This window comes from Bufo bufo, chromosome 2 (assembly GCF_905171765.1).
Source record: "Bufo bufo chromosome 2, aBufBuf1.1, whole genome shotgun sequence".
Classification (NCBI taxonomy): domain Eukaryota; kingdom Metazoa; phylum Chordata; class Amphibia; order Anura; family Bufonidae; genus Bufo; species Bufo bufo.
Window position 1 is genome coordinate 160,035,600 of NC_053390.1, and position 72,089 is coordinate 160,107,688.

Here is a 72,089-nt window from a genome sequence, read left to right on the forward strand (position 1 = left end):
AAACACAGGTAACAACTGCTGCGTCTTTCTGCAGTGTGCAGACCGAAAAGGAGGTCAGAGAGGATGACTGGGTGGAAGACGATGCAGGGGACGATGAGGTCCTAGACCCCACATGGAATGAAGGTCGTGCCACTGACTTTCAGAGTTCAGAGGAAGAGGCAGTGGTGAGACCGAGCAGAGCAGCCGTCGCCAAAACAATTCACCTGCTACTGGCCACTGTCAACAGGGACCGAGCACACAAAAGGCAGCTTCAAGGAGTTCCCTGGCATGGCACTTCTTCACACAATGTGCTGACGACAAGACCTGAGTGGTTTGCACGCTGTACCATCAGTGCCTGAAGCGAGGCATTAACTTTCTGAACCTTAGCACAACCTGCATGACCAGGCATCTACAGGCGAGACACGGGCTGCAGTGGAGTAAGCACCTTCAAAACCAAGAAAGGGCTCAGGCCCCTCCTGCTCCCTCTTCTGCTGCTGCCTAGGCCTCTTCCTCCGCCTCTGGAGGAACGTTGGCACCTGCCGCTCAGCAAACAGAGGATGTGCCACCAACAACACCACCTTCGTCAACAAGCATCTCCACCATGTCACATGGAAGCGTTCAGCTCTCCATCTCACAAACCTTTGAGAGAAAGCGTAAATTCCCATCTAGTCATCCTCGATCCCTGGCCCTGAATGCCAGCATTTCTAAACTGCTGGTCTTTGAAATGCTGTCATTCAGGCTGGTGGAGACGGACAGCTTCAAACAGCTCATGTCGCTTGCTGTCCAACAGTACGTCGTTCCCAGCCGCCACTACTTCTCCAGGAGAGCCGTGCCCTCCCTGCACAACCAAGTATCGGATAAAATCAAGTGTGCACTGCACAACGCCATCTGTGGCAAGGTCCACCTAACCTCAGATACGTGGACCAGTAAGCACGGCCAGGGATGCTATATCTCCCTAACTGCACACTGGGTAAATATAGTGGTGGCTGGGCCCCAGGCGGAGAGCTGTTTGGCGCACGTCCTTCCACCGCCAAGGATCACAGGGCATCATTCATTGCCTCCTCTTCCTACTCGGCTTCCTCCTCCTCTTCTAACATCTCCTCATCCTGTCAGCGACAGACCTTCACCACCAACTTCAGCACAGGCAGGGGTAAACGTCAGCAGGCCGTTCTGAAACTGATGTGTTTGGGGGACAGGCCCCACACCGCGCAGGAGTTGTGGCGGGGTATAGAACAACAGACTGATGAGTAGTTGCTGCCAGTGAGCCTCAAGCCCGGCCTGGTGGTGTGCGATAATGGGCGAAATCTCGTTGCAGCACTGGGACTAGCCAGTTTGACGCACATCCCTTGCCTGGTGCATGTGCTAAATTTGGTGCTGCAGAAATTCATTCACAACTACCCCGACATTTTAGAGCTGCTGCATAAAGTGCGGGCCGTCTGTGCGCGCTTCCGGCGTTCTCATCCTGCCGCCGCTCGGCTGTCTGCTCTACAGCGTAACTTCGGCCTTCCCGCTCACCGCCTCATATGCGACGTGCCCTCCAGGTGGAACTCCACCTTGCACATGCTGAACAGACTGTGCGAGCAGCAGCAGGCCATAGTGGAGTTTCAGCTGCAGTACGCACTGGTGGGTCGCACTGCGGAACAGCACTACTTCACCACCAATGACTGGGTCTCCATGCGAGACCTGTGTGCCCTGTTGCACTGTTTTGAGTACTCCACCAACATTGCCAGTGGCAATTAGGGCGATGATGTAAGAGGATGTGGCCCAGGACGAGGAGGAAGAGGGGTCATCTCTAACACTTTCAGGCCTGTCTTTTAGAAGTGGCTCAGAAAGAGTATTTTTGCAACAGCAGAGGCCAGGTACAAATTTGGCCAGCCAGGGCCCACTACTGGAGGACGAGGAGGAGGAGGATGAGGAGGAGGAGGAGAATGGGGATGAAGCATGTTCATAGCGGGGTGGCATCCAACGCAGCTTGGGCCCATCACTGGTGCATGGCTGGGGGGATACTGAGGACGCAGATTATACGCCTCCCACAGAGGACAGCTTGTCCTTACCTCTGGGCAGCCTGGCTCACATGAGTGACTACATGCTGCAGTGCCTGCGCAACGACTGCAGAGTTGCCTACATTTTAACTTGTGCTGACTACTGGGTGGTCACCCTGCTGGATTCCTGTTACTAAGACAATGTGCCGTCCTTAATTCCCTCACTGGAGCGTGATCGGAAGATGCGCGACTACAGGCGCACGCTGGTAGACGCGCTCCTGAGAGCATTCGCGACTGACGCCGGGGGACAAGTGGAAGCACAAGGCGAAGGCAGGGGAGGAGGAAGAGGTCGCCAACGCAGCCGTGTCAGCGCCAGCACCTCAGAAGGCAGGGTTAGCATGGCCGACATGTGCAAAAACTTTGTCACCTCGCCGCAACAACCGGCCCCAACTGCTGATATGGAGCGTCTTAGCAGGAGAAGACAGGTTGGCATTCGCAGGAGGTGCTCAAACCCACATGCAGTTGTGCATATATATAGGGGAGCAAATCCTGCACTTGTGGCCCGTTGCTAATGGCAATCCCCAGCAAAATGCATACGGTGGAGGATGCCCGCAGCGAACCACAAGTACCACAATAGACATCTTACAGGAGGCAGGAGGCAGCATTTTAACAACATGGTGGAACAGTACCTGTGCACACGACTACACGTACTGACTGATGGTTCTGCCCCATTCAACTTCTGGGTCTCCAAATTGTCCACATGGCCAGAGCTTGCCCTGTATGCCTTGGAGGTGCTGGCCTGCCCTGCAGCCAGTGTACTCTCTGAACGTGTATTTAGCACGGCAAGAGGTGTCATTACAGACAGACGCAGCCGCCTGTCCACAGCCAACTTGGACAAGCTCATGTTCATTAAAATGAACCAGGCTTGGATCCCACAAGACTTGTCTGTACCTTGTGCAGAATAGACATTTATACCACCATCAAACATACATTCTTGTACTCAAGTCAAGTGCAATGATTCATTTTTATTTATTTTTTTATTTGTCCCAATATTTTGGGGGCTACCTACCCCAATAAAAAATAAAAAAAAACATTGTTGGCTACCTCCTCCTCCTCCATTGCTGCCTCCTCCTACAACACCATATTCACCGCCTTCTCAACCTCTGACTCCATATCCACCTCCTTCTCTGAGTTGCAGGTTAATAATTTGTAATTTTTAGTTATTTTATTTCATTTTAAGTTATTTCCCTATCCACATTTGTTTGCAGAGCAGTTGCCCTGCTCTTAAGCACATTTTACTGCCTTTTACATCCCTCTAGCCTTTTCAAGGACTATTTTAGAGCCATTTTAATTTTAAAAAGTGCCAATTTTAGTGCCCTAAATTGAAAAAAATCTTATTTTCAATTGTCGGGTGACATTTTACCATTTTTGGCGTATACAAACCCCTGCTGTGCCTGGGTGACAGGCGTCTATATCTCTCAAAATCCTCTGTTGTATTGCTGGGTGACATGAACCCCCTTTTGACGTGAATGAACCCCTGCTGTGCCTGGGTGACAGGGGCCTAAATCTCTCAAAATGCTCTGTTGTATTGCTGGGTGAAATGAACCCCCTTTTGACGTGAATGAACCCCTGATGTGCCTGGGTGACAGGGGCCTAAATCTCTCAAAATCCTCTGTTGTATTGCTGGGTGACAAGAACCCCCTTTTGCTGTGAATGAACCCCTGCTGTTCCTGGGTGACAGGGGCCTAAATCTCTCAAAATCCTCTGTTGTATTGCTGGGTGACAAGAACCCCCTTTTGCCGTGAATGAACCCCTGCTGTGCCTGGGTGTCAGGGGCCTAAATCTCTCAAAATCGTCTGTTCTATTGCTGGGTGACATGAACCCTCTTTTTCCGTGAATGAACCCCTGCTTTGCCTGGGTGACAGGGGCCTAAATCTCTCAAAATCCTCTATTGTATTGCTGGGTGACATAAACCCCCTTTTGCCGTGAATGAACCCCTGCTGTGCTGGGTGACAAGGGCCTAAATCTCTCAAAATCCTCTGTTCTATTGCTGGGTGACATGAACCCTCTTTTGCCGTGAATGAACCCCTGCTCTGCATTGCTGACAGGGAACTAAATTTAGTGAAAACATCTGTTACTGATCGGAAAATGCGTGACTACAAGCGCACGCTGATGATAGCATTCCCACCTGACAGCGGGGGCACAGTGGAAGCACAATGCGAAGGCAGAGGAGAAGGAAGAGGTCGCCAATGCAGCGGGGCACCACCAGCACCTGAGAAGGCAGGGTTAGCATGGCTAAAATGTGGAAAAGCTTTGTCAGCCTTGGAGGTGCTGACCTGCCCTGCAGCCAGTGTATAGTGTGAACGTGTGTTTAGCACGGCAGAGAGCATTATCACAGGCCGCAGCCAATGTGGACAAGCTCACGTTTATTAAAATTAACCAGGCATGGATCCCCCAGGACTTGTCCGTACCTTGTGCAGAATAGACATTTATACCAGCCTCAACCATCCATTCTTGTACTCAAGTGCACTTATTCTTTGTTTTATTTTGTTATATGTCCCAATATTTTGGGGGATACCCCAATTTAAAAATAAAAAATAACACAAATCAGTGTTGGCTACCTATTCCTCCTTCACCGCCGCTTCCACCTACACTGCCACGTCAACCTACACTGCCACATCCACCCATCCACCGCCTCCTCAACCTCCTACTCCTAGATCCAGATTGTTATTTTAAATTTTTCTGTATTTTGTTATTTTAAGTCATTTCTCTATCCACATTTGTTTGCAGAACAGTTGTCATGCTCTTAATCACATTTTGATGCCTTTTGCAGCCCTCTAGCCCTTTCCAGGACTATTTTAGAGCTATTTTAGTGCCCAAATGTTCGGGTTTCCATTGACTTCAATGGGGTTCGGGTTCAGGGTCAAGTTCGGGTCCCGAACCCGAACTTTTTTTTCAAGTTCGGCCGAACCTGCCGAACCCGAACATCCAGGTGTCCGCTCAACTCTAATCATAATACATCATCCCATACAAGTCTATAGCTATCTTAATGTATTGCCAACCTTATAAATGTGGAGAGAGAACCAAGAATTGCTGTTTGTATTCGCTTATTTGAACTTACAATTAGTGTTTTGGGATGTGAATAATCGAATAGCAAATATTAATCGCGAATATCGGCACTTCGAGAATTCGAAAATATTTAGAATATAGTGATATATATTCGTAATTTCGAATATCCTAGATTTTTTTTCATCAGTAACCTCCCTTATTGCTTGTGGGCCAATGAGAAGGCTGCAATGTCTTTGTCTGAGCTTAGCAACATCCCTAGCAACCAATAGGAAAGTTGCCTACCCCTTACTATATAAGAACCTCCCCAGCAGCCATTTTATGCATTATTTTGCAGATCTGAGAGAGACAGCAGTGTTATTGCTGTGCTCTCTGCTTTCCTGTGTCATTACATTAGATAGTTAGTTAGTTAGTTAGCTTATATATATAATACAGTGGGAGATAATGTCACGCCCTGCCCTGTGGGTGTTCTGAGACGATCTGTCAGAGTTACTGCATGTGACTCGATCTGACAGTTTGTTTTGTTTTGGGTTTTAACAGAATCCAAAAAAACTGATTGAGGCAGGGGTGTGATATACCAATAATATACTTTCTATAAATTGCATTTCAGTAGTGCAGCATTTGTTTGCGGTTTATGGTGCGTTACCGCAGCTACACAGAGTGACAAACGCTCTTGGAACAAAACATTTCAAATGGTGTGATATACCAGTTGCCCCCCCAAAAAAACAGATTGAAGCAGGGGTGTGATATACCCATAATATATTTTCTATATAGTGCATTTGGGTAGTGCAGCATTTGTTTGTGGTTCTGCTGCGATACTGCAGCTATACAGAGCGGCATACGCTTTTGGAACAAATAATTTAAGCTGGTGTGATATACCAGTTGCCCCCCCAAAAAACTGATTGAAGCAGGGGTGTGATATACCAATAATATACTTTCTACAGGGAGTGCAGAATTATTAGGCAAGTTGTATTTTTGAGGATTAATTTTATTATTGAACAACAACCATGTTCTCAATGAACCCAATAAACTCATTAATATCAAAGCTGAATATTTTTGGAAGTAGTTTTTAGTTTGTTTTTAGTTTTAGCTATTTTAGGGGGATATCTGTGTGTGCAGGTGACTATTACTGTGCATAATTATTAGGCAACTTAACAAAAAACAAATATATACCCATTTCAATTATTTATTTTTACCAGTGAAACCAATATAACATCTCAACATTCACAAATATACATTTCTGACATTCAAAAACAAAACAAAAACAAATCAGTGACCAATATAGCCACCTTTCTTTGCAAGGACACTCAAAAGCCTGCCATCCATGGATTCTGTCAGTGTTTTGATCTGTTCACCATCAACATTGCGTGCAGCAGCAACCACAGCCTCCCAGACACTGTTCAGAGAGGTGTACTGTTTTCCCTCCTTGTAAATCTCACATTTGATGATGGACCACAGGTTCTCAATGGGGTTCAGATCAGGTGAACAAGGAGGCCATGTCATTAGATTTTCTTCTTTTATACCCTTTCTTGCCAGCCACGCTGTGGAGTACTTGGACGCGTGTGATGGAGCATTGTCCTGCATGAAAATCATGTTTTTCTTGAAGGATGCAGACTTCTTCCTGTACCACTGCTTGAAGAAGGTGTCTTCCAGAAACTGGCAGTAGGACTGGGAGTTGAGCTTGACTCCATCCTCAACCCGAAAAGGCCCCACAAGCTCATCTTTGATGATACCAGCCCAAACCAGTACTCCACCTCCACCCTGCTGGCGTCTGAGTCGGACTGGAGCTCTCTGCCCTTTACCAATCCAGCCACGGGCCCATCCATCTGGCCCATCAAGACTCACTCTCATTTCATCAGTCCATAAAACCTTAGAAAAATCAGTCTTGAGATATTTCTTGACGTTTCAGCTTGTGTGTCTTGTTCAGTGGTGGTCGTCTTTCAGCCTTTCTTACCTTGGCCATGTCTTTGAGTATTGCACACCTTGTGCTTTTGGGCACTCCAGTGATGTTGCAGCTCTGAAATATGGCCAAACTGGTGGCAAGTGGCATCTTGGCAGCTGCACGCTTGACTTTTCTCAGTTCATGGGCAGTTATTTTGCGCCTTGGTTTTTCCACACGCTTCTTGCGACCCTGTTGACTATTTTGAATGAAACGCTTGATTGTTCGATGATCACGCTTCAGAAGCTTTGCAATTTTAAGAGTGCTGCATCCCTCTGCAAGATATCTCACTATTTTTGACTTTTCTGAGCCTTTCAAGTCCTTCTTTTGACCCATTTTGCCAAAGGAAAGGAAGTTGCCTAATAATTATGCACACCTAATATAGGGTGTTGATGTCATTAGACCACACCCCTTCTCATTACAGAGATGCACATCACCTAATATGCTTAATTGGTAGTAGGCTTTCGAGCCTATACAGCTTGAAGTAAGACAACATGCATAAAGAGGATGATGTGGTCAAAATACTCATTTGCCTAATAATTCTGCACGCAGTGTATATAGTGCATTTGGGTAGTGCAGCATTTGTTTGCGGTTCTGCTGCGATACTGCAGCTATACAGAGGTGCAAACGCTCTTGGAAAAATTAATTTCAACTGGTGTGATATACCAGTTGCCCCCCCAAAAAACAGATTGAAGCACGGCTGCGATATACCAATAATATACTTTCTATATAGTGCATTTGGGTAGTGCAGCATTTGTTTGCGGTTATGCTGCGATACTGCAGCTATACAGAGCGGCAAACGCTCTTGGAACAAATAATTTTAACAGGTGTGATATACCAATTGCCCCCCAAAAAAACTTATTGAGGCAGGGGTGTGATATACCTTCTTCCACAAATACTGCTCTTCTATATGGACTTTTGTCACAGGGTCATTTTGAAAATGACAGGCAGAGGAAGAGGCAGGTCATTCCGCAGGGGTAGTAGGGGTCGGGCAGGTGCAACAGGCCGAAGCCTAAGTGGGAAATTGCAGTCAAAGGACTCACCAGAGTTGGTTAAGTGGCTCATCCAGCCTTCCGCTTCTGCACCCTCCTCATCCTCTCTATCTGCACCCTCTTCACTCTCTGCTGTGTGCACCCCCAAACACATCACCACTACCACCACCACCAATATTATATTCCCTCCACTTGAGTCGAGGAATTATTTTCCCATCCATTCCAAAACCTTACCGATGCACAGCCATTCTTGGCATCGGATCAGGAAGAGGAGGTATCAACAGTTGCCACCAGCAGTCTGACGACAGTACCCAGATCAGTCCAAGGAGGGTGGTCTCCGCTGTTGCTGCCTGCTCTGAGATTTCTAATGTCAGTGGTGGTGAAGGTGACGATGATGAAGTGTCAATGGACGTCAGGTGGGTGCCCACAAGAAAGGAAGAAGAGGGGAGTTCAGAGGGAGAGACGGAGCAGCAGATAGGGAGTAGAAGGAGAAGCAGGCAGAACTTACAATGCAAAGGAGGCAAAAAGCAGGCTGCTAATGTATCTGGAACGAGCCATCCACCATGCACGGTCACATCTGGTGCTCCCAAGATGCCGGCACATGGCTCCGCAGTGTGTGCTTTTTTTAACGTGTCAGCTGCTGACAATAGTGTTGCCATCTGCAGCCTGTGCTGTCAACGCATAAGTCGCGGTAAGCCCAACACTCACCTAGGGACGACCGCCTTAAGAAGGCACCTGGCCTACCATCACCGAGCCCAGTGGGAGCAACACCGTCAGAACCCACAAAGCCACACTCCCGGCGCTCAACGTCCTGCCTCTTCTCCTTCTCCTTCTCATCTCTCCTCCCATTTGTCCTCCCCTCCACCTCCCACCGTGCCGTCGTCGCATTCATCTGGCAAAAGGCAGGCTTCCTTTGCCCAAATGTTAGAGCGTAAAAAGATGATGACGCCGGATAGCCCTCTTGCCCAACGGCTGACTGCTGGCTTGTCGGAACTTCTATCCCGCCAACTACTGCCATATAATTTTGTGGACTCAGAGGCCTTTAGAAAATTTGTGGCCATTGGCACACCACAATAGAAGGTTCCTGGAAGGAAATATTTCTCCCAGAAGAGCATCCCGGAGCTATATTGCCACGTTCAGCGGCAAGTGAATGTATCTCTGGCACGCAGTGTCGGTGCCAAGATACATCTGACCACAGATACGTGGTCTAGCAAACACGGGCAGGGAAGGTACATAACTTTTACTGCCCACTGGGTGAACCTTCTGACAGCCGTCAAGCATGCAACCAGTGGCAGCCATGTGGATTTGGTGTTACCGCCACGGATTGCATGCAGGCCTGCCTCTTCTTCTCCTCCTCATTCTCCATCCTCCGTCTCCTCCTCGGCTGAATCCTCCTTTTCCACTGCTACCGCCTCCTCCGCTGCGCCCCCCATGCTCCCCAGAACCTATTCGACGTGCCAGGTAAGACGTTGCCATGCTGTGCTGCGGCTGTTGTGCCTGGAAGCCAAGAGCCACAACGGTCCTGCACTCCTTTCAGCTTTGCGGTCACAGGCCATTCAGTGGCTAAACCCGCTCAATTTGAGAGTTGGTAAAGTGGTGTGCGACAACGGTGCCAATCTGCTGAGCGCGCTGAATGGTTGCCAAATACCCCGGGCTCCAGGACATCTTGCGGCAGGCCAGGAAAATCTGGCCATTTTATAAGATCTTACACGGCATGGCTCGCCTTGCTGACGTTCAGCGGCAACACCACCTGCCCGTCAGAAGTCTGATTTGTGACTGCCCGACGCGCTGGAACTTCACCTTGTATATGCTTGTTAGGCTGCTCTAGCAGAAATGTGCAGTTAACAACTACCTGTACGAAGTCTGCAGCAGGACAGGTTCTGTTTTTTTTTTCACCGCGTCAGTGGCTGCTCATGCCATTTGATAAGATCACCAAACTGGTCAGTTGCAGCCAGGGCGCCATCAGTGACATTGTACCTTACGCCTTCTTTCTGGAGCGTGCATTGCGTCGTGTCATTGATCAAGCCGTCGAGGAGCAGGAAGATACGGATATCGCAATGCTCGATGAATTCCCGGGGAGGGGGGCTACTCCATCTGAGACAAGTCAACAGGAGTCTGAAGAGGAGTCATAGGAGGATGGTGCCAGGGTGGAGGAGGAGCAAGAAGAGCATGCTTTAAACTATTCTGGGATCCCTGGTGTTGTCCGTAACTGGGGGGGAGGAGACCGAGGACAACATTATCCTGGACGATGAGCAGGAGTCAGGCCACTCGACCGCTTCGAGTTTAGTGCAAATGGGGCCTTCATGCTCCAGTGTTTGAAGAGAGACCCCGTATAAAAAGCATAAAGGGCAAGGACCAGTACTGGGTGGCAACATACTTAGACCCTCGTTACAAACACAAAATGGCAGACATGTTACCACCATCACAGAGGGCTGTCAGAACGCAGCACTTCCAGACCTTGCTTCGAGAAATGCTGCATTCTGCTTTTGCGGGCGCTGGTAGAGGAATTTCGACTCACAGAGAAACAATTGCGGGTACCAATCCAACAGCGCATGCAAGAAGAGGGCGGTTTGAAGATGTGTTGGTCATTTCAGATATGAGATCATTCTTGCAGTCAACCCATCGACAGCCGCCCACCGGATCCAGCCCCAGGGAACGCCTAGACCGACAGGTGTCCGACTATATTGAGTTAAAGGCCGATGTGGACGCTCTGAGAAGCGAGGAACCCCTTGACTACAGGGTGTGCAGGCTTGACCTGTAACCAGAGCTGGCACAATTTACCATGAAACTCTTGGCTTGCCCCTCATCCAGTGTCCTGTCCGAAAGGACGTTCAGCGCAGCAGGGGGGATCGTGACCGATAAGTGCGCTCGCATAGATCACTACATTGTGGCCTACCTCACATTTCTAAAAATAAATTAGGCATTTATCTCGGAGGAATTCAGCACATGTGAGGACCACGTTTAATTGAATTTACTCATGAAAGCCCACAAATTTCCGCCACCACCCAGAACAAATAATGGTCCCTGTGTTAGGTAAATAAAGCAGCATAAAAGACCTTTTCTGTCCGGTAAATGCCTAATGTTTTGGGCCTCGGAGAAATTCAACATCTGTGATGACCACGTGTTTTAACTATTATCATTAGGGGTTTATAAAAGAGGGGGGATTTCGTTAGCCATGTTTTTAATCCAATTTTAGATTTTTTGTTCTTTCAAACATATGTATTTGACCTATATTTGTACTGGCCATCAGTAAAATTTATATCCATTGACTGTCTAATAGACCACCAGCCACATAAACACATGATCTTTTCTGTACTGTGAATGCATAATTTTTGGGGCCTGTAGTCCACTGGCCAGCTGTAAAATTGATATCCAATGACGGTGTAATCTGCCTCCAGCCACATACTTACTTGTTCTTTTCTGTAAGGTGAGTGCATAATTTTCGTGGCCTGTAGTCCACTGGTCTACTGTAAAATTGATATCCAATGACCGTGTAATATACCTCCAGCCTCATACTTACTTGTTCTTTTCTGTACGGTGAATGCATAATTTATGGAGCCTGTAGTCCACTGGCCTGCTGTAAAATTGATATCCAATGACCGTGTAATCTACCTCCAGCCACATACTTACTAGTTCTTTTCTGTACGGTGAATGCATAATTTTTGGGGCCTGTAGTCCACTGGCCGGCTGTAAAATTGATATCCAATGACCATGTAATCTAACTCCAGCCACATACTTACTTGTTATTTTCTGTACGGTGAATGCATAATTTTTGGGGCCTGTAGTCCACTGGCCGGCTGTAAAATTGATATTTTATGACGGTGTAATCTAGCTCCAGCCACATACTTACTTGTTCTTTTCTGTACGCTGAATGCATAATTTTTGGGGCCCGTAGTCCACTGGCCTGCTGTAAAATTGATATCCAATGACGGTGTAATCTACCTCCAGCCACATAATTGTTCTTTTCTGTGCACTGAATGCATAATTTCTGGGGCCTGTAGTCCACTGGCCTGCTGTAAAATTGATATCCAATGACCGTGTAATCTACCTCCAGCCTCATACATACTTGTTCCTTTCTGTACACTGAATGCATAATTTTTGGGGCCTGTAGTCCACTGGCCTGCTGTAAAATTGATATCCAATGACTGTGTAATCTACCTCCAGCCACATACTTACTTGTTCATTTCTGTAAGTTGAATGCATAATTTCTGGGGCCTGTAGTACACTGACCTGCTGTAAATTTGATATCCAATGACCGTGTAATCTACCTCCAGACACATACTTACTTGTTCTTTTCTGTAAGGTGAATGCATAATTTTTAGGGCCTGTAGTCCACTGGCCTGCTGTAAAATTGATATCCAATGACGGTGTAATCTACCTCCAGCCACATACTTACTTGTTCTTTTATGTTCGCTGAATGCACAATTTATGGAGCCTATAGTCCACTGGCCTACTGTAAAATTGATATCCAATGATGGTGTAATTTACCTCCAGCCACATACTTACTTGTTCTTTTCTGTACGCTGAATGCATAATTTTTGGGGCCTGTAGTCCACTGGCCTCATGTAAAATTGATATTCAATGACCGGGTAATCTACCTCCAGCCACATACTTAATTGTTCCTTTTTGTACGGTGAATTCATAATTTTTTGGGCCTATAGTCCACTGGCCTACTGTAAAATTAATATCCAATGACGGTGTAATCTACCTCTAGCCACATACTTAATTGTTCTTTTCTGTACGCTGAATGCATAATTTATGGAGCCTGTAGTCCACTGACCTACTGTAATATTGATATCCAATGACCATGTAATCTTCCTCCAGCCACATACTTACTTGTTCTTTTCTGTACGGTAAAATGCATATTTTTTGGGGCCTGTAGTACATTGGCCTGCTATAAAATTTATATCCAATGACGGTGTAATCTACCTCCAGCCACATACTTACTTGTTATTTTCTGTACGCTGAATGCAAAATTTATGGAGCCTATAGTCCACTAGCCTGCTGTAAAATTGATATCCAAGGACCGTGTAATCTACCTCCAGCCTCATACTTACTTGTTCTTTTTTGTACGGTGAAAGAATAATTTTTGGGGCCTATAGTCCACTGGCCTGCTGTAAAATTGATATCCAATGACGGTGTAATCTACTTCCAGCCACATACTTACTTGTTATTTTCTGTACACTGAATGCATAATTTATGGATCCTATAGTCCACTGGCCTGCTATAATATGTATATCCAATGGCAATGTAATCTTCCTCCAGCCACATACTTACTTGTTCTTTTCTGTACGGTAAATGCATAATTTTTTGGGCCTGTAGTGCACTGGCCTGCTGTAAAATTGATATCCAATAACAGTGTAATCTACCTCCAGCCACTTACTTACTTGTTCTTTTCTGTTTGCTGAATGCAAAATTTATGGAGACTGTAGTCCACTAGCCTGCTGTGAAATTGATATCCAATGACCGTGCGTGTAATCTACTTCCAGCCTCATACTTACTTGTTCTTTTCTGTACGGTGAATGCATAAGTTTTGGGGTCTGTAGTCCACTGTCCTGCTGTAAAATTGATATCCAATGATGGTGTAATCTACCTCCAGCCACATACTTACTTGTTCTTTTCTGTGCGCTGAATGCACAATGTATGGGGCATGTAGTCCATTGGCCTGCTGTAAAATTGATATCCAATGACCATGTAATCTACCTCCAGCCACAGACTTACTTGTTATTTTCTTTACGGTGAATGCATAATTTTTGGGGCCTATAGTCCACTGGCCTGCTGTAAAATTGATATCCAATGACAGTGTAATCTACCTCCAGCCACATACTTACTTGTTCTTTTCTGTATGCTGAATGCATAATTTTTGGGTCCTGTAGTCCACTGGCCTGCTGTAAAATTTATATTCAATGACCGTGTAATCTACCTCCAGCCACATACTTACTTGTTCTTTTCTGTACGATGAATTCATAATTTTTGGGGCCTGTAGTCCACTGGACTGCAGTAAAATTGATATCCAATGACAGTGTAATCTACCTCCAGCCACATACTTACTTGTTCTTTTCTGTACGCTGAATGAATAATTTTTGGGGCCTGTAATCCACTGGCCGGCTATAAAATTGATATTCAATGACCATGTAATCTACCTCCAGCCACATACTTACTTGTTATTTTCTGTACGGTGTATGCATAATTTTGCGGGCCTGTAATCCACTGGCCTGCTGTAAAATTGATATCCAATGATGGTGTAATCTATCTCCAGCCACATACTTACTTGTTCTTTTCTGTACGCTGAATGCATAATTTATTGAGCCTGTAGTCCACCTGCCTGCAGTAAAATTGATATCCAATGACGGTTTAATCTACCTCCAGCCTCATACTTACTTGTTCTTTTCTGTATGCTGAATGCATCATTTTTGGTTCCTGTAGTCCACTGGCCTACTGTAAAATTGATATCCAATGACTGTGTAATCTACCTCTAGCCACATACTTACTTGTTCTTTTATGTATGGTGAATGCATAATTTTTGGGGCCTATAGTCCACTGGCCTGCTGTAAAATTGATATCCAATGACCGTGTAATCTATCTCCAGCCACATACTTACTTGTTCTTTTCTGTACGGTGAATGCATAATTTTTGTGGCATGTAGTACACTGGCCTGCTGTAAAATTTATATCCAATGACCGTGTAATCTACCTTCAGACTTAGACTTACTTGTTCGCTTCTGTACATTAAATGCATAATTTATGGATCCTGTAGTACACCGGCCTGCTGTAAAATTGATATCCAATGACGGTTTATTCTACCTTCAGCCACATACTTACTTGTTCTTTTCTGTTCGGTGAATGCATAGTTTTTCGAGCCTATAGTCCACTGGCCTGCTGTAAAATTGATATCCAATGACCGTGTAATCTACCTCCAGCCACCCACTTACTTGTTCTTTTCTATACACTGAATTCATATTTTTTCGGGCCTGTAGTCCACTGGCCTGCTGTAAAATTGATATCCAATGACAGTGTAATCTACCTCCAGCCACATGCTTACTTGTTATTTTCTGCACGCTGAATGCATAATTTTTGGGGCCTGTAGTCCATTGGCCTGCTGTAAAATTGATATCTAATGACCGTGTAATCTACCTCCAGCCACATACTTACTTGTTCTTTTATTTACGCTGACTGCATAATTTTTGGGGCCTGTAGTTCACTGGCCTGCTGTAAAATTGATATCCAATGACTGTGTAATCTACCTCCAGCCACTTACTTACTTGTTCTTTTCTGTTTGCTGAATGCAAAATTTATGGAGACTGTAGTCCACTAGCCTGCTGTGAAATTGATATCCAATGACCGTGTAATCTACTTCCAGCCTCATACTTACTTGTTCTTTTCTGTACGGTGAATGCATAAGTTTTGGGGTCTGTAGTCCACTGTCCTGCTGTAAAATTGATATCCAATGATGGTGTAATCTACCTCCAGCCACATACTTACTTGTTCTTTTCTGTGCGCTGAATGCATAATGTATGGGGCATGTAGTCCATTGGCCTGCTGTAAAATTGATATCTAATGACCATGTAATCTACCTCCAGCCACATACTTACTTGTTATTTTCTTTACGGTGAATGCATAATTTTTGGGGCCTATAGTCCACTGGCCTGCTGTAAAATTGATATCCAATGACAGTGTAATCTACCTCCAGCCACATACTTACTTGTTCTTTTCTGTACGCTGAATGCATAATTTTTGGGTCCTGTAGTCCACTGGCCTGATGTAAAATTTATATTCAATGACCGTGTAATCTACATCCAGCCACATACTTACTTGTTCTTTTCTGTACGATAAATTCATAATTTTTGGGGCCTGTAGTCCACTATGCTGCAGTAAAATTGATATCCAATGACAGTGTAATCTACCTCCAGCCACATACTTACTTGTTCTTTTCTGTACGCTGAATGAATAATTTTTGGGGCCTGTAATCCACTGGCCGGCTATAAAATTGATATTCAATGACCATGTAATCTACCTCCAGCCACATGCTTACTTGTTATTTTCTGCCCGCTGAATGCATAATTTTTGGGGCCTGTAGTCCATTGGCCTGCTGTAAAATTGATATCTAATGACCGTGTAATCTACCTCCAGCCACATACTTACTTGTTCTTTTATTTACGCTGAATGCATAATTTTTGGGGCCTGTAGTTCACTGGCCTGCTGTAAAATTGATATCCAATGATGGTGTAATCTACCTCCAGCCACATACTTACTTGTCCTTTTCTGTACGGTGAATGCATAATTTTTGGGGGCTTTAGTCCACTGGCCAGCTGTAAAATTGATATCCAATGACTGTGTAATCTACCTCCAGCCACATACTTACTTGTTATTTTCTGTACGCTGAATGCATAATTTATGGAGCCTATAGTCCACTAGCCTGCTGTAATATTGATATCCAATGACAATGTAATCTTCCTCCAGCCACATACTTACTTGTTCTTTTATGAATGGTAAATGCATAATTTTTGGGGCCTGTAGTACACTGGCCTGCTATAAAATTGATATCCAATAACGGTGTAATCTCCCTCCAGCCACAGACTTACTTGTTATTTTCTGTACGCTATATGCAAAATTTATGGAGCCTGTAGTCCACTAGACTGCTGTAAAATTGATATCCAATGACCGTGCAATCTACCTCCAGCCACATACCTAGTTGTTCTTTTATGTACGCTGAATGCATAATTTTTGAAGCCTGTAGTACACTGGCCGGCAGTAAAATTGATATCCAATAACAGTGTAATCTACCTCCAGCCACATACTTACTTGTTCTTTTCTGTACGCTGAATGCATAATTTATAGAGCCTATAGTCCACTGGCCGGCTGTAAAATTGATATCCAATGACCATGTAATCTTTCTCCAGCCACATAGAAACATAGAAACATAGAATGTGTCGGCAGGTAAGAACCATTTGGCCCATCTAGTCTGCCCAATATACTTGCTATTTTCTTTACGGTGAATGCATAATTTTTGGGGCCTGTAGTCCACTGGCCTTCTATAAAATTGATATCCAATGATGGGGTAATCTACCTCCAGCCACATACTTACTTGTTCTTTTCTGTACGCTGAATGCATAATTTTTGGGGCCCGTAGTCCACTGGCCTGCTGTAAAATTGATATCCAATAACGGTGTAATCTACCTCCAGCCACATACTTCTTCTTTTCTGTACACTGAATGCATACGTTTTGGGGTCTGTAGTCCACTGGCCTGCTGTAAAATTGATATCCAATGATGGTGTAATCTACCTCTAGCCACATACTTACTTGTTATTTTCTGTACGCTGAATGCATAATTTATGGAGCCTGTAGTCCACTGACCTACTGTAATATTGATATCCAATGACCATGTAATCTTCCTCCAGCCACATACTTACTTGTTCTTTTCTGTACGGTAAATGCTTTTTTTTTGGGGCCTGTAGTACATTGGCCTGCTATAAAATTTATATCCAATGACGGTGTAATCTACCTCCAGCCACATACTTACTTGTTATTTTCTGTACGCTGAATGCAAAATTTATGGAGCCTGTAGTCCACTAGCCTGCTGTAAAATTGATATCCAATGACCGTGTAATCTACCTCCAGCCTCATACTTACTTGTTCTTTTCTGTACGGTAAATGCATATTTTTTGGGGCCTGTAGTACATTGGCCTGCTATAAAATTTATATCCAATGACGGTGTAATCTACCTCCAGCCAGATACTTACTTGTTATTTTCTGTACGCTGAATGCAAAATTTATGGAGCCTGTAGTCCACTAGCCTGCTGTAAAATTGATATCCAATGACCGTGTAATCTACCTCCAGCCTCATACTTACTTGTTCTTTTTTGTACGGTGAAAGCATAATTTTTGGGGCCTATAGTCCACTGGCCTGCTGTAAAATTGATATCCAATGACGGTGTAATCTACTTCCAGCCACATACTTACTTGTTATTTTCTGTACACTGAATGCATAATTTATGGATCCTATAGTCCACTGGCCTGCTGTAATACTGATATCCAAAGACAATGTAATCTTCCTCCAGCCACATACTTACTTGTTCTTTTCTGTACGGTAAATGCATAATTTTTGGGGCCTGTAGTACACTGGCCTGCTGTAAAATTGATATCCAATAACGGTGTAATCTACCTCCAGCCACTTACTTACTTGTTCTTTTCTGTTTGCTGAATGCAAAATTTATGGAGATTGTAGTCCACTAGCCTGCTGTGAAATTGATGTCCAATGACCGTGTAATCTACTTCCAGCCTCATACTTACTTGTTCTTTTCTGTACGGTGAATGCATACGTTTTGGGGTCTGTAGTCCACTGGCCTGTAGTAAAATTGATATCAAATGATAGTGTAATCTACCTCCAGCCACATACTTACTTGTAGAGTTGAGCGAACACCTGGATGTTCGGGTTCGAGAAGTTCGGCCGAACTTCCCGGAAATGTTCGGGTTCGGGATCCGAACCCGATCCGAACTTCGTCCCGAACCCGAACCCCATTGAAGTCAATGGGGACCCGAACTTTTGGGCACTAAAAAGGCTGTAAAACAGCCCAGGAAAGAGCTAGAGGGCTGCAAAAGGCAGCAACATGTAGGTAAATCCCCTGCAAACAAATGTGGATAGGGAAATGAATTAAAATTAAAATAAAAAAAATAAAAATGAACCAATATCAATTGGACAGAGGTCCCATAGCAGAGAATCTGGCTTCACGTCAGCAGAGAATCAGTCTCTTCATGCCATAGCAAAGAATCTGGCTTCATGTCAGCAGAGAATCAGTCTCTTCATGCCATAGCAGAGAATCTGGCTTCATGTCAGCGCAGAATCTGTCTTCATGTCATAGCAGAGAATCAGGCTTCACGTCACCCACCACTGGAACAGGCCACTGTCACACATTTAGGCCCAGGCACCCAGGCAGAGGAGAGAGGTCCCGTAACAGAGAATCTGGCCTTATGTCAGCGCAGAATCTGTATTCATGTCATAGCAGAGAATCAGGCTTCACGTCACCCACCACTGGAACAGGCCACTGTCACACATTTAGGCCCCGGCACCCAGACAGAGGAGAGCGGTCCCGTAACAGAGAATCTGGCCTTATGTCAGCGCAGAATCTGTATTCATGTCATAGCAGAGAATCAGGCTTCACGTCACCCACCACTGGAACAGGCCACTGTCACACATTTAGGCCCAGGCACCCAGGCAGAGGAGAGAAATCCCGTAACAGAGAATCTGGCCTTATGTCAGCACAGAATCTGTCTTCATGTCATAGCAGAGAATCAGGCTTCACGTCACCCACCACTGGAACAGGCCACTGTCACACATTTAGGCCCAGGCACCCAGGCAGAGGAGAGAGGTCCCGTAACAGAGAATCTGGCCTTATGTCAGCGCAGAATCTGTATTGATGTCATAGCAGAGAATCAGGCTTCACGTCACCCACCACTGGAACAGGCCACTGTCACACATTTAGGCCCCGGCACCCAGACAGAGGAGAGGTTCATTCAACTTTGGGTTGCCCCGCAATATAATGGTAAAATGAAATTAAAAATAGTATTGAATGAGGAAGTGCCCTGGAGTAGAATAATATATTGTTAAGGGGAGGTAGTTAATATCTAATCTGCACAAGGGATGGACAGGTCCTGTGGGATCCATGCCTGGTTCATTTTTATGAACGTCAGCTTGTCCACATTGGCTGTAGACAGGCGGCTGCGTTTGTCTGTAATGACGCCCCCTGCCGTGCTGAATACACGTTCAGACAAAACGCTGGCCGCCGGGCAGGCCAGCACCTCCAAGGCATAAAAGGCTAGCTCTGGCCACGTGGACAATTTGGAGACCCAGAAGTTGAATGGGGCCAAACCATCAGTCAGTACGTGGAGGGGTGTGCACAGGTACTGTTCCACCATGTTAGTGAAATGTTGCCTCCTGCTAACACGTTCCGTATCAGGTGGTGGTGCACTTAGCTGTGGCGTGTTGACAAAACTTTTCCACATCTCTGCCATGCTAACCCTGCCCTCAGAGGAGCTGGGCGTGACACAGCTGCGTTGGCGACCTCTTGCTCCTCCTCTGCCTTCGCCTTGGGCTTCCACTGGCTCCCCTGTGACATTTGGGAATGCTCTCAGTAGCGCGTCTACCAACGTGCGCTTGTACTCGCGCATCTTCCTATCACGCTCCAGTGTAGGAAGTAAGGTGGGCACATTGTCTTTGTACCGGGGATCCAGCAGGGTGGCAACCCAGTAGTCCGCACACGTTAAAATGTGGGCAACTCTGCTATCGTTGCGCAGGCACTGCAGCATGTAGTCGCTCATGTGTGCCAGGCTGCCCAGAGGTAAGGACAAGCTGTCCTCTGTGGGAGGCGTATCGTCATCGTCCTGTGTTTCCCCCCAGCCACGCACCAGTGATGGGCCCGAGCTGCTTTGGGTGCCACCCCGCTGTGAACATGCTTCATCCTCATCCTCCTCCACCTCCTCCTCATCCTCGTCCTCCTCGTCCTCCAGTAGTGGGCCCTGTCTGGCCACATTTGTACCTGGCCTCTGGTGTTGCAAAAAACCTCCCTCTGAGTCACTTCGAAGAGACTGGCCTGAAAGTGCTAAAAATGACCCCTCTTCCTCCTCTTCCTCCTGGGCCACCTCCTCTTCCATCATCGCCCTAAGTGTTTTCTCAAGGAGACATAGAAGTGGTATTGTAACGCTGATAACGGCGTCATCGCCACTGGCCAGGTTGGTGGAGTACTCGAAACAGCGCAACAGGGCACACAGGTCTCGCATGGAGGCCAGTCATTGGTGGTGAAGTGGGTCTGATCCACAGTGCGACTGACCCGTGCGTGCTGCAGCTGAAACTCCACTATGGCCTGCTGCTGCTCGCACAGTCTGTCCAGCATATGCAAGGTGGAGTTCCACCTGGTGGGCACGTCGCATATGAGGCGGTGAGCGGGAAGGCCGAAGTTACGCTGTAGTGCAGACAGGCGAGCAGCGGCAGGGTGTGAACGCCGGAAGCGCGAACAGACGGCCCGCACTTTATGCAGCAGCTCTGACATGTCGAGGTAGTTGCGAATAAACTTCTGCACCACCAAATTCAGCACATGCGCCAGGCAAGGGATGTGCGTCAAACCGGCTAGTCCCAGAGCTGCAACGAGAATTCGCCCATTATCGCACACCACCAGGCCGGGCTTGAGGCTCACCGGCAGCAACCACTCGTCGGTCTGTTGTTCTATACCCCGCCACAACTCCTGTGCGGTGTGGGGCCTGTCCCCCAAACATATGAGTTTCAGAATGGCCTGCTGATGTTTACCCCGTGCTGTGCTGAAGTTGGTGGTGAAGGTGTGTGGCTGACTGGATGAGCAGGTGGAAGAAGAGGAGGAGGAAGCTGAGTAGGAGGAGGAGGAGACAGGAGGCAAAGAATGTTGCCCTGCGATCCTTGGCCGCGGAAGGACGTGCGCCAAACAGCTCTCCGCCTGGGGCCCAGCCGCCACTACATTTACCCAGTGTGCAGTTAGGGAGATATAGCGTCCCTGGCCGTGCTTACTGGTCCACGTATCTGTGGTTAGGTGGACCTTGCCACAGATGGCGTTGCGCAGTGCACACTTGATTTTATCGGACACTTGTTTGTGCAGGGAAGGCACGGCTCTCTTGGAGAAGTAGTGGCGGCTGGGAACAACATACTGTGGGATAGCAAGTGACATGAGCTGTTTGAAGCTGTGTGTGTCCACCAGCCTAAATGACAGCATTTCATAGGCCAGTAGTTTAGAAATGCTGGCATTCAGGGCCAGGGATCGAGGGTGGCTAGGTGGGAATTTACGCTTTCTCTCAAATGTTTGTGAGATGGAGAGCTGAACGCTGCCGTGTGACATGGTTGAGATGCTTGGTGACGCAGGTGGTGGTGTTGGTGGTACATCCCATGTTTGCTGGGCGGCAGGTGCCAACGTTCCTCCAGAGGCGGAGGAAGAGGCCGAGGCGGCGGCAGCAGCAGCAGAAGAGGCCGAGGCGGTGGCAGCAGCAGAAGAGGCCGAGGCGGCAGCAGCAGAAGAGGTAGCAGGGGGAGCCTGAGTGACTTCCTTGTTTTTAAGGTGTTTACTCCACTGCAGTTCATGCTTTGCATGCAGGTGCCTGGTCATGCAGGTTGTGCTAAGGTTCAGAACGTTAATGCCTCGCTTCAGGCTCTGATGGCACAGCGTGCAAACCACTCGGGTCTTGTCGTCAGCACATTGTTTGAAGAAGTGCCATGCCAGGGAACTCCTTGAAGCTGCCTTTGGGGTGCTCGGTCCCAGATGGCGGCGGTCAGTAGCAGGCGGAGTCTCTTGGCGGCGGGTGTTCTGATTTTGCCCACTGCTCCCTCTTTTGCTACGCTGTTGGCTCGGTCTCACCACTGCCTCTTCCTCCGAACTGTGAAAGTCAGTGGCACGACCTTCATTCCATGTGGGGTCTAGGACCTCATCGTCCCCTGCATCGTCTTCCACCCAGTCTTGATCCCTGACCTCCTGTTCAGTCTGCACACTGCAGAAAGACGCAGCAGTTGGCACCTGTGTTTCGTCATCATCAGAGACGTGCTGAGGTGGTATTCCCATGTCCTCATCATCAGGAAAAATAAGTGGTTGTGCGTTAGTGCATTCTATCTCTTCCACCCCTGGGGAAGGGCTAGGTGGATGCCCTTGGGAAACCCTGGCAGCAGAGTCTTCAAACAGCATAAGAGACTGCTGCATAACTTGAGGCTCAGACAGTTCCCCTGATATGCATGGGGGTGATGTGACAGACCGATGGGCTTGGTTTTCATGCGCCATCTGTGCGCTTTCTGCAGAAGACTGGGTGGGAGATAATGTGAACGTGCTGGATCCACTGTCGGCCTCCCAATTGACTAATGCCTGTACCTGCTCAGGCCTTACCATCCTTAGAACGGCATTGGGCCCCACCAAATATCGCTGTAAATTCTGCTGGCTACTGGGACCTGAGGTAGTTGGTTCACTAGGACGTGTGGCTGTGGCAGAACGGCCTCGTCCTCTCCCAGCACCAGAGGGTCCACTAACACCACCACGACCATGTCCACGTCTGCGTCCGCGTCCCTTATTAGATGTTTTCCTCATTGTTCCCGTTCACCACAATTTTGAGAATTGCAAATTTGGGAATGCTTTTTCAACCCAGAAAAAAAAGTGTGCTTTTACGGTCACTACAAATAACAGCTAAAACAGTGCAGATTTGGTTGAATAGAGATGTGAGACCTGTTTTTTTTTGCGCTGTGTGACAGGTATAGGTTTAATCACAGAATCACACTTCTATCAGCACGCTAGCGTGTGTCTTAGGTTTTTCTGAATGACACTATCAATACCTTTAATGTAAGATTTTCTTTTTGGGATAGATTTCAAGTAGGCCTCAAATACCAGAAACTAGTTATTTTGAGAATGGCAAATTTGGGAATGCTTTTTCAACCCAGAACAAAAAGTCTGCTTTTACGGTCACTACAAATAACTTGACCAGCTAAAACAGTGTAGATTTGGTTGAATAGAGATGTGAGACCTGGTTTTTTTTGCGCTGTGTGACAGGTATAGGTTTAATCACAGAATCACACTTCTATCAGCACGCTAGCGTGTGTCTTAGGTTTTTCTGAATGACACTATCAATACCTTCAATGTAAGATTTTCTTTTTGGGATAGATTTCAAGTAGGCCTCAAATACCAGAAACTAGTTATTTTGAGAATGGCAAACTTGGGAATGCTTTTTCAACCCAGAACAAAAAGTCTGCTTTTACGGTCACTACAAATAACTTGACCAGCTAAAACAGTGCAGATTTGGTTGAATAGAGATGTGAGACCTGTTTTTTTTTGCGCTGTGTGACAGGTATAGGTTTAATCACAGAATCACACTTCTATCAGCACGCTAGCATGTGTCTTAGGTTTTTCTGAATGACACTATCAATACCTTCAATGTAAGATTTTCTTTTTGGGATAGATTTCAAGTAGGCCTCAAATACCAGAAACTAGTTATTTTAAGAATGGCAAATTTGGGAATGCTTTTTCAACCCAGAACAAAAAGTCTGCTTTTACGGTCACTACAAATAACTTGACCAGCTAAAACAGTGCAGATTTGGTTGAATAGAGATGTGAGACCTGTTTTTTTTTGCGCTGTGTGACAGGTATAGGTTTAATCACAGAATTACACTTCTATCAGCACGCTAGCGTGTGTCTTAGGTTTTTCTGAATGACACTATCAATACCTTCAATGTAAGATTTTCTTTTTGGGATAGATTTCAAGTAGGCCTCAAATACCAGAAACTAGTTATTTTGAGAATGGCAAATTTGGGAATGCTTTTTCAACCCAGAACAAAAAGTGTGCTTTTACGGTCACTACAAATAACTTGACCAGGTAAAACAGTGCAGATTTGTTTGAATAGAGATGTGAGACCTGTTTTTTTTTGCGCTGTGTGACAGGTATAGGTTTAATCACAGAATCACACTTCTATCAGCACGCTAGCGTGTGTCTTAGGTTTTTCTGAATGACACTATCAATACCTTCAATGTAAGATTTTCTTTTTGGGATAGATTTCAAGTAGGCCTCAAATACCAGAAACTAGTTATTTTGAGAATGGCAAATTTGGGAATGCTTTTTCAACCCAGAACAAAAAGTCTTCTTTTACGGTCACTACAAATAACTTGACCAGCTAAAACAGTGCAGATTTGTTTGAATAGAGATGTGAGACCTGTTTTTTTTTGCGCTGTGTGACAGGTATAGGTTTAATCACAGAATCACACTTCTATCAGCACGCTAGCGTGTGTCTTAGGTTTTTCTGAATGACACTATCAATACCTTCAATGTAAGATTTTCTTTTTGGGAAAGATTTCAAGTAGGCCTCAAATACCAGAAACTAGTTATTTTGAGAATGGCAAATTTGGGAATGCTTTTTCAACCCAGAACAAAAAGTCTGCTTTTACGGTCACTACAAATAACTTGACCAGCTAAAACAGTGCAGATTTGGTTGAATAGAAATGTCAGGTCTATTTTTTAGGCGCTGGGTGACAGGCTCAACTTGCCCCTGATGTAATATATGGCCAAAAAATAACCACACTGTTGATGGTTAAATGCACTTGGGTGACACAGGCTCAGCCTGCACCAGATGTAGTATATGGCCAAAAAATAATCAGACTGTTGATGGTTAAATGCACTTGGGTGACACAGGCTCAGCCTGCAGCTGATGTAGGATATAGCACAAAATAACCACACTATCGATGGTTAAATACACTTGGGTGACACAGGCTCAGCCTGCAGCTGATGTAGTATATGGCCAAAAAATAATCAGACTGTTGATGGTTAAATGCACTTGGGTGACACAGGCTCAGCCTGCAGCTGATGTAGTATATGGCCAAAAAATAACTAGACTGTTGATAGTTAAATGCACTTCGGTGACACAGGCTCAGCCTGCAGCTGATGTAGGATATAGCACAAAATAACCACACTATCGATGGTTAAATACACTTGGTGATAGCTCGTGCTGGCGCACCACAAGTCACAAAATGGCCGCCGATCACCCCAGAAAATCTAAAAACGCTCTGGGCAGCCTCAAAAAAGTGAGCAAGTCAATAATAGCACTTCAATGATCCACAGCTGCAGATCGATCACAGAATGAAGTCTTTTGGAGGAGTTAATCTGCCTAATCTCGCCCTAACGTCGCAGTTGCAACCTCTCCCTATACTGATCATAGCAGAGTGACGTGCGGCGCCAATAGTAGGCATGGCTGTGATGGCCTCTTGGGCCAAGTAGTATGACGCTTGTTGATTGGCTGCTTTGCAGCCTTTCAAAAAACGCCAAGAAAGCGCCGAACACCGAACCCGAACCCGGACTTTTACGAAAACGTTCGGGTTCGGGTCCGTGTCACGGACACCCCAAAATTCGGTACGAACCCGATCTATACAGTTCGGGTTCGCTCATCCCTACTTACTTGTTCTTTTCTGTACGGTGAATGCATAATTTTTGGGGCCTGTAGTCCACTGGCCGGCTGTAAAATTGATATCCAATGACCATGTAATTTAACTCCAGCCACATACTTACTTGTTATTTTCTGTACGGTAAATGCATAATTTTTGGGGCCTGTAGTCCACTGGCCGGCTGTAAAATTGATATTTTATGACGGTGTAATCTAGCTCCAGCCACATACTTACTTGTTCTTTACTGTACGGTGAATGCATACGTTTTGGGGTCTGTAGTCCACTGGCCTGCAGTAAAATTGATATCCAATGATGTTGTAATCTACCTCCAGTCACATACTTACTTGTTCTTTTCTGTACGATGAATGCATAATTTTTGGGGCCTGTAGTCCACTGGCAAGGCTGTAAAATTGATATCCAATGACCATGTAAGCTAACTCCAGCCACATACTTACTTGTTATTTTCTATACGGTGAATGCATAATTTTTGGGGCCTGTAGTCCACTGGCCGGCTGTAAAATTGATATTTTATGACGGTGTAATCTAGCTCCAGCCACATACTTACTTGTTCTTTTCTGTACGCTGAATGCATAATTTTTGGGGCCCGTAGTCCACTGGCCTGCTGTAAAATTGATATCCAATGACGGTGTAATCTACCTCCAGCCACATACTTGTTGTTTTCTGTGCACTGAATGCATAATTTCTGGGGCCTGTAGTCCACTGGCCTGCTGTAAAATTGATATCCAATGATCGTGTAATCTACCTCCAGCCTCATACATACTTGTTACTTTCTGTACACTGAATGCATAATTTTTGGGGCCTGTAGTCCACTGGCCTGCTGTAAAATTGATATCAAATGACTGTGTAATCTACCTCCAGCCACATACTTACTTGTTCATTTCTGTACGTTGAATGCACAATTTATGGAGCCTCTCGTCCGCTGGCCTGCTGTAAAATTGATATCCAATGATGGTGTAATTTACCTCCAGCCACATACTTACTTGTTCTTTTCTGTACGCTGAATGCATAATTTTTGGGGCCTGTAGTCCACTGGCCTTATGTAAAATTGATATTCAATGACCGGTTAATCTACCTCCAGCCACATACTTAATTGTTCCTTTCTGTACGGTGAATTCATAATTTTTGGGGCCTATAGTCCACTGGCCTACTGTAAAATTGATATCCAATGACGGTGTAATCTACTTCCAGCCACATACTTACTTGTTCTTTTCTGTACGCTGAATGCATAGGTTTTGGGGTCTGTAGTCCACTGGCCTGCTGTAAAATTGATATCCAATGATGGTGTAATCTACCTCTAGCCACATACTTACTTGTTCTTTTCTGTACGCTGAATGCATAATTTATGGAGCCTGTAGTCCACTGACCTACTGTAATATTGATATCCAATGACCATGTAATCTTCCTCCAGCCACATACTTACTTGTTCTTTTCTGTACGGTAAATGCATATTTTTTGGGGCCTGTAGTACATTGGCCTGCTATAAAATTGATATCCAATGACGGTGTAATCTACATCCAGCCACATACTTACTTGTTATTTTCTGTACGCTGAATGCAAAATTTATGGAGCCTGTAGTCCACTAGCCTGCTGTAAAATTGATATCCAATGACCGTGTAATCTACCTCCAGCCTCATACTTACTTGTTCTTTTTTGTACGGTGAAAGCATAATTTTTGGGGCCTATAGACCACTGGCCTGCTGTAAAATTGATATCCAATGACGGTGTAATCTACTTCCAGCCACATACTTACTTGTTATTTTCTGTACACTAAAAGCATAATTTATGGATCCTATAGTCCACTGGCCTGCTGTAATATTGATATCCAATGACAATGTAATCTTCTTCCAGCCACATAATTACTTGTTCTTTTCTGTACGGTAAATGCATAATTTCTGGGGCCTGTAGTACACTGGCCTGCTGTAAAATTGATATCCAATAACGGTGTAATCTACATCCAGCCACTTATTTACTTGTTCTTTTCTGTTTGCTGAATGCAAAATTTATGGAGATTGTAGTCCACTAGCCTGCTGTGAAATTGATATCCAATGACCGTGTAATCTACTTCCAGCCTCATACTTACTTGTTCTTTTCTGTACGGTGAATGCATAATTTATGGGGCCTGTAGTCCACTGTCCTGCTGTAAAATTTATATCCAATGATGGTGTAATCTACCTCCAGGCACATATTTACTTGTTCTTTTCTGTACGCTGAATGCATAATTTATGGGGCCTGTAGTCCACTGGCCTGCTGTAAAATTGATATCCAATGACCATGTAATCTACCTCCAGCCACATATTTACTTGTTATTTTCTTTACGGTGAATGCATAATTTTTGGGGCCTATAGTCCACCGGCCTGCTGTAAAATTGATATCTAATGACAGTGTAATCTACCTCCAGCCTCATACTTACTTGTTCTTTTCTGTACGGTGAATGCATACGTTTTGGGGTCTGTAGTCCACTGGCCTGCAGTAAAATTGATATCCAATGATGGTGTAATCTACCTCCAGCCACATACTTACTTGTTCTTTTCTGTACGGTGAATGTATAATTTTTGGGGCCTGTAGTCCACTGGCCGGCTGTAAAATTGATATCCAATGACCATGTAATCTAACTCCAGCCACATACTTACTTGTTATTTTCTGTACGGTGAATGCATAATTTTTGGGGCCTGTAGTCCACTGGTCGGCTGTAAAATTGATATCCAATGACGGTGTAATCTAGCTCCAGCCACATACTTACTTGTTCTTTTCTGTACGCTATATGCAAAATTTTTGGGGCCCGTAGTCCACTGGCCTGCTGTAAAATTGATATCCAATGACTGTGTAATCTACCTCCAGCCACATACTTACTTGTTCATTTCTGGACGTTGAATGCATAATTTCTGGGGCCTGTTGTACACTGACCTGCTGTAAATTGATATCCAATGACCGTGTAATCTACCTCCAGACACATACTTACTTGTTCTTTTCTGTAAGGTGAATGCATAATTTTTAGGGCCTGTAGTCCATTGGCCTGCTGTAAAATTGATATCCAATGACGGTGTAATCTACCTCTAGCCACATACTTACTTGTTCTTTTATGTTCGCTGAATGCACAATTTATGGAGCCTATAGTCCACTGGCCTACTGCAAAATTGATATCCAATGATGGTGTAATTTACCTCCAGCCACATACTTACTTGTTCTTTTCTGTACGCTGAATGCATAATTTTTGGGGCCTGTAGTCCACTGACCTGATGTAAAATTGATATTCAATGACCGGGTAATCTACCTCCAGCCACATACTTAATTCTTCCTTTCTGTACGGTGAATTCATACTCTTTGGGGCCTATAGTCCACTGGCCTACTGTAAAATTGATATCCAATGCAATATAATCTACCTCTAGCCACATACTTAATTGTTCTTTTCTGTACGCTGAATGCATAATTTATGGAGCCTGTAGTCCACTGACCTACTGTAATATTGATATCCAATGACCATGTAATCTTCCTCCAGCCATATATTTACTTGTTCTTTTCTGTACGGTAAATGCATATTTTTTGGGGCCTGTAGTACATTGGCCTGCTATAAAATTTATATCCAATGACGGTGTAATCTACCTTCAGCCACATACTTACTTGTTCTTTTCTGTACGCTGAATGCATACGTTTTGGGGTCTGTAGTCCACTGGCCTGCTGTAAAATTGATATCCAATGACCATGTAATCTACCTCCAGCCACATACTTCCTTGTTATTTTCTTTATGGTGAATGCATAATTTTTGGGGCCTATAGTCCACTGGCCTGCTGTAAAATTGATATCCAATGACAGTGTAATCTACCTCCAGCCACATACTTACTTGTTCTTTTCTGTACGCTGAATGCATAATTTTTTTGGCCTGTAGTCCACTGGCCTGATGTAAAATTGATATTCAATGACCGTGTAATCTACCTCCAGCCACATGCTTACTTGTTCTTTTCTGTACGATGAATTCATAATTTTTGGGGCCTGTAGTCCACTGGGCTGCAGTAAAATTGATATCCAATGATGGTGTAATCTACCTCTAGCCACGTACTTCCTTGTTTTTTTGTGTACGCTGAATGCATAATTTTTGGGACAATTACTCCACTGGCCTGCTGTAAAATTGATATCCAATGACTGTTTAATTTACCTCTAGCCACATACTTACTTGTTCTTTTATGTATGGTGAATGCATAATTTTTGGGGCCTGTAGTCCATTGGGCTTCAGTAAAATTGATATCCAATGACAGTGTAATCTACCTCCAGCCACATACTTAATTGTTCTTTTCTGTACGGTGAATGCATAATTTTTGGGGCCTATAGTCCACTGGCCTGCTGTAAAATTGATATCCAATGACCGTGTAATCTACCTCTAGCCACATACTTACTTGTTCGGTTCTGTACATTGAATGCATAATTTATTGAGCCTGTAGTCCACCGGCCTGCTGTAAAATTGATATCCAATGACGGTTTAATCTACCTCCAGCCTCATACTTACTTGTTCTTTTCTGCCAGCCTCATACTTACTTGTTCTTTTCTGTACGCTGAATGCATAATTTTTGGGACAATTACTCCACTGGCCTGCTGTAAAATTGATATCCAATGACTGTTTAATTTACCTCTAGCCACATACTTACTTGTTCTTTTATGTATGGTGAATGCATAATTTTTGGGGCCTGTAGTCCATTGGGCTTCAGTAAAATTGATATCCAATGACAGTGTAATCTACCTCCAGCCACATACTTAATTGTTCTTTTCTGTACGGTGAATGCATAATTTTTGGGGCCTATAGTCCACTGGCCTGCTGTAAAATTGATATCCAATGACCGTGTAATCTACCTCTAGCCACATACTTACTTGTTCGGTTCTGTACATTGAATGCATAATTTATTGAGCCTGTAGTCCACCGGCCTGCTGTAAAATTGATATCCAATGACGGTTTAATCTACCTCCAGCCTCATACTTACTTGTTCTTTTCTGTATGCTGAATGCATCATTTTTGGTGCCTGTAGTCCACTGGCCTACTGTAAAATTGATATCCAATGACTGTGTAATCTACCTCTAGCAACATACTTACTTGTTCTTTTATGTATGGTGAATGCATAATTTTTGGGGCCTGTAGTCCATTGGGCTACAGTAAAATTGATATCCAGTGACAGTGTAATCAACCTCCAGCCACATACTTACTTGTTCTTTTCTGTATGGTGAATGCATAATTTTTGGGGCCTATAGTCCACTGGCCTGCTGTAAAATTGATATCCGATGACCGTGTAATCTACCTCCAGCCACATAATTACTTGTTCTTTTCTGTACGAAGAATGCATAATTTTTGTGGAATGTAGTACACTGGCTTGCTGTAAAATTTATATCCAATGACCGTGTAATCTACCTTCAGACTTAGACTTACTTGTTCGCTTCTGTACATTGAATGCATAATTTATGGATCCTATAGTACACCGGCCTGCTGTAAAATTGATATCCAATGACGGTTTAATCTACATCCAGCCTCATACTTACTTGTTCTATTCTGTATGCTGAATGCATCATTTTTGGTGCCTTTAGTCCACTGGCCTACTGTAAAATCGATATCCAATGACTGTGTAATCTACTTTCAGCCACATACTTACTTGTTCTTTTCTGTTCGGTGAATGCATAGTTTTTCGAGCCTATAGTCCACTGGCCTGCTGTAAAATTGATATCCAATGACCGTGTAATCTACCTCCAGCCACATACTTACTTGTTCTTTTCTATACACTGAATTCATATTTTTTGGGGCCTTTAGTCGACTGGGTTGCAGTAAAATTGATATCCAATGACAGTGTAATCTACCTCCAGCCACATGCTTACTTGTTATTTTCTGCACGCTGAATGCATAATTTTTGGGGCCTGTAGTCCATTGGCCTGCTGTAAAATTGATATCTAATGACCGTGTAATCTACCTCCAGCCACATACTTACTTGTTCTTTTATTTACGCTGAATGCATAATTTTTGGGGCCTGTAGTTCACTGGCCTGCTGTAAAATTGATATCCAATGATGGTGTAATCTACCTCTAGCCACATACTTACTTGTCCTTTTCTGTACGGTAAATGCATAATTTTTTGGGGCTTTAGTCCACTGGCCTGCTGTAAAATTGATATTCAATGACTGTGTAATCTACCTCTAGCCACATACTTACTTGTTAATTTCTGTACGCTGAATGCATAATTTATGGAGCCTATAGTCCACTGGCCTGCTGTAATATTGATATCCAATGACAATGTAATCTTCCTCTAGCCACATACTTACATGTTCTTTTATGAATGGTAAATGCATAATTTTTGGGGCCTGTAGTACACTGGCCTGCTATAAAATTGATATCCAATAACGGTGTAATCTACCTCCAGCCACATAAATACTTGTTCTTTTCTGTACGCTGAATGCAAAATATATGAAGCCTGTAGTCCACTAGACTGCTGTAAAATTGATATCCAATGACCGTGTAATCTACCTCCAGCCTCATACTTACTTGTTCTTTTCAGTACGGTAAATGTATAATTTTTGGGGCATGTAGTCCACTGGCCTGCTGTAAAATTGATATCCAATGACCGTGTAATCTACCTCCAGCCATATACTTAGTTGTTCTTTTATGTACGCTAAATGCATAATTTTTGAAGCCTGTAGTACACTGGCCTGCAGTAAAATTGATATCCAATAACAGTGTAATCTACCTCCAGCCACATACTTACTTGTTCTTTTCTGTACGCTGAATGCATAATTTATAGAGCCTATAGTCCACTGGCCTGCTGTAAAATTGATATCCAATGATGTTGTTATCTACCTACAGCCACATACTTACTTATCCTTTTCTGTACGGTGAATTCATAATTTATGGATACTGTAGTCCTCTGGCCGGCTGTAAAAATGATATCCAATGACCGTGTATTCTACCTCCAGCCACATACTTATTTGTTCTTTTCTGTACGGTGAATGCATAAATTCTGGGGCCTGTATTCCAGTGGCCTGCTGTAAAATTGATATCTAATGACCGTGTAATCTTCCTCCAGCCACATACTTACTTAGGCTTTTTTGTATGCTGAATGCATAATTTATGGGGCCTATAGTCCACTGGCCTGCTGTAAAATTGATATCCAATGATGGTGTAATCTACCTCCAGCCCCATACTTACTTGTTCTTTTCTATAAGGTGAATGCATAATTTTTAGGGCCTGTAGTCCACTGGCCTGCAGTAAAATTGATATCCAATGACGGTGTAATCTACCTCCAGCCACATACTTACCTGTTCTTTTATGTTCGCTGAATGCACAATTTATGGGGCCTATAGTCCACAGGTCTACTGTAAAATTGATATCCAATGATGGTGTCATTTACCTCCAGCCACATACTTACTTGTTCTTTTCTGTACGCTGAATGCATAATTTTTGTGGCCTGTAGTCCACTGGCCTGATGTAAAATTGATATTCAATGACCGTGTAATCTACCTCCAGCCACATACTTAATTGTTCCTTTCTGTACGGTGAATTCATAATTTTTGGGGCCTATAGTCCACTGGCCTACTGTAAAATTGATATCCAATGACGGTGTAATCTACTTCCAGCCATATACTTACTTGTTCTTTTCTGTACGCTGAATGCATACGTTTTGGGGTCTGTAGTCCACTGGCGTGCTGTAAAATTGATATCCAATGATGGTGTAATCTACCTCTAGGCACATACTTACTTATTCTTTTCTGTATGCTGAATGCATAATTTATGGAGCCTGTAGTCCACTGACCTACTGTAATATTGATATCCAATGACCATGTAATCTTCCTCCAGCCACATACTTACTTGTTCTTTTCTGTACGGTAAATGCATATCTTTTGGGGCCTGTAGTACATTGGCCTGCTATAAAATTTATATCCAATGACGGTGTAATCTACCTCCAGCCAAATACTTACTTGTTATTTTCTGTACACTGAATGCAAAATTTATGGAGCCTGTAGTCCACTAGCCTGCTGTAAAATTGATATCCAATGACCGTGTAATCTACCTCCAGCCTCATACTTACTTGTTCTTTTTTGTGCGGTGAAAGCATAATTTTTGGGGCCTATAGTCCACTGGCCTGCTGTAAAATTGATATCCAATGACGGTGTAATCTACTTCCAGCCACATACTTACTTGTTATTTTCTGTACGGTGAATGCATACGTTTTGGGGTCTGTAGTCCACTGGCCTGCAGTAAAATTGATATCCAATGATGGTGTAATCTACCTCCAGCCACATACTTACTTGTTCTTTTCTGTACGGTGAATGTATAATTTTTGGGGCCTGTAGTCCACTGGCCGGCTGTAAAATTGATATCCAATGACCATGTAATCTAACTCCAGCCACATACTTACTTGTTATTTTCTGTACGGTGAATGCATAATTTTTGGGGCCTGTAGTCCACTGGCCGGCTGTAAAATTGATATTTTATGACGGTGTAATCTAGCTCCAGCCACATACTTACTTGTTCTTTTCTGTACGCTGAATGCATAATTTTTGGGGCCCGTAGTCCACTGGCCTGCTGTAAAATTGATATCCAATGACGATGTAATCTACCTCCAGCCACATACTTGTTCTTTTCTGTGCACTGAATGCATAATTTCTGGGGCCCGTAGTCCACTGGCCTGCTGTAAAATTGATATCCAATGACTGTGTAATCTACCTCCAGCAACATACTTACTTGTTCATTTCTGTACGTTGAATGCATAATTTCTGGGGCCTGTAGTAAACTGACCTGCTATAAATTTGATATCCAATGACCGTGTAATCTACCTCCAGACACATACTTACTTGTTCTTTTCTGTACGGTGAATGCATACGTTTTGGGGTCTGTAGTCCACTGGCCTGCAGTAAAATTGATATCCAATAATGGTGTAATCTACCTCCAGCCACATACTTACTTGTTCTTTTATGTTCGCTGAATGCACAATTTATGGAGCCTATAGTCCATTGGCCTACTGTAAAATTGATATCCAATGATGGTGTAATTTACCTCCAGCCACATACTTACTTGTTCTTTTCTGTATGCTGAATGCATAATTTTTGGGGCCTGTAGTCCACTGGCCTGATGTAAAATTGATATTCAATGACCGGGTAATCTACCTCCAGCCACATACTTAATTCTTCCTTTCTGTACGGTGATTTCATAATTTTTGGGGCCTATAGTCCACTGGCCTACTGTAAAATTGATATCCAATGACGGTGTAATCTACCTCTAGCCACATACTTAATTGTTCTTTTCTGTACGCTGAATGCATAATTTATGGAGCCTGTAGTCCACTGACCTACTGTAATATTGATATCCAATGACCATGTAATCTTCCTCCAGGCACATACTTACTTGTTCATTTCTGTACGTTGAATGCATAATTTCTGGGGCCTGTAGTACACTGACCTGCTGTAAATTTGATATCCAATGACGGTGTAATCTACCTCCAGCCACATACTTACTTGTTCTTTTATGTTCGCTGAATGCACAATTTATGGAGCCTATAGTCCACTGGCCTACTGTAAAATTGATATCTAATGATGGTGTAATTTACCTCCAGCCACATACTTACTTGTTCTTTTCTGTACACTGAATGCATAATTTTTGGGGCCTGTAGTCCACTGGCCTGATGTAAAATTGATATTCAATGACCGGGTAATCTACCTCCAGCCACATACTTAATTCTTCCTTTCTGTACGGTGAATTCATAATTTTTGGGGCCTATAGTTTACTGGCCTACTGTAAAATTGATATCCAATGACGGTGTAATCTACCTCTAGCCACATACTTAATTGTTCTTTTCTGTTCGCTGAATGCATAATTTATGGAGCCTGTAGTCCACTGACCTACTGTAATATTGATATCCAATGACCATGTAATCTTCCTCCAGCCACATACTTACTTGTTCATTTCTGTACGTTGAATGCATAGTTTCTGGGGCCTGTAGTACACTGACCTGCTGTAAATTTGATATCCAATGACCGTGTAATCTACCTCCAGACACATACTTACTTGTTCTTTTCTGTAAGGTGAATGCATAATTTTTAGGGCCTGTAGTCCACTGGCCTGCTGTAAAATTGATATCCAATGACAGTGTAATCTACCTCCAGCCACATACTTACTTGTTCTTTTATGTTCGCTGAATGCACAATTTATGGAGCCTATAGTCCACTGGCCTACTGTAAAATTGATATCCAATGATGGTGTAATTTACCTCCAGCCACATACTTACTTGTTCTTTACTGTACGCTGAATGCATAATTTTTGGGGCCTGTAGTCCACTGGCCTGATGTAAAATTGATATTCAATGACCGGGTAATCTACCTCCAGCCACATACTTAATTCTTCCTTTCTGTACGGTGAATTCATAATTTTTGGGGCCTATAGTCCACTGGCCTACTGTAAAATTGATATCCAATGACGGTGTAATCTACCTCTAGCCACATAATTAATTGTTATTTTCTGTACGCTGAATGCATAATTTATGGAGCCTGTAGTCCACTGACCTACTGTAATATTGATATCCAATGACCATGTAATCTTCCTCCAGCCACATACTTACTTGTTCTTTTCTGTACGGTAAATGCATATTTTTTGGGGCCTGTAGTACATTGGCCTGCTATAAAATTTATATCCAATGACGGTTTAATCTACCTCCAGCCACACACTTACTTGTTATTTTCTGTAGGCTGAATTTAAAATTTTTGGGGCCTATAGTCCACTGGCCTGTTGTAAAATTGATATCCAATGACGGTGTAATCTACTTCCAGCCACATACTTATTTGTTCTTTTCTGTACGGTAAATGCATAATTTTTGGGGCCTGTAGTACACTGGCCTGCTGTAAAATTGATATCCAATAACGGTGTAATCTACCTCCAGCCACTTACTTACTTGTTTTTTTGTGTACGCTGAATGCATAATTTTTGGGACCAGTAATCCACTGGCCTGCTGTAAAATTGATATCCAATGACTGTTTAATTTACCTCTAGCCACATACTTACTTGTTCTTTTATGTATGGTGAATGCATAATTTTTGGGGCCTGTAGTCCATTGGGCTTCAGTAAAATTGATATCCAATGACAGTGTAATCTACCTCCAGCCACATACTTAATTGTTCTTTTCTGTACGGTGAATGCATAATTTTTGGGGCCTATAATCCTCTGGCCTGTTGTAAAATTGATATCCAATGATGGTGTAATCTACTTCCAGCCACATACTTATTTGTTCTTTTCTGTACGGTAAATGCATAATTTTTGGGGACTGTAGTACACTGGCCTGCTGTAAAATTGATATCCAATAACGGTGTAATCTACCTCCAGCCACTTACTTACTTGTTCTTTTCTGTTTGCTGAATGCAAAATTTATGGAGACTGTAGTCCACTAGCCTGCTGTGAAATTGATATCCAATGACCGTGTAATCTACTTCCAGCCTCATACTTACTTGTTCTTTTCTGTACGGTGAATGCATACGTTTTGTGGTCTGTAGTTTACTGTCCTGCTGTAAAATTGATATCCAATGATGGTGTAATCTACCTCCAGCCACATACTTACTTGTTCTTTTCTGTACGCTGAATGCATAATGTATGTGGCCTGTAGTCCACTGCCTGCTGTAAAATTGATATCCAATGACCATGTAATCTACCTCTAGCCACATACTTACTTGTTATTTTCTTTACGGTGAATGCATAATTTTAGGGGCCTATAGTCCACTGGCCTGCTGTAAAATTGATATCCAATGACAGTGTAATCTACCTCCAGCCACATACTTACTTGATCTTTTCTGTACGCTGAATGCATAATTTTTTTGGCCTGTAGTCCACTGGCCTGATGTAAAATTGATATTCAATGACCGTGTAATCTACCTCCAGCCACATACTTACTTGTTCTTTTCTGTACGATGAATTCATAATTTTTGGGGCCTGTAGTCAACTGGGCTGCAGAAAAATTGATATCCAATGACAGTGTAATCTACCTCCAGCCACATACTTACTTGTTCTTTTCTGTACGTTGAATGCATAATTTATGGGGCCTGTAATCCACTGGCCGGCTATAAAATTGATATTCAACGACCATGTAATCTACCTCCAGCCACATACTTACTTGTTATTTTCTGTACGGTGAATGCATAATTTTGCGCGCCTGTATTCCACTGGCCTGCTGTAAAATTGATATCCAATGATGGTGTAATCTATCTCCAGCCACATACTTACTTGTTCTTTTCTGTACGCTGAATGCATAATTTTTGGAGCCTGTAGTACACTGGCCTGCTGTAAAATTGATATCCAATGATGGTGTAATCTACCTCTAGCCACGTACTTCCTTGTTTTTTTGTGTACGCTGAATGCATAATTTTTGGGACCAGTACTCCACTGGCCTGTTGTAAAATTGATATCCAATGACTGTTTAATTTACCTCTAGCCACATACTTACTTGTTCTTTTATGTATGGTGAATGCATAATTTTTGGGGCCTGTAGTCCATTGGGCTTCAGTAAAATTGATATCCAATTACAGTGTAATCTACCTCCAGCCACATACTTAATTGTTCTTTTCTGTACGGTGAATGCATAATTTTTGGGGCCTATAGTCCACTGGCCTGCTGTAAAATTGATATCCAATGACCGTGTAATCTACCTCCAGCCACATACTTACTTGTTCGGTTCTGTACATTGAATGCATAATTTATTGAGCCTGTAGTCCACCGGCCTGCTGTAAAATTTATATCCAATGACGGTTTAATCTACCTCCAGCCTCATACTTACTTGTTCTTTTCTGTATGCTGAATGCATCATTTTTGGTGCCTGTAGTCCACTGGCCTACTGTAAAATTGATATCCAATGACTGTGTAATCTACCTCTAGCCACAAACTTACTTGTTCTTTTATGTATGATGAATGCATAATTTTTGGGGTCTGTAGTCCATTGGGCTTCAGTAAAATTGATATCCAATGACAGTGTAATCAACCTCCAGCCACATACTTACTTGTTCTTTTCTGTATGGTGAATGCATAATTTTTGGGGCCTATAGTCCACTGGCCTGCTGTAAAATTGATATCCAATGACCGTGTAATCTACCTCCAGCCACATACTTACTTGTTCTTTTTTGTACGGTGAATGCATAATTTTTGTGGCATGTAGTACACTGGCCTGCTGTAAAATTTATATCCAATGACCATGTAATCTACCTTCAGACTTAGACTTACTTGTTCGCTTCTGTACATTGAATGCATAATTTATGGATCCTGTAGTACATCGGCCTGCTGTAAAATTGATATCCAATGACGGTTTAATCTACCTCCAGCCTCATACTTACTTGTTCTATTCTGTATGCTGAATGCATAATTTTTGGTGCCTTTAGTCCACTGGCCTACTGTAAAATTGATATCCAATGTCTGTGTAATCTACTTTCAGCCACATACTTAATTGTTCTTTTCTGTTCGGTGAATACATAGTTTTTCGAGCCTATAGTCCACTGGCCTGCTGTAAAATTGATATCCAATGACCGTGTAATCTACCTCCAGCCACATACTTACTTGTTCTTTTCTATACACTGAATTCATATTTTTTGGGGCCTGTAGTCCACTGGGTTGCAGTAAAATTGATATCCAATGACAGTGTAATCTACCTCCAGCCACATGCTCCAGCCCATGCATGGGATAGGCATAAGGCCATCCTTCATATAAGATAGGGCCGGGGGCTATCCATAGTATTCAGTATATTGGGCAGACTAGATGGGCCAAATGGTTCTTATCTGCCGACACATTCTATGTTTCTATATTTCTTACTTGTTATTTTCTGCACGCTGAATGCATAATTTTTGGGGCCTGTAGTCCATTGGCCTACTGTAAAATTTATATCTAATGACCGTTTAATCTACCTCCAGCCACATACTTACTTGTTCTTTTATTTACGCTGAATGCATAATTTTTGGGGCCTGTAGTTCACTGGCCTGCTGTAAAATTGATATCCAATGATGGTGTAATCTACCTCCAGCCACATACTTACTTGTCCATTTCTGTACGCTGAATGGATAATTTTTGGGGCCTGTAGTCCACTGGCCTGATGCAAAATTGATATCCAATGACCGTTTAATTTACCTCTAGCCACATACTTACTTGTTCTTTTATTTATGGTAAATGCATCATTTTTGGGGCCTGTAGTCCACTGGGTTTCAGTAAAATTGATATCCAATGACAGTGTAATCTACCTCCAGCCACATACTTACTTGTTCTTTTCTGTACGGTGAATGCATAATTTTTGGGGCCTATAGTACACTGGCCTGCTGTAAAATTGATATCCAATGACCATGTAATCTTTCTCCAGCCACATAGAAACATAGAAACATAGAATGTGTCGGCAGATAAGAACCATTTGGCCCATCTAGTCTGCCCAATATACTTGTTATTTTCTTTACGGTGAATGCATAATTTTTGGGGCCTGTAGTCCACTGGCGTTCTATAAAATTGATATCCAATGATGGTGTAATCTACCTCCAGCCACATACTTACTTGTTCTTTTCTGTACTCTGAATGCATAATTTTTGGGGCCTGTAGTCCACTGGCCTGATGTAAAATGAATATTCAATGACCGTTTAATCTACCTTCAGCCACATACTTACTTGTTCCTTTCTGTACTGTGAATTCATAATTTTTGGGGCCTGTAGTCCACTGGGCTACAGTAAAATTGATATCCAATGACAGTGTAATCTATCTCCAGCCACACACTTACTTGTTCTTTTCTGTACGGTGAATGCATATTTTTTGGGGCCTGTATTCCAGTGGCCTGCTGTAAAATTGATATCCAATGACCGTGTAATCTTCCTCCAGCCACATACTTAGTCTTTTTTGTATGCTGAATGCATAATTTATGGGTCCTGTAGTCCATTGGCCTGCTGTAAAATTGATATCTAATGACCGTTTAATCAACCTCCAGCCACATACTTACTTGTTCTTTTATTTACGCTGAATGCATAATTTTTGGGGCCTGTAGTTCACTGGCCTGCTGTAAAATTGATATCCAATGATGGTGTAATCTACCTCCAGCCACATACTTACTTGTCCTTTTCTGTACGGTGAATGCATAATTTTTGGGGGCTTTAGTCCACTGGCCTGCTGTAAAATTGATATCCAATGATTGTGTAATCTACCTCCAGCCACATACTTACTTGTTATTTTCTGTACGCTGAATGCATAATTTATGGAGCCTATAGTCCACTGGCCTACTGTAATATTGATATCCAATGACAATGTAATCTTCCTCCAGCCACATACTTACTTGTTTTTTTATGAATGGTAAATGCATAATTTTTGGGGCCTGTAGTACACTAGCCTGCTATAAAATTGATATCCAATAACGGTGTAATCTACCTCCAGCCACATACTTACTTGTTTTTTTCTGTACGCTGAATGCAAAATTTATGGATCCTGTAGTCCACTAGACTGCTGTAAAATTGATATCCAATGACCGTGTAATCTACTTCCAGCCTCATACTTACTTGTTTTTTTCTGTACGGTAAATGTATCATTTTTGGGGCCTGTAATCCACTGGCCTGCTGTAAAATTGATATCCAATGACCGTGTAATCTACCTCCAGCCACATACTTAGTTGTTCTTTTATGTACGCTGAATGCATAATTTTTGAAGCCTGTAGTACACTGGCCTGCAGTAAAATTGATATCCAATAACAGTGTAATCTACCTCCAGCCACATACTTACTTGTTCTTTTCTGTACGCTGAATGCATAATTTATAGTGCCTATAGTCCACTGGCCTGCTGTAAAATTGATATCCAATGATGGTATAATCTACCTCCAGCCACATACTTACTTATCCTTTTCTGTACGGTGAATTCATAATTTATGGGGACTGTAGTCCACTGGCCGGCTGTAAAAATGATATCCAATGACGGTGTATTCTACCTCCAGCCACATACTTACTTGTTCTTTTCTGTACGGTGAATGCATAATTTCTGGGGCCTGTATTCCAGTGGCCTGCTGTAAAATTGATATCCAATGACCGTGTAATCTTCCTCCAGCCACATACTTACTTAGTCTTTTTTGTATGCTGAATGCATAATTTATGGGGCCTGTAGTCCACTGGCCTGCTGTAAAATTGATATCCAATGATGGTGTAATCTACCTCCAGCCACATACTTACTTGTTCTTTTCTGTACGCTGAATGCATAATTTCTGGGGTCTGTAGTCCACTGGCCTGATGTTAAATTAATATTCAATGACCGTGTAATCTACCTTCAGCCACATACTTACTTGTTCCTTTCTGTACGGTGAATTCATAATTTTTGGGCCTGTAGTCCACTGGGCTACAGTAAAATTGATATCCAATGACAGTGTAATCTATCTCCAGCCACACACTTACTTGTTCTTTTCTGTACGGTGAATGCATATTTTTTGGGGCCTATAGTCCACAGGCCGGCTGATAAATTTATATCCAATGACCATGTTATCTTCCTCCAGCCACATACTTACTTGTTATTTTCTGTACATCGAATGTATAATTTTTGGGGCCTGTAGTCCACTGGCCTGATGCTAAATTGATATCCAATGACTTTTTAATTTACCTCTAGCCACATACTTACTTGTTCTTTTATTTATGGTAAATGCATCATTTTTGGGGCCTGTAGTCCACTGGGTTTCAGTAAAATTGATATCCAATGACAGTGTAATCTACCTCCAGCCACATACTTACTTGTTCTTTTCTGTACGGTGAATGCATAATTTTTGGGGCCTGTAGTACACTGGCCTGCTGTAAAATTGATATCCAATGACCATGTAATCTTTCTCCTGCCACATAGAAACATAGAAACATAGAATGTGTCGGCAGATAAGAACCATTTGGCCCATCTAGTCTGACCAATATACTTGTTATTTTCTTTACGGTGAATGCATAATTTTTGGGGCCTGTAGTCCACTGGCCTTCTATAAAATTGATATCCAATGATGGTGTAATCTACCTCCAGCCACATACTTACTTGTTCTTTTCTGTACGCTGAATGCATAATTTTTGGGGCCTGTAGTCCACTGGCCTGATGTAAAATTAATATTTAATGACCGTGTAATCAACTTCCAGCCACATACTTACTTGTTCCTTTCTGTACGGTGAATTCATAATTTTTGGGGCCTGTAGTCCACTGGGCTACAGTAAAATTGATATCCAATGACAGTGTAATCTATCTCCAGCCACACACTTACTTGTTCTTTTCTGTACGGTGAATGCATATTTTTTGGGGCCTATAGTCCACAGGCCGGCTGATAAATTTATATCCAATGACCATGTAATCTACCTCCAGCCACATACTTACTTGTTATTTTCTGTACGATGAATGCATAATTTATGGGGCCTGTAGTCCACTAGCCTGCTGTAAAATTGATATCCAATGACGGTGTATTCTACCTTCAGCCACATACTTACTTAGTCTTTTCTGTACCCTGAATGCATAATTTATGGGGCCTGTAGTTTACTGGCCTGCTGTAAAATTGATATCCAATGATGGTGTAATCTACCTCCAGCCACATACTTACTTGTTCTTTTCTGTACGCTGAATGCATAATTTTTGGGGCCTGAAGTCCACTGGCCTGCTGTAAAATTGATATCCAATGACCGTTTAATTTACCTCTAGCCACATACTTACTTGTTCTTTTATGTATGGTGAATGCATAATTTTTGGTGCCTGTAGTCCACTGGGCTTCAGTAAAATTGATATCCAATGATGGTGTAATCTACCGCCAGCCTCAGACTTACTTGTTCTTTTCTGTACATTGAATGCATAATTTTTGGGGCCTGTAGTACACCGGCCTGCTGTAAAATTGATATCCAATGACGGTGTAATCTACATCCAGCTACATACTTATTTGATCTTTTCTGTACGCTGAATGCATCATTTATGGTTCCTGTAGTCCACTGGCCTGCTGTAAAATTGATATCCAATAACTGTGTAATCTACCTTCAGCCACATACTTTTTTGTTCTTTTCTGTACGGTGAATGCATAATTTTTGGAGCCTATAGTCCACTGGCCTGCTGTAAAATTGATATCCAATGACCGTGAAATCTACCTCCAGCCAAATACTTACTTTTTCTTTTCTATCCGCTGAATTCATATTTTTTGGGGCCTGTAGTCCACTGGGTTGCAGTAAAATTGATATCCAATGACAGTGTAATCTTCCTCCAGCCACATACTTACTTGTTATTTTCTGTATGCTGAATGCATAATTTCTGGGGTCTGTAGTCCACTGGCCTGCTGTAAAATTGATATACAATGACTGTGTAATCTACCTTCAGCGACATATTTACTTGTTCTTTTCTGTACGGTGAATGCATAATTTTTGGGGCCTGTAGTCCACTGGCCTGCTGTAAAATTGATATCCAATGACCGTGTAACCTACCTTCAGCCACATACTTATTTGTTCTTTTCTGTACAGTAAATGAATAATTGTTGGGCCCGTGGAGGAATTCAACACCAGTGACGACCACGTTTTATTGAATTTCAACTTTTATCATTTGGGTTTTTATCAAGAGGGGGGACTTCGTTAGCCATGTTTTTAATCCAATTTTATATTTTTAGTTCTTTTAAACATATCTATTTGACCTGTATTTGTACTGGCCTGGAGTAGAATTGATATCCATTGACAGTGTAATATACCTCTGGCCACATAATCATTAGATTTTTTTCTGTCTGGTGAATGCCTAATGTTTGGGGCCTGTAGTCCAGTGGCCTAAAATAAAAAATTTCTAGGCTCCGACGGGCCACATTTTAGAGAATTTCCCTTTAAGACGCCTAAAAATGTCCCCTGATTAAGATATATATTTTGTGTTGGAATTTTTGTCATTGATCCCTCTCTAGTATGTCACTGTCCATGTTGTGGGACTATTTGTGCACTTCTACTTAGTATTTGGTGGCTGCAAATATGAGCTGAAGGTTTTTCAGGTTCGCCTGCCAATAAAGTGAATGGGGCCCGCCGCGAACTTGCGGTTCACGAACATTTGATTGCGTTCGCGTGATCTCGTTCCCGAACCGTCCTGGCTGATGTTCGTCCATCACTAATGATTAGAGTTGAGCGAACATCTAGATGTTCGGGTTCGAGAAGTTCGGCCGAACTTCCCGGAAATGTTCGGGTTCGGGATCCGAACCCGATCCGAACTTCGTCCCGAACCCGAACCCCATTGAAGTCAATGGGGACCCGAACTTTTGGGCACTAAAAAGGCTGTAAAACAGCCCAGGAAAGAGCTAGAGGGCTGCAAAAGGCAGCAACATGTAGGTAAATCCCCTGCAAACAAATGTGGATAGGGAAATGAATTAAAATTAAAATAAAAAAAATAAAAATGAACCAATATCAATTGGACAGAGGTCCCATAGCAGAGAATCTGGCTTCACGTCAGCAGAGAATCAGTCTCTTCATGCCATAGCAGAGAATCAGTCTTCATGTCAGCGCAGAATCAGTCTTCATGTCATAGCAGAGAATCAGGCTTCACGTCACCCACCACTGGAACAGGCCACTGTCACACATTTAGGCCACGGCACCCAGACAAAGGAGAGCGGTCCCGTAACAGAGAATCTGGCCTTATGTCAGCGCAGAATCTGTCTTCGTGTCATAGCAGAGAATCAGGCTTCACGTCACCCACCACTGGAACAGGCCACTGTCACACATTTAGGCCCCGGCACCCAGACAGAGGAGAGCGGTCCCGTAACAGAGAATCTGGCCTTATGTCAGCGCAGAATATGTCTTCATGTCATAGCAGAGAATCAGGCATCACGTCACCCACCACTGGAACAGGCCACTGTCACACATTTAGGCCCAGGCACCCAGGCAGAGGAGAGATGTCCCGTAACAGAGAATCTGGCCTTATGTCAGCGCAGAATCTGTCTTCATGTCATAGCAGAGAATCAGGCATCACGTCACCCACCACTGGAACAGGCCACTGTCACACATTTAGGCCCAGGCAGAGGAGAGAGGTCCCGTAACAGAGAATCGGGCCTTATGTCAGCGCAGAATCTGTCTTCATGTCATAGCAGAGAATCAGGCTTCACGTCACCCACCACTGGAACAGGCCACTGTCACACATTTAGGCCCCGGCACCCAGACAGAGGAGAGCGGTCCCGTAACAGAGAATCTGGCCTTATGTCACCCACCACTGGAACAGGCCACTGTCACACATTTAGGCCCAGGCAGAGGAGAGAGGTCCCGTAACAGAGAATCTGGCCTTATGTCAGCGCAGAATCTGTCTTCATGTCATAGCAGAGAATCAGGCTTCACGTCACCCACCACTGGAACAGGCCACTGTCACACATTTAGGCCCCGGCACCCAGACAGAGGAGAGCGGTCCCGTAACAGAGAATCTGGCCTTATGTCAGCGCAGAATATGTCTTCATGTCATAGCAGAGAATCAGGCATCACGTCACCCACCACTGGAACAGGCCACTGTCACACATTTAGGCCCAGGCACCCAGGCAGAGGAGAGAGGTCCCGTAACAGAGAATCTGGCCTTATGTCAGCGCAGAATCTGTCTTCATGTCATAGCAGAGAATCAGGCTTCACGTCACCCACCACTGGAACAGGCCACTGTCACACATTTAGGCCCAGGCACCCAGGCAGAGGAGAGAGGTCCCGTAACAGAGAATCTGGCCTTATGTCAGCGCAGAATCTGTCTTCATGTCATAGCAGAGAATCAGGCTTCACGTCACCCACCACTGGAACAGGCCACTGTCACACATTTAGGCCCCGGCACCCAGACAGAGGAGAGCGGTCCCGTAACAGAGAATCTGGCCTAATGTCAGCGCAGAATCTGTATTCATGTCATAGCAGAGAATCAGGCTTCACGTCACCCACCACTGGAACAGGCCACTGTCACACATTTAGGCCCAGGCACCCAGGCAGAGGAGAGAGTTCCCGTAACAGAGAATCTGGCCTTATGTCAGCGCAGAATCTGTATTCATGTCATAGCAAAGAATCAGGCTTCACGTCACCCACCACTGGAACAGGCCACTGTCACACATTTAGGCCCAGGCAGAGGAGAGAGGTCCCGTAACAGAGAATCTGGCCTTATGTCAGCGCAGAATCTGTCTTCATGTCATAGCAGAGAATCAGGCTTCACGTCACCCACCACTGGAACAGGCCACTGTCACACATTTAGGCCCAGGCACCCAGGCAGAGGAGAGTGGTCCCGTAACAGAGAATCTGGCCTTATGTCAGCGCAGAATCTGTCTTCATGTCATAGCAGAGAATCAGGCTTCACGTCACCCACCACTGGAACAGGCCACTGTCACACATTTAGGCACAGGCACCCAGGCAGAGGAGAGAGGTCCCGTAACAGAGAATCTGGCCTTATGTCAGCGCAGAATCTGTCTTCATGTCATAGCAGAGAATCAGGCTTCACGTCACCCACCACTGGAACATGCCACTGTCACACATTTAGGCCCAGGCAGAGGAGAGAGGTCCCGTAACAGAGAATCTGGCCTTATGTCAGCGCAGAATCTGTCTTCATGTCATAGCAGAGAATCAGGCTTCACGTCACCCACCACTGGAACAGGCCACTGTCACACATTTAGGCCCAGGCACCAAGTCAGTGGTGTAGTACAGTCGATATGAACCACATGAAGTTTCACCAAATATTCAGTCTGCAGGTTTGCAATAGGGTCATACCAATATACAGGAGCTGCAGCAATGATCACTTGTTAAATATAGTTCCATATATTCATAAGCTGTTAGCAGAGAGTCAGGACATGCTAAATAAACCTCTTCAAATGTGCTATTAGATAACTGAGGGAAGTTTTAACAGACAGAGTCTTTACAGTGGACTCTTCCAGAAAGCCCCCTGTGTATTCTGCTACTTGGTTTGGTCTCCTCAGTGCAGACATTTACTGTGAAGGAGGTAGGATCTCTGTCTAAGTTCTCTAAAGCTAAATTTCATTTATCTATTGTAAAAAGTTATAATATATACCCATAATAGTTCTGTAGAATGTAAAGAGGTGACTGTATGTTTTTTAGCAGCCTTTAAACCCTGCAGCACATGCTAGGCTGAGTAGATGATGTACAGTTAAAGAGACATGTGTTCTTCCTAAAATGGCTGCAAGACATGCTGTATTCCAGGTCACCCTGCTGCAATATCTTTGTAAATGATTTTCTCTTGTTCATTTTTCTGTATGCTTTGTTATATCCTGTAACATGTATGTGGGAATGTAATATAATGACTGCCTGTTATGATATAGGTGGGCTGGTGACCTGGCTGTATACCACATAGTGGCAGTGTTTCCCTGTTGTATTACAGGCTCAAGCCAAGTGCACTACACCTCAATAAAGCTTTAAACCACAGAAGACCTGAGTGTCGTCCCTCAGAGTCCACTTAGAGTTTATGCCTGGAGGAGCTGGTGACCGAGTGAGTGTGAAAGCTGGAGGTGTCGCAGATGGTGCAAGGAAAAGAGGGTTACATTTGGTGCCGTGACTCGGATGTCATCATTCTGCTCAAAGTGACCAGTGAAGATACCTAAAGTCACCAGTGTGCGAGTTCTGAGGTGATTGTGCCACGGCGGAGCTGCTAGGCGGCAGATTGACCTTATTAGCGGTTTATATCCTCTCAGGAATAGAAGATGAGTGGACGAGCCAGAGCCCGCGGAAGAGCACGTGCCAGGGGGCAGCCCAGCCAAGGACAGCCTGGACAGGAGCAAGAGGCTCAAGAACCTAGATGCATTGAAAGACCCCAGCAGCCACCAGCCGAGCCTTTGCTTGGGGAAATAGGGCGCCAGAGAGGCCCGCCAGTAGTGGAGAGACCTCCGACTGATGTTCTGCAGCTTTCAGCTGGATTTCAGGACATATCCCTCGGAGAACGGGGTGGCCGCAGGCGTGACTTCCATGACCTTGGAGTGAACACCCGGCAGACCATTGAATAGAAATGTGAGACCTGTTTTTTTTTTTTTGCACTGTGTGACAGGTTAAGGTTTAATCACAGAATCAGATTTCTATCTGCACGGTAGCGTGTGTCTTAGGTTTTTCTGAATGACACTATCAGTTCCTTCAATGTAAGATATCCTTTTTGGGATAGATTTCAAGTAGGCCTCAAATACCAGAAACTAGTTATTTTGAGAATGGCAAATTTGGGAATGCTTTTTCAACCCAGAACAAAAAGTCTGCTTTGACGGTCACTACAAATAACTTGACCAGCTAAAACTGTGCAGATTTGGTTGAATAGAGATGTGAGACCTGTTTTTTTTTGCGCTGTGTGACAGTTATAGGTTTAATCACAGAATGACACTTCTATCAGCACGCTAGCGTGTGTCTTAGGTTTTTCTGAATGACACTGTCAATAACTTCAATGTAAGATTTTCTTTTTGGGATAGATTTCAAGTAGGCCTCAAATACCACAAACTAGTTATTTTCAGAATGGCAAATTTGGGAATGCTTTTTCAACCCAGAACAAAAAGTCTGCTTTGACGGTCACTACAAATAACTTGACCAGCTAAAACTGTGCAGATTTGGTTGAATAGAGATGTGAGACCTGTTTTTTTTTTTGCGCTGTGTGACAGTTATAGGTTTAATCACAGAATGACACTTCTATCAGCACGCTAGCGTGTGTCTTAGGTTTTTCTGAATGACACTATCAATAACTTCAATGTAAGATTTTCTTTTTGGGATAGATTTCAAGTAGGCCTCAAATACCACAAACTAGTTATTTTCAGAATGGCAAATTTGGGAATGCTTTTTCAACCCAGAACAAAAAGTCTGCTTTTACGGTCACTACAAATAACTTGACCAGCTAAAACTGTGCAGATTTGGTTGAATAGAAATGTCAGGTCTATTTTTTAGGCGCTGGGTGACAGGCTCAACTTGCCCCTGATGTAATATATGGCCAAAAAATAACCACACTGTTGATGGTTAAATGCACTTGGGTGACACAGGCTCAGCCTGCAGCTGATGTAGTATATGGCCAAAAAATAATCAGACTGTTGATGGTTAAATGCACTTGGGTGAAACAGGCTCAGCCTGCAGCTGATGTAGTATATGGCCAAAAAATAACCAGACTGTTGATGGTTAAATGCACTTCGGTGACACAGGCTCAGCCTGCAGCTGATGTAGGATATAGCACAAAATAACCACACTATCGATGGTTAAATACACTTGGTGATAGCTCGTGCTGGCGCACCACAAGTCACAAAATGGCCGCCGATCACCCCAGAAAAAAAGTGATCTAAAAACGCTCTGGGCAGCCTCAAAAAAGTGAGCAAGTCAATAATAGCACTTCAATGATCCACAGCTGCAGATCGATCACAGAATGAAGTCTTTTAGAGGAGATAATCTGCCTAATCTCGCCCTAACGTCGCAGCTGCAACCTCTCCCTATGCTTGAATCCGCAGAGTGACGTGCAGCGCTACGTGACCCAAGCTTATATAGAGGCTGGGTCACATGCTGCACTGGCCAATCACAGCCATGCCAATAGTAGGCAAGGCTGTGATGGCCTCTTGGGGCAAGTAGTATGACGTTTGTTGATTGGCTGCTTTGCAGCCTTTCAAAAAGCGCCAAGAAAGCGCCGAACACCGAACCCGAACCCGGACTTTTACGAAAATGTTCGGGTTCGGGTCCGTGTCACGGACACCCCAAAATTCGGTACGAACCCGAACTATACAGTTCGGGTTCGCTCATCCCTACTAATGATAAATACCAGCCCGATGTGTGAAGATGTTGTTTCTGATAATTTGGAATCCATTTTGTTTCTGTTAGAGCCATTCTGGGCTGGCCTGTTAATGAACTGAAGATTTGTTTAGAATTGTTTGTGCAAGGGAGTTATGCTTTGTGGGTTGTTTTGGGATTCTGACTCACTGCAGACCTGGGAATTGGCCATTCAAAGGTCCGGAGTTATAGCAGATGAACAAGAGGTACACAGTGACAATTATGGAGTGCATTCTCTGAATACATTCCAGTAAGGAATGGAGCTTTTTGTTTAAACAGCATAAAGCTGTACCCCTTCAGGAAAGAGGTGATAAGCTCATCGTATAGGGGGATACCTCATGTAGGAACCTAATCAGTGTTTTCCCGATCTAGACTCTAGCCTTCTTTGAAAAGGGCTTACCAGCTGTGTTGCTGTCAGATAATATTAACTCAAATTTGTTTGACCACAGCACTCTTTCTTGACCTGGCAGAATTCGGTGCACGTCCGGGTTTTGTTCTTAGCTCCACCACAAGAACTGTATACATCGTATAGATTTAGACAACACTCCAACAACAGTTATGATGCTCAGTGAATTTTATTTTATTTAATTTCAGCCGGGCACTGTGGTACACAAGAAGCAACGTTTCGGGCTAACATAAGCCCTTCATCAGGCAGTATCGTGACCGCATAAAGGACGCAGTCAATCAGTGAAGTATGTTACTTCATTTTGGATGTAGTCAGGACTCTAGTTGAAGTGTTGATGTACATAATTGTGTTTTATGTTCATTATTTTTTGTATATAGCTAAGTGCAAAAGAAGGACATTATATCACTATCTGTATATACGACTTATTATATTTAAAACCTTCCTTTGAAGTGTACCTGTAGTTTCAGTTTCTCTCTTTAAAGAGTTTGCGAGCCTGAAGTTTTTCTCTTATCAGCAAAACAGGCGCCTAAAGTACATTATTTTGGGCTCTGTCAGGTAGGCCCGTAGGGTCCTGTGGATAAGTTTGAATATGTTCTGCGAGTTTTGGCAAAGATAATGAATTCAGTACTAGTCTTACATATTTTCAGTATTTTTTTTAATTATTTTTATTTGTGATTTGTATATAAATCACAAATATTTGGGCCTTGTATAGTGGTATTATTCGTACTATTAGTCTTTGCATAGTGGTGGTATAATTTGGGCTTTACATTTCTAATATTGTTTGTTCATTAAAAGTATAAAGGAAATAATTAATAACTGTAGGAAGCAATATTTGGTACTGGTGTAGCGGTGTTATCTATATCGCAACACCCAGGAAGCACTAGATATCAATGCTACAGATTTTCTTCTGAATGGAACTGAATGTAATTGTGTTGTTTGTACAATATTTCGCATTTGGGGCCCCACTTTTAATTTTGTACAGGGTCATGTTTTGTCTAAGGCCGGATTCATGCATGACTGAAAAACCAGCTGCAGATTTTTCTGTTGTTCAGCAAATAACGCACAAAAAAAACAATACACTTATTACATGCGTTTTTTACGGTGAAGCTAGCAGATTTCACCTTCTCCATTGAGAAGGCTGAAATCCATCCGCAAGAGAAATCCACTGTATAAATTGATATGCCGCAGATTTCAAATCCCTAATAACGTAGGTTTTCTGCTGCATTTTTTTTTACGCAGCATGCAGATGAGAGTTCAGAAATTCTCATCCACTTTACTGGTTCTGTACAACGTTGTGGGTTTGCTGCACAAAAATTCACAAATGCAGATCCGTAGCTAATCAATCACGTGTGACCCCGGCGTAAAACCGGACTTGCCTTTCAAGTATGTTCTCATACCATATCTTTTGCTGGAAAACTCCACCATGGAATCCAAACCATAATGTTAAAGCTGGTCCTTGTATTTCAGCAGCAGATTTGCAACGTTTCCAATAACTCCCTAACAGACCATACATTTATTTGTGATTAGCATAAAGCAATATGCTTTTATTCTGCTAGCATCGTTGACTAAGGCTGAACATTTTACTAACTTTTTGCTAAATTAGAGACTTCCAATATAAAAGTCTCAGAGTCACTTCCCCAACTTATTTGTATGTATATTTATGTGTTCTAATGCTGCTATTATTGGTCTAATCCCCAGCTGTCAGCTCCATTGCAGTTTAACAAATGGGAGCAATTTAAGCATGAGTGACACAAACAGCAATTACTACTGCAATTAGAAAGCAGAAAGCAGCCTATATACATGCGAAGCGGTATTCAACTCCTTACGTGATCGTCCATTCAGTTATATGTCATGACAACAGTGTGTGTTGATTTTTGCATATCCATGTCTTTAATCCCTAATGCTCTACTAAAAAGGGAGTCTGAATTTGCTAGATCTAACACAGAGCAGCTGTACCAATATCCAAAGAGTCCTGCCCCAGATTAGCCAACGTGTTTGTATATTTATAATAACCAAGTTATCTCCTGCCAACACCCACGTCTATGACATATGCCAAGATAAGTCCGTAGTCTCCCTATGGCAATAGCACAATGGTTTTCTTCCTGTCATTTTTTGAAGTCAGTTCTAAATCTTCAGAATTGTATGACCATTTTACTATGATTTCTATCAGCTCCATATCTAATTAGATTTGTTTATTCCCCTTCTGTGAAATTTTACTTCTGAAATAATTGTACTAACACTGTAGGATTCAGACAAGCACAAAGTATATACAAAGAAAGCTAAAGCAAAAGGTGTCATAATACAGGCCATTAAAGACTTTGTTCAGACCAGGAGCTGACAACCCCAGTGCTCCTAACCTGTGCTCCTTAAAAAAAAAAAAAAAAAGCTTTTTCTAGATAAATTGATAATTGACCTTTAGGCCCCTTTCACACGGGCGTTGCGGGAAAAGGTGCGGGTGCATTGCGGGAACATGCGCGGTTTTTCCGCACGAGTGCAAAACATTGTAATGCGTTTTGCACTCGCGTGAGAAAAATCGCGAATGTTTGGTACCCAAACCCGAACTTCTTCACAGAAGTTCGGGCTTGGGATCGGTGTTCTGTAGATTGTATTATTTTCCCTTATAACATGGTTATAAGGGAAAATAATAGCATTCTGAATACCGAATGCATAGTAAAATAGCGCTGGAGGGGTTAAAAATAAAAAATAATTAAACTCACAAAGTCCACTTGATCACGCAGCTCTTCTGTCTCCTTCTTTGCTGATTGCAGGAAAAGGACCTGTGGTGACGTCACTCCGGTTATCACATGGTCCATCACATGATCCATCACCATGGTAAAAGATCATGTGATGGATCATGTGATGACCGGAGTGACGTCACTACAGGTCCTTTTCCTGCAATCAGCAAAGAAGGAGACAGAAGAGATGCCGGCTGCGCGATCAAGTGGACTAAGGTGAGTTTAATTATTTTTTATTTGTTTTTAACCCCTCCAGCCCTATTTTACTATGCATTCTGTATTCAGAATGCTATTATTTTCCCTTATAACCATGTTATAAGGGAAAATAATAATGATCGGGTCTCCATCCGGATCGTCTCCTAGCAACCGTGCGTAAAAATCGCACCGCATCCGCACTTGCTTGCGGATGCTTGCGATTTTCACGCAACCCCATTCATTTCTATAGGGCCTGCGTTGCGTGAAAAACGCATAAAGAGGAGCATGCTCCGATTTTCACGCAACACACAAGTGATGCGTGAAAATCACCGCTGGTGTGCACAGCCCCATAGAAATGAAGAGCCCCATAGAGTCATGATTCAGTGTGGGTGCAATGCGTTCAACTCACGCATCACATCCGCGCGGAATACTCGCCAGTGTGAAAGGGGCCTTAGGCCTCTTTCACACGGGCGTGTCCGGATTAGGTCCGGATGCGTCCCGGTGCATTGCGGAAAACCCGCGTGAGTAGGAACGCAATTGCAGTCAGTTTTGACTGCGATTGCGTTCCAATGTTCAGTTTTTATCGCGTGGGTGCAATGTGTTTTGCACGCGCGTGATCAAAAACCGACTGTGGTACCCAGACCCGAACTTCTTTACAGAAGTTCAGGTTTGGGTTAGTTGTAGTGTAGATTGTATTATTTCCCCTTATAACATGGTTATAAGGGAAAATAATAGCATTCTGAATACAGAATGCATAGTACAATAGGGCTGGAGGGGTTAAAAAAAAAAAAATATATATATTTTTTAACTCACCTTAATCCACTTGTTCGCGCAGCCGGCATCTCTTCTGTCTTTAACTGTGAGCAATAGGACCTTTGATGACGTCACTGCGTTCATCACATGGTCCATCACATGATCCATCACCATGGTGATGGATCATGTGATGAGCACAGTGACGTCATCAAAGGTCCTATTGCTCACAGTTAAAGACAGAAGAGATGCTGGCTGCGCGAACAAGTGGATTAAGGTAAGTTACTTTTTTTTTTTTTACCCCTCCAGCCATATTTTACTTAGCATTCTTTATTCAGAAATAATAATGATCGGGTCCCCATCCCGATCGTCACCTAGCAACCGTGCGTGAATATCGCACCGCATCCGCACTTGCTTGCGGATGCTTGCAATTTTCACGCAACCCCATTCATTTCTATGGGGCCTGCGATACGTGAAAAACGGAGAGGAGCATGCTGCGATTTTCACACAACGCACAAGTGATGCGTGAAAATCACTGCTCGTGTACACAGCCCCATAGAAATGAATGGGTCAGGATTCAGTGCGGGTGCAATGCGTTCAACTCACGCATCGCATCCGCGTGGAATACTCGCCCGTGTGAAAGGGGCCTTATAGTTAATAGGGGATTTATTAACATCTTTGCTCTGGTATTTTGGCTTAAAAAAATTCACAAATTTTGGTGCCTGCAGGTTGCAACTTTTCTTGTCTCTCAAAAGTAGTTTGTCAGTGTTAACTGAGAGGGACAGGACCAGCAAGTTTCCACCAAAACAGAAATCTGAAACATATAATATTTTTATTTTCTAGCACCATTAGCATTCAGCAGACACTGCAAGGGCTGATTCAGAGATTTTTTGTTAAATCCACAGCTACAGCTGTGAAGCTTTTATTCAATTCCTCGTAAAACTGTGATTTTTTACTTGTTAACTTCAAGTAGTCTTGAAAGATTGCTATTTTTCTTCTTTTATTTTATTTAGTGAAGATATCATATTTACAGGTGATTGTATTTCTTTTATTGAGAATCATATGTTTCATCATTGAGACTTTAAAGTCCAAAAGTTGTGTTTTATTTATTGGGTTTGTTGTCGCTCCATAGAGGCCCTGTCTGTATCTGTGCATATCAGAGCCCCGCTAATGGTGAGAATTCAGATTCCTAGCTCTGTATCTCTGTGTACAGTCAAGAGAAATAAAATGGTTTTGTGTGTCAGGACATCATTTTTAAAAAAGTAGTCCTACTCCTTACTAGTGGACGTCCCATCATGATCACCTGAAAATCAGACCGTACAGCGCGCTGAGAAATTGGAAAAACCCAATAGCTAAATCTAAGAGTATGGCTACACGGTGACATCTGTAGAACCACATCAAGTCGCGTGACACAAAAGTGTATGGCTACATACTGTATGTTGCCTAACATTTCATGTGATGTATTTCAATGGTGTTGTAATGCAACGTGACATGTTGCAACTGCGACAGTTGCATTAAAAATACGACTTGAATTTTTTGTGACTGTTGCCTTGAAGTCGCAGCATGTCGCATTGCAACACCATTGAAATACTTTACATGAAATGTCGTGCAACACATGTCACCATGTAGCCATAACTCTAGACACAACAGGCCTCAGATTGCATGTTAAATGTTTAAGTTCATGACAGTACAATTAGAAAAAGACTGAACAAGTAAGGCTTGTTTGGAAAGGTTGTTCTGGATAGGTCATCAGTATCTGATCGGTGGGGATCCAACAACCGGGACCCCCGCAGATCAGCTGTTTTGAGAAGGCAGCAGTGCTCTTGTGAGCGTTGCTGCCTTCTCACAGCTCACCAAGAGCAGCACTGTACATAGTATAGCGGCTGTGCTTGGTATTGCAGCTCAGCATTCACTTGAATGGGGCTGAGCTGCTCCTAGGCCTAGTGAACAATAAATGTGACATCACCCCTTTAAGTTTGTCAAACTGCATCTAAGCCAAACACAAGACTTCTAGAACAATGTTTTTTGGACAGACGAAACCAAAGTGGAGATGTTTGGCCATAATGCACAGCACCATGTTTTGACAAAACCAAACACAGTATATCAGTACAGATGCACCTTACACTAACTATCAAGCATGGTGTTGGAGGGGTGATGATTTGAGCCTGTTTTGCAGCCACAGGACCTGGGCACCTTGCAGTCATTAAGTTGACCATGAACTCCTTATACCAAAGCATTCTAGAGTCAAATGTGAGGCCATCTATCCAAAAACTAAAGCTTGACCGAAAATTGTTCATGCAGCAAGACAATAACTCCAAGCACACCACCAAATTTATAACAGACCTCAACCCAATAAACCAATAAACAAATGTCCACAAGCTTTAGTGAACTGAAGCAACATGATAAAGATTAGTGGGCCACAAGTCCTCCAGAACAATGTGAGATACTGATAAGGTCATACGGAAAATGAATGACTGCTTCAAGTTATTGCTGCTAACTAGTGTTGACTGAATCGAAATTAAATGAATTGACTTTGATCCAAATTTCAGGAAAAATTTGATTTGCCATGAAGCCGAATTTCCTGGCGCTTCATTATAACTAATACATTTTTCCTGAAATGGTGGTAAAAACAAAAAACAAAACATACTCACCGCATCCATTTGCCCATGGAGGTGCCCTTGCAGCCATCTTGTCTGAAGAAAACGTGCCAAATCTCGCACGCGCTGACATGTGACATCACTCCACTCCATCAGCCCAGCTTTATGACATGATGAAGCCATCACGTCAGAGTGCATGAGATTTAGTCCCATGGAGTAACGTGCAGTCCACATCCATAATGGTTGTGGACTGCACGTGAACTCCATTCCTCACTGATCATCCCAAATGGTGTTTGTTCAGGCAGGAAAGGACAATAATGTTTTGAATGAACACCACTTGGGGTTGTGTGGCTGCAAAAGAGGTCATTTCTGAGGACCATTTCTTAGGTTGTGATTGGGCTACAACCATGATCAGCCTTTGGTCTTGTTTTAAAGCTGACAAACTAAAATCATGGCAGAAATACATAATGAGTTACACCCTTTAGCAATGGGTCAAAGTAAGAGCTGTATATACCTGCAGTTTCACTCCTGACCAGATTTCTAAAGGCCGTATCTTTTGATGTAGCTCAGCTAGTACAGCAATCTTGCTCTTGTTTAAAAGATAAGATTATCTTTTGAACAAAACTACGGTAGCTGATACTCAGCCTGAAATATATATGGGAAAATGTGCCCTGCCCCTTCAGTTGATTTCAGCCAGTGTGGAGGAAGAGAGGGGAACCAGTGGGGGATGTACTGAAAGGCTGCACAGATAAGAGATATAGATTTTCTCTCCCTACATAACTGTACATGGTCCCATGGGAGGGTAACATGAACTGTTGTGTATGTTATCTATCCCCCTCTCCTACATCATTATGTATACTTTCTTTTTGGTTGTCAAGAATAATTTATTTTTATTTTTTTAAGAAAAAGAGCAACAAGTGCTTGCTCATCTAATCACTCCCTTCTCCTAATTAGGCAATGATGCCATAACCTAGACAGCCTCTGGGTCATGAGGTCAAATAAGTCACACCAAATATTTGTACCCCACATAAACAAGCATCAGTAAAGTTCCAAATTTACACTGTCCCTTCTGTCCATATCTGATCTTTAGTGTAAAATATTTGCAGCTACCATAAAGAATCAATTTTACTTATTACCAAAAGAATTCCTACAAATAACCTAACCCCTTCATGACATCTGCCATATCTACTCCAGAGTGGTGAGGATGCCATAGCTGCTGGGTTTCTGCTGCCACATAGCAGACATCTGGGGGTAATGCTGATCATATACATTTAACCACTCAGATGCTGTGGTCAATTGTGACTATGGCACCTGAGGTGGCTTTTCCCAAATGGCTTCCCTGTACTGAGATCGGGGAGGCTGTTCATAGGCGGTAATAGGCTGGAGCTATCCAGGCCTATCACGAGTGTATTCTTATGGACCCCTGAAGGTGGCAGTGCTCCAAAGGAATATACTAAATTTCCCAAACACTATTTTAATACATCACAGTAGTGTGTGGGAGAAGCGATGAGAAGAACAAAAAAGTTAGTTTTTATAAATGAAAAAAAAAGCATAAAATCTAAAATTACCCCCTTTCCCCACAATATTTTGGAGAGAGCGGGGCGGCATGACGTGAGCTACGGACGTGCCGCGATCCCTCCGCCCCCAGCGCCGGCTCCAGCTCCGGCCCCTGCAGCAGCGATACATGCGGTCCTCCAAGAGCCGCTGACTGACTGAATGAAACGCCGGGTATACAGCGCTCCAGGAGGAAGCGGTCTAAAATCCCTCCGGAGCTGTGTTTCTCCCTGCTCTGATCTGCCTTGTTTGCCGCCCTCGGCGCCAGTCCCAGCTCTGCAGCGCTGCCTGAGATTTCCTATGAGCTGCCGTGTGGGTAAGCTGTCGGCGTGTACTACGCTCCGGGAAGAAACTTGGTGGAGCCGGTTTCAGAGCCGAATGAGCGGCTGGAGTCCCCCCCCAGAAGCTGTGCCTTTGCCCTTACCTGTCCCACTCTTGGAGCTGAGCATTGGAAGTGGATGTGCTCCCCCTCTCTCCACTCTTTACAGTGCATAACGTACTCTCACAACAGTGCAACTTATACAACAGTGCACAACTTACTCCCCATGCCTGCCCAGAATTCTTGGGGGTCCCCCCCCAGAAGCTGTGCCTTTGCCCTTACCTGTCCCACTCTTGGAGCTGAGCATTGGAAGTGGATGTGCTCCCCCTCTCTCCACTCTTTACAGTGTATAACTTACTCTCATAACAGTGCAACTTATACAACAGTGCACAACTTACTCCCCTGTGTCACGACTGTGACTGATCCAGACAGGTCTGGGAGGAGAAGGTCGCAGCGACTTGCTACTCGCGATAGCTTGTGAGTTTGCTCCGTGGTTCAGGGTATGTCATCTGGGTTTTGCCTTGTGAACCTTTTTGTCCTGACTGGGAGTTTGTAGGCATCCTTCTCAGGTGAGTCCTTACTTTCAGTTCTATTCTGACCATTGAAGGAGATCGTTTGATGGTGTTGCTGTGGAGCTCTTGTCCGGCGTGGACTGTCGTGATTGGGATCGCCTTCTCTGCTCGTGACTGGATGTGTTCTCTGAGAAGGGTTGTCAGGGGTTACCACCTCATCGTCCATATGATTGCCCGATTAATCTATTACCTGGGGCAAAACTACCTAAAACCCGGTTATACAATCTTTCCGGAGAGGCCTGGTCTTGAGGGTCCAGGGGCCCCTCGTAGAAAGGGGGGTACTGTCACGACTGTGACTGATCCAGACAGGTCTGGGAGGAGAAGGTCGCAGCGACTTGCTACTCACGATAGCTTGTGAGTTTGCTCCGTGGTTCAGGGTATGTCATCTGGGTTTTGCCTTGTGAACCTTTTTGTCCTGACTGGGAGTTTGTAGGCATCCTTCTCAGGTGAGTCCTTACTTCTAGTTCTATTCTGACCATTGAAGGAGATCGTTTGATGGTGTTGCTGTGGAGCTCTTGTCCGGTGTGGACTGTCGTGATTGGGATCGCCTTCTCTGCTTGTGACTGGATAAGTCTATCTCTGCTATAGTTTGTTTGTTGCTGTTTTCCCCTGCTGTTCTCCTAGACATGAGTGATGGTGACTAGTGCTCCCATCGGCCTTTCCCCACTCTAGGCTTGTTAGGGTGACTGAGGGTTTAGGCATACAGCTCGCCGCACGGGTTCACACCCCGTCTAGGGTATCAGGGCAGACAGGTGCCAGCTTAGGGTTAGTCAGGGGTGGCCATACTATTCCCATCCGTAGATAAGGGTCCCCCTTCCCCTCCGTCTGGTGCGACACGACTGCTGCTGGGATAGCAGTCGTGACACCCTGCCTGCCCAGAATTCTTGGGGGTTACCCCTTATTGTGAAGTCCTTTCTTCAATACTGTATAAAAGCAGCTTCGCCTCATCCAAAGACGCTGCCCGGGATCACCGTTATTTTATTTTCTAGGGGGGCCGCAGTGCCTAGGCTCACCTCTCCGATTGCTGATAATCAGTGTGGGTGGATGGCGTAGAAAATACCTGGACCATCTCAACCTGAAAACCCTCCAAGATCCGGGAATCTGGGAACTTTGGAACATCGGGAGATTAAGGAACGTAAGACTTTCTGCTCTTTGGTGTTATATCACTGTATGATAACAATAATAATAATAATAATTTGATATACCAGGGGAAAAAGTTGTGTATCCCTTTCTCTCGGCCTAAGATAGATCTATAGGAGTGAGAGGGGAGGGGAGAAGGAGGAAAGAGGAAAAGGGGGGAAAAGGAGGGCGAAAGGGGAAAAAAAAAAAAAACAGTATGGCACCCAAGCCACAGAATAGAAAATCGGTTGGCAGCTCCTCACCAAAGGGTGGTACAGCTCGGAGTAATATTACGCAGTTGGATAAATATCTTAAATCTCCACCCACACTAAGTAAGACAAGAAGTAATCAGAAGCAGTCAATGCAGATAGAGGACTGTGAAAACCCATTAAACAGAGCAGGAGAAAGTAAAGAACCGGAAGTGGACAATCAGATATGTAATATTGATCATAAGTTAACAGGGATACTGGATGCTGTTAACACAACCAATCAAGCACTAAGCACCCTAACAATCACGGTGGCAGCAGTACAGACCGATATCTCAGTAATTAGAGATGATCTAAATAAAATGAGACAATGCATTAAGGAATATGAAATGCTCACTTCTGAACTGCAAAAAGACACGAATCAGATAAAGAGGAGGATGGAGAGAGTGGAGAGCGATAATAAGATACTGAAGGAAAAATTGGCGGATCTGGAGGACAGATCTAGGAGAGGCAATTTTAAATTGGTGGGCTTCCCGGAAGGAGTAGAAAGAAATGATCCAACAGAATTTATTCAAAAATGGCTCGTGGATAATGTATCATCTGCAGAGGTAGCCTCATCATATATAGTGGAGAGAGCACACCGTATTCCAACAAGAAAACCCCCACCAGGCTCAATACCAAGACCATTGTTAGTTAAAATGGTCTCTTCTAGAGATCGGGATTATATTCTTAGGTGGAAACAAGAGATACAGATGGTCAAGTACAACGACTCTAATATAGAGATAGACCCGGACTTTTCCAGAGTCACGCAGGACAAAAGAAGAGAATATAAAGATGTAAAGAAGAGACTGATACAGGCCCAATTAAAATACTCCATGATGTATCCCGCGAAACTACGGGTGATTCATGGAGATACCGTTCACTTCTTCACTAATCCAAGTGCGGCGGCTGACTGGATGGACTCAAAGGGTCTCAAATAATCTAGCTGCAGCAATATAGGGGGGAGCTGGGGGGGTCGACGGTGTTGGGAGGGGGGGGATAGCTTAATGTTAGAGGCCTATGAATCGCATTCCGCGATTCGCAGGTCAGCACGGGGGTGGGGAAGGGGGGGGGAGGGGGGGTATTTTTTCTTCCTGCTGGAGCGGTCGAGATTCGTGGGGGCGCCCCTCTGCTTTTGCCCGGCGCCGTCCTAAAGTTAGGAGACAAAAAAAAAAAAAAAAAGGACCAAAATAATAAATAAAAATGTCTAGAATTTTGACATGGAATGTTCGCGGATTTGCGGATAAAATCAAGAGGTGTGCTGTATTCGATTTGGTGTCTAGACACTTGCCAGCTATAGTTGCTTTGTTGGAGACACATTTAACAGAGGAAAAAGTGGCGGCGCTCGGCAGAAGGAGATGGGCCTCTCATGAATATCATTCGTGCTACTCTATATATTCTTGCGGGATCAGTGTGTATGTTCACAGACAGGTAAATTATGTACCAATAGAACAACTAATCGATCAGGAGGGTCGGTATGTTTTTCTTCATTGTGAGTGGCAGGGACAAAGGAGTATAATCGCTTTTATTTATATCCCACCACCTTTTTCAACATATGTGTTATGTAGACTGATGGAGTATATCTCGGCACGAGAGGAGTGCCCGGTGCTGGTGATGGGTGATTTCAACTCGGTCATGGACATTAAATTAGATAGGATATCCACCATAACCAATTAAAATACCAGCTCCGACACGTTATTGTTCCGAATTGGTAAAGAAATGGCATTGGTTGATATATGGCGATCTCTTTATGGTAACAAGCAGGTATATTCATGCTTTAGTAAGACCTATAGGTCCATGTCACGAGTTGATCTGGCCCTCGCCAGCCCGGGACTTATCAACAGGGTTAAAAAAATGAACTATGAAAGTCATGGTATCTCTGATCACTCTCCGGTTACCGTAATACTGGACAATAATAATAAATTTAGTAAAAATAAAATTTTTAAACTTAACCCCCATTGGATCACATTAATAAAAGAAGTGGATAGGATCGACGAGGAAATTAAACTCTTCTGGAGTGATAATATCAACTCAACACATATACATATGGTTTGGGACTCCCTAAAGGCATATCTGCGTGGCTTATATTCATATCAAATTAGAAAACAGAAGAGGTTTTTTGCGCAAACTCAAAAAGAAATAGAAGATACGATTAGTCGGATAATGGGTGAGATTGTTCAGACTAATACTCCTGAAAAACAACATCAATTAAAAAAAGCACGAGAGGAGTATAAGCAATATTTATATAAAAAAGCACAGAATAAATTGACCTTTAGCGAATCCAGTAAACCAAGCAGAGTACTATCCACTATAGTAAAAAATCAAAGGGGCAGCAATAATATTAATGGAATTAGGACAGAGGCGGGAAACATCCTAAGGGACCCCGATAACATCTTAGGGGAATTCACTCGATATTTCTCTATGCTATATCAGGCTGGACCTATAGATCAGGGAGGAAAAATAGATGAATATCTAGATAATATTAATATCCCTGAACTTGACCAACAAGATATAGATTGGCTGAACAGACCGATCCAATTGAGCGAGTTACAGAATACGTTAAAGACTATCAAGGGTAATACGTCCCCAGGGGCGGACGGCTTCCCATTTGAAATATATCGAAAACATGAGGGAACTATGCTTCCTCAAATGTTGGAGGTATTAAATCAATCATGGATACTGGGTTCCCTACCCCCCTCATGGATGAAAGCAACCATCACACTTATCCTAAAAAAGGAGAAGGACCCGTTGTCAGTTGCGTCGTACCGCCCCATCGCTCTGTTGAATACAGACTATAAAATCCTCGCAAAATTGTTGGCCAATAGATTGAAAGTGGTTATACATAAAGTTGTTCATGAGGACCAAACTGGGTTTATCCCTAAAAGGAATATTCAGGATAACATAAGAAGGGCCTTTTTGAACATCCAGATGGGGAGTGGGGAGGACTGCTCCATCCTGTCTTTAGACGCCGCTAAGGCGTTTGACAGGGTGGAGTGGTCCTTCCTCTGGGGAGTGATGTCACGAGTGAGGATGGGAGAATACTTCACTAGATGGGTCCAGATTCTCTATCGAAACCCGGTCTCCAGGGTCCGAGTCAATGGGGAGTATTCTCCCCGTTTCCCTCTGACCCGAGGAACACGTCAGGGATGCCCCCTCTCCCCTTTACTTTTCTCGCTGTTTCTGGAGCCAATGGCATGCAGAGTTAGGGTAGATAGGGAGATACAGGGCTTCGGATGTGAGGGAGAGGCCGATAAAATAAGTCTCTATGCGGACGATGCTCTATTATTTTTGGGGGAGGGTCATAGGAATCTACCCAGGGTTATGGAAATTATAGATGAGTTTGGATCCCTATCTGGATACGAGATTAACTGGGAAAAATCTAAGTTTCTCCCATTGAGACGCCCTGTTCCACCGGGTTATAACTATCGGGTGAGCGTCCTGACCCCAGCAGAATCGCTACTATATCTGGGTATCCATATAGGGACCAAGCTGAAACACTATGAGAAATTGAACATACTCCCAATAATAGACAAGGTTAAGGGAAAAATCAGAACAGGGTTAAGGTTGCCTCTGTCACAAATTAATCGTATAGCGCTTATTAAAATGACACTATTACCGATGTTACTATACGTACTCAATGCAAGTCCAATAACGATAGAAGATAAGTTCTTTAATAAATTGGAGACTCTTTTCAATGAATTAATATGGGGGCGCAAACGAGTTAGAATCAAAATACAGTACCTTTATAAAGAAGAGGGTGGCATCTCCGCCCCCTTTCTAAAAGGATATTACTTGGCTGCACAGCTGAGATGGTGTGTAAGGAACCGAAAGAATAAATGCATACGGCTTATTTTTAGGGAGAACTGTGGACCTAGAGAGGATGTCTTCTCTATTCTTGAGAAAGGCCCCTCTGAGAAGAAAACAATAATAAATCCTTTCAGAAAAATGCTTGAGCACACCTGGCAACAAGTTCGACGCATGGTCGGAGTATCCCAAGCGGTTCAGTATACTCCCTTGTGGGGGAATACACATTTACCACAAATTAAGCAAATGGGTGATGTTAGATACTGGGAAAAACAGGGGATATATTTAATTTCACAAGTTTTTGATAGGGGACAGATTAAGCCCTTAAATGAAATCCTTCCGGACATTTCAGCAACACTTATTGATAAATTTCGCTATGCACAATTACGACACGCTATACACTAGACTGAAAATAAGAATTATTTAGATATTGTACAGAATTCCTTTTTAGACTTCTGTTATGATATGACGTTAAACACTTCTGCTGTATCTATAAAATAAGAGGGGGATTTGCTACATGATGAAACAACGTTGTAATGTTTGGCACTGCATTTAGTGATAAGTTATCCGATTTGATATATTGTAATCCCTCTCCCTTTCTCTTTTTTGTGATTTCATTTTGAAAACAAAATAAAATATTATTATAAAAAAAATTAAAAAAAATGAAAAAATACAAATTTGCATCACTGCTCTTAAAACTCCCAAACTATTAAAATATAAATGTATTTTTCACGTATGGTGAGAATGGGAAAAAAAAAAAAATTACAGATTTGCTATTTTTTCATCACTTCACCTCCCCAAAAAATGTAATAAAAAGTGATCAAAAATCCCAAAAATTTTATTACTGAAAACTACAGATCACCTGCAAAGAAATTAGCTCTCACACGGCTCTGTAGACATACATTTAAAAAAGTTATGCAGATCAGAGTGTGGCAAAAAGATAAAATACATTATTTCCAAAGTTTTGTCATTTTCTTATCATTGTGGTGCACCTTTCGCAGTGATTTATATATTCCTATATTTCCATCCACACATTATCCCATCTTGTGTAGGATGCCATTGTGGTGCATATGGTCCACTGCCGACACCCGCTGCCAGTGTTGTCAGTTGCATATCATTGTGGTGCATCTTTCGCAGTGAATTATGTATTCTTATATTTGCATCCACACATTATCCCATTTTGTATAGGATGCCATTGTGGTGCATGTGGTCCGCTGCCGACATCCTCCACTGTATGCCTTTTTGCTGGGGATTGCCGTTAGCAACGGCTCACATGCGAAGGAATTGCTCCCCCGGTTATAAACACGCCACAGTGTTTGGGTTTTTTGAGCATTTCCTCCCATTTAGGCCACTTTATGTCAGTAATTTTTCTTGATATGATTAGAATGTGCCATTGCGTACTGCTGGTAGCATTCTGTTTCACCTGGTAGCCTGTGTCACATGGCCTGTTATAGGTGGGGGCTTACATCTTTTTCATCACTCCCACTACCTGAGTGATTTCACTATGGAGGTATGTGGGAGCTTGGCTGTAAGTTGTATCTTAGCATCTCTCAGACTGTGTTCACACACCATAAGTAGTTTAGTGGTAGGAACCCATGCCATGCTGAGATACCTTGACGGTGGTGCAAAAGGGCTCCGATTTGTTCCTGACTAGTGATGAGCGGCAGGGGACATATTCGAATTCGCGATATTTTGCGAATATTTTGTAGAATCGGCAAGGTAATGATTGTGTAATATGCGAATTTTCGTAGAGCAATTTTTTATTGCAAATTTTTCAACTTACAACTATTAGACATAGCACTATATTAGCTAAATTGCTCTACAGTATATTCGATTTTTTTCGAATATTCGCTATATTGCTATAACTTTGTTTTTTCAAATATACGTAATATTCTAAAACAAGAATATATAGCAATATAGCGAATATTCGAAATAAACGAATATAGAGCAATTTAGCTAATATAGTGCTATAATCTTCTTTGTCTAATAGTTGCAATTTTTTTCTCATCTGAAGTTCAGATTGGAAAAAAATTACAACTATAAAAAAAAGATTATAGCACTATATTATCTAAATTGCTCTATATTCGTTTTTTTCAAATATTTGCTATATTGCTATAACTTTGTTTTTTCGAATATTCGAAATATTCGAAAACAAGAATATATAGCAATATAGCAAATATTCGAAAAAAAAGAATATAGAGCAAAATTCGCAAACACTACTACTCCTAAAGTCAAGTATATTGCAGCCTTCTTATTGGCCCACAAGCTAGAAGCAGGGAGGGATCATGTGTACTGATAAAAAATAAAAATTAAAAAAAAAAAAAAAAATAAAGAAAAAAGGGGAAAAAAAATTTAAATATTCGAAATTAGGAATATATATATAACTATATTTGAAATATTCGCGAATTTTCGAAGTACCTATATTCGCGATAAAAATTCGAAATTCGAATATTCGTGATCAACACTATTCCTGACAGGAATAAATTGGCTAAAGTCTCAGATCTTAACATCAGCTTGAGGGATTAGCCAGTGTTGTCAGTTGCATATCATTATGGTGCACCTTTCGCAGTGATTTAGACACAAGAAAAACGTGGTATGGCTGTAATTAGAGATGAGTGAATTTCTCAAAAATTTAATTCAGTAGGTTCGCCGAATTTTCCGGAAAAATTAGCTTCGATCCGAATTTATTTGCAGTGAATTGTGATTAAAAAAACTGCTATTTCTGGGCTGCAGAGAGCCTTTATAGGGATGTAAAACAATATGCCTTGCAGTAGCACGCATAGGGAGTCTGCTGTGGTAGTGAAATAATACTGTGAGTCAGTATGAGGCCTAGTTCACACAAACTTTTTTTTGCGGGTGTACGGGCCGTTTTTTTGTGTTCCGTATACGGTCCGTATACGGAACCATTCATTTCAATGGTTCCGCAAAAAAAACGGAATGTGTTCCGTATGCATTCCGTTTCCGTATTTCCGTTTTCCCGTTCCGTTGAAAGATAGAGCTTGTCCTATATTTGGCCGTTGTCACTACCAGAGCTTTGGGACGTTCTCACAGCTCTGTTTCTCCACCCCTGTGATGATGTCACTACTAGAGCTGGGAGGAGTTTTCTGTTTCCTTCCTCCCAGCTGTTTCTCCTGCGTTTGATTTCCCTGCCTTTATATTCCCCCTCCTCCTATTGTAGGTGTGGATTATATTTCTCATTTGGGTTGTAGCTCTTGCTTGAGTATCTTCCCTTGTATGCTATCCTTTCACTGGACCTGTGTTCTGCTGCAGCAAGTACTCCGGATATTGCCAGCCTGTCTTTAGATCCGTCTTCACTGCGGATGCAGCCCCTTCAGCTAAGTGTGCAGACATTGCTGTGTATCTGTGTGTTTTCTGACTGGATCCGAGGCGACCACGGTTCCCTCCATATACTGAGCAGGGCACCGGTGGCCGTGCCCCTTCCACTATTGTAGGGGTTACAGTGGTCATCAGTCTTAGGTACGCGGGCATGCCTCCTTCCACCATTTGGATCCGGGCATGGGCTTAGCAGCATAGGGAGAGCTTTTGAGGGTCTGACAGGTGTCACCCTTTATCCTCCCTAGTTTGGGTCCGGTCAGTAGCTCTATTTTCTGTGCATGCTCTTGTTGCTCACATACAGCCGTGACATTATAATCCACCAAAACCGTCTTTTTTGACATGGATCCGCTTTCTGGCCTGGTTGACCGCATGCAGGGTCTTTCTTTGGAGGTAGCGGATCTCCGTCAATCTATGACTCAGCTTCAAGCATTGGGCTCTGCTCCGGCCCATGGAGTCTGTTGCGAGCCAAAGGTCTCACTTCCGGAAACGTTCTCCGGGGGCAGTGAGAGTTTTGTTCGCTTCAGAGAGGCATGCAAACTCCATTTTTGCTTGTGTCCACATTCCTCTGGTAATCAGGAGCAGAGGGTGAGGATTGTCATCTCCCTGCTCAGGGGTAATGCTCAGACTTGGGCTTTTTCGCTGCCATCAGGGGATCCCTCCCTTCGATCCGTGGAAGGATTTTTTGTGGCCCTGGGGCAGATATATGATGACCCGGATCGTGTTGCTCTGGCCGAATCTAACTTACGTTTTTTATGCCAGAGCAAACTGTCTGCGGAGCTTTATTGTTCTGAATTTCGGAGATGGGCAGCTGATTCAGGTTGGAATAATGCTGCACTCCGGAGTCAGTTCTGTCATGGTCTCTCAGAGAGATTGAAAGATGCGTTTGCTTTCCATGAGAGACCAACGTCCTTAGAGTCTGCCATGTAATTGGCGGTACGCCTTGACAGGCGTCTAAGAGAAAGAAACGAGACCTCTCTGTCCAGCCATTGTCAGTCTAGGGGCAGTGGTGCGGACTCATTCAGTGTGCAGGGGCCTCATCCTGTCTCGCTCCCCTCTGAGGAGGAGCCCATGCAGCTAGGTCGACTTGCCCCTGATAAAAGAGGATTTAGTCCTCAGAGTATGGTGTGTTTTTGTTGTGGGGGCATAGGTCATTTGGCAAATGTTTGTCCATCTAGGAGATTCTTGAACTGTACTAAGAGCGATAATAAGAGAAAAACCTCAAAAGGTAAATCATCAAACTCTGCTTCATCTGCTACTTTGGGCAAAGTTGATGTAGGAATTGATGCTTTTCCTCTGACCTGCAGTTCCCGTTTTCTCCTGTCTGCCAGGGTGGCGCTAGAGAGCAAGGTCATTTCTTGTGAGATTTTTGTTGATAGTGGAGCGGCCGTCAATCTTATTGACACTCAATTTGTATCCATGCATAGTTTTCAGGTTTGCACGTTAGAAAAGGATATTCCTGTTTTTGCTATTGACTCTGCTCCACTCTCACAGAGATCTCTGAAGGGCATTGTTCACAATATCCGGTTAGCTGTAGGTGACACTCATGTGGAGGATATATCTTGTTTTGTCCTTAACGGATTGCCTTCTCCTCTAGTTTTGGGGTTACCCTGGCTCACTAGACATAGCCCCACTATTGATTGGCAAGGAAGGCAAATAAATGAGTGGAGTGACTTTTGTAGAGAGAATTGTCTTACAGCGACTTTTGCAGAGGTGTCTACTAAAACTGTGCCATCATTTATCTCTGATTTCTCGGACGTGTTTTCCGAGAGCGGTGTTCAGGAGCTACCTCCTCACCGGGAGTTTGACTGTCCCATTAACCTCATTCCCGGCGCCAAGCTGCCAAAAGCTTGCCTCTACAATCTCTCACAACCGGAAAGAATCGCAATGCAAACCTATATCTCCGAGAGTCTCGATAAGGGGCATATTCGTCCCTCAAAATCACCTGTTGCCGTTGGTTTTTTTTTTTGTTAAAAAAAAAGATGGCTCTCTGAGACCTTGCCTAGATTTTAGGGAGCTGAACCGTATCACGATTCGCGATCCCTATCCCCTTCCTCTGATCCCGGACCTCTTCAACCAAATTGTTGGGGCCAAGGTTTTTTCCAAATTGGATTTGAGAGGCGCGTACAACCTGGTCAGGGTCAGAGAGGGGAATGAATGGAAAACGGCCTTTAATACCCCTAACGGGCATTTCGAGAATCTCGTTATGCCTTTCGGCCTGATGAATGCTCCGGCCGTCTTTCAGCATTTTGTTAACAGTATTTTCTACCATTTAATGGGGAAATTTGTATTGGTGTATCTTGATGATATTTTGATTTTTTCCCCTGATGTTCAGACCCATCAGGATCATCTTTTTCAGGTTCTGCAGATTCTGCGGGAAAATAAATTGTACGCCAAGCTGGAGAAATGTGTTTTTATGGTATCGGAGATTCAATTTCTGGGTTTTCTCCTCTCTGCTTCTGGTTTTCGCATGGATCCGGAGAAGGTCCGTGCTGTACTTGAGTGGGAGCTTCCTGAGAATCAGAAGGCATTGATGCGCTTTTTGGGTTTTGCGAACTATTACAGAAAGTTCATTTTGAATTATTCCTCAGTTGTCAAACCCCTCACTGACATGACAAAAAAGGGGGCGGATTTTTCCTCTTGGTCGGAGGAGGCGCTTGCAGCTTTTTCTAAGATTAAAGAGAGTTTTGCATCTGCTCCCGTCTTGGTGCATCCCGATGTTTCCTTACCTTTTATTGTTGAGGTGGATGCTTCCGAGGTGGGTGTGGGTGCGGTTTTGTCCGAGGGCCCTTCTCCTGCCAAATGGCGACCCTGTGCCTTTTTCTCTAAAAAAACTCTCCCCGGCTGTGAAAAACTATGATGTGGGAGATAGGGAGTTGTTGGCCATCAAGTTGGCTTTCGAGGAATGGCGCCATTGGTTGGAGGGGGCCAGGCACCCTATCACCGTTTTTACCGACCATAAGAATCTGGCATACTTGGAGTCGGCCAGGCGTATGAATCCGAGACAGGCCAGATGGTCTCTGTTCTTCTCCAGATTCAATTTTGTCGTCACATTCCGCCCTGGGATCAAAAATGTGAAGGCTGATGCTCTCTCTCGCTGTTTTCCGGGAGGAGGAAACTCCGAGGACCCGGGTCCCACTTTGGCGGAGGGGGTAGTTGTTTCTGCTCTATATTCGGATTTGGAGGCCGAGGTCCAGGCTGCCCAGACTGAGGCACCTGCCCGTTGTCCTTCTGGGAAGTTGTTTGTGCCTCCTGAGCTACGTCACAAACTCTTCAAGGAGCATCATGATACTGTTCTTGCTGGTCACCCCGGGAGTAGAGCCACGGTAGATCTCATTGCTCGGAGATTTTGGTGGCCGGCTCTTCGTAAGTCGGTGGAGGGTTTTGTGGCTGCTTGTGAGACGTGCGCTCGCGCTAAGGTCCCTCGTTCACGGCCTTCAGGTTCCCCTCTCCCATTACCCATACCTTCCCGTCCTTGGACACACCTGTCCATGGACTTTATCACGGATCTTCCTCGTTCCTCAGGGAAGTCGGTGATCCTGGTGGTGGTGGACCGTTTTAGCAAGATGGCTCATTTCGTACCTTTCCCTGGTTTACCCAATGCTAAAACGTTGGCGCAAGCTTTTGTCGACCATATAGTTAAATTGCATGGCATTCCCTCTGATATTGTTTCCGATAGAGGCACGCAGTTTGTGTCCAGGTTCTGGAAGGCTTTCTGTTCTCGCCTGGGGGTTCGGCTGTCCTTCTCTTCTGCTTTTCACCCGCAGTCGAATGGTCAGACTGAGCGCCTCAATCAGAATCTGGAGACATATTTGCGCTGTTTCGTGGCAGAGAACCAGGAGGATTGGTGTTCATTTCTCCCTCTTGCTGAGTTTGCTCTGAACAA